The sequence below is a fragment of the Elephas maximus genome, chromosome 22 (genome assembly GCF_024166365.1).
Source record: "Elephas maximus indicus isolate mEleMax1 chromosome 22, mEleMax1 primary haplotype, whole genome shotgun sequence".
In the NCBI taxonomy this organism is placed as follows: Eukaryota; Metazoa; Chordata; class Mammalia; order Proboscidea; family Elephantidae; genus Elephas; species Elephas maximus.
This window is the reverse complement of record NC_064840.1, coordinates 75,562,317-75,634,405: the sequence shown is the minus strand read 5'-3', so window position 1 is coordinate 75,634,405 and position 72,089 is coordinate 75,562,317. Positions and strand designations below refer to the sequence as shown.

The 72,089-nt window shown below is 38.2% G+C and overlaps 1 pseudogene; it reads left to right on the top strand.

The window, feature by feature from the left end:
• The first annotated feature begins 22,130 nt into the window (after window positions 1-22,130).
• On the top strand, window positions 22,131-44,568 carry LOC126065489 (serine/threonine/tyrosine-interacting protein-like; annotated as a pseudogene).
• Window positions 44,569-72,089: the final 27,521 nt, after the last annotated feature.

The following is a 72,089-nucleotide window of genomic DNA, read 5'->3' as shown; positions in this document are numbered from 1 at the left end:
GTTTTGTTTTGTTCTAGCAATACTATTCCAGTGATTTTCTCATCAATTCTTACACCAATACTTCACTCTTAATTATTAGAAAAATGTAATTTTTTAGATTTGTAGAACAGGGCTCTTTTCATTCACCATTGTTTAAAAACAAAGAACAAACAAATGAAAAAACCAAACCCACTGCCATTGAGTCGATTCCAACTCATAGTGGCCAAAAAAAAAAAAATTGTCTTCATTCTTCTCATCTTCCTATTTTTCTAAATCAGGTCCCTCAACCTTGGTATGACTGGCATTTTGGGCTGGATAATTCTCTGTAGTAGGGGAGTCTGTCCTGTGCATCAGAGGGTGTTGGCCGCATCCCTGGCCTCTAGATGCCACCTAGCGTTGGCACTAAATGTGCAACTGACTGTTGGTAGCACAGCAGCACTCTCGTCATCCCCACCTTGTATTTGTGATGACCAAAAATGTCTCCAGACATTGCCAAATGGCTCCTGGGGACAAGTAGCCCTTGGTAGGGGCAAATACTCCCTATACCACTGCTGTGAATAAACTGTGACCTAATGTTTCTAGTTAAAAAATAAATTCCATTAGGAATTTTAATTATCATTGCATTAAACCTTTAAAGGTAAGGGTAAAGAATAGACGTCTTGACAATCTCCGTTATTCTTCATTTTCTCTTGGCACCAGTCCTATCCTGAGGCTCTAACACCACTTTCTTAGAGATCAACAGATTTGCTCTGCTCCGCCACAAAACATGTGTTAACCACTAATCTTGTTTTTCTCTCACAGGGTAAGAAATTTTGTTTGGACATGGCCAAAGGAAGCTTAGTGCCCTTAACTTGTGTACTATTTGTGAATACGTATGAGTGTGTATGTGTGTATCTCTGCGGGTGTGTCTGTAAGAATAAGGCAGTAGATATTTTTGTGGGGAGTTAGGAAAGGCTACATTAGCTAGACTCTTTTTTAAATATAAGGTGAGGCTCAACATTTCAGAAAACCCTCTTACTCATGGGACAGAGAGGGAATTAAGGCTGTGTCAAACGGATCGCTGAGGCTGGACATGGTAAACTGCTAAGTGGTGTCGACGGCTTTATGGCCTTCAGACACAATCAATAATGGCAAATATTCTGCTTTTGAGTAGCTGTTTGGCAAAACAACACTGGTTCATTTTTTCCATCGTGCTGGACCCTAAGTGCAGAAAGTGTTTTATAGGGACCAGTGAGTCAAATGTTCCGGTTAATTACGTTGTCACAACTAACCTTTGGTTGTTGAAAAGTTAAATTAGCCTCTAGAAAGAAAGTAAAGTTTGGAGAGAAGAAAGTAAGATTGAGACAGAAATACTTTCTGCTACAATGCATATCGTAGCTCTGTGTTTGTCCTGAAGATTACACGCATTTGAATGTAATCCTGTTGGTAGTTTTCCCTTAACTGCCTTCACTACATGTACGAATTTGTTATGAGTTTATAATACCATTCATATTCAGTGTCTTGCTTTGCCCCCAAACCAGAAAGAATATTCTCACCTACAGAATGGACAATGTAAACATACACTCTATTTCGAAGTCTTCACTTTTCTAATCTTCCTCATCCTGGGGTGTTATCCAGTATAAATATCAGGTTGTTTTCAAAGCTGGACCTGAGTTATAATACTTGATAAGGTTCTGTTGAGACAATGCATTTTAGAAACTGAACACAATGTCTGCACCACCAAACATCATAAACCTTATAAATCTCTAAAAGTGCCCTTAGCTACAAATGGTTTAACTGCGATCTAGATGAATCCTAAGTAACAGAAAGAAAAATGTTTTTAGAGGAGATCCAAAATGTTAGATAAGGAAGAAAAACACCCAGCCATGCCTTGGTAGAAAAGTAATATTTTTGAGCAGCAATGTTTCATATTGATATAAGGATGTTCAGGACTCGCCGCTGGGGTATGTAAAATTGGACCTGATGCTGTAAACTTTTACAGCCAAGAGTTACAAGAATTACAGACAGTTGCATTCTGTAGGCTGAAGCCATCTCCCCAAGCATGGGGTATCTAATCGCACATTTTGCAGTATTTACTCAGTTTTCCGCCATAGAGAAAGCAGTGCGTAAGTCCATAAAACTTACTTCCTCTGCTCTTGAAAGTGAACAGAATACTTTGGTAGCAAAGACATGGTGGTACTGACAGCAAAGCAAAGAAAGAAATCTCCCTGGGCCCCAGGTCCCTGTCTTGTAGAAGAATTGGCTTGCTTTAGGAGTAATAAACAATAAACACAAGATTTAAGGAGCAGCTTAACTCTGACTTAGAAGAAAGCAACTTCAAAGAAATGGGACCAATTTTTAAACATCATCCTTTAAAAAAAATAGAATTAAATATTCTGTTGTTTGTTTTTCTAAAAGAAATGATCGTCCTTTCTGAACTATTTAAGAATGAGAATATACTTTAGGGTTTTGGTGTGACCTTATACAAAAGAGGACGATGACTGGCTTAGCGTCCACACCAACCAAGTTGCAGCGAGGTTCTAAATAGGGCATGCATTTAAATGACTCATCCCAAAGAACCTTTGGAAAATATAATATCTTCACCCCACAAATGTACATATGTATATATTATGGTTAAAAAAAACCCCCAAACCCAGTGCCGTCGAGTCGATTCTGACTCATAGTGACCCTATAGGACAGAGTAGAACTGCCCCATAGAGTTTCCAAGGAGCGCCTGGTAGATTTGAACTGCCGGCCTCTTGATTAGCATTTAAATTCCTGAATTCATGACCATGTTGTTACATTTTCTTCCAAGGTGTTTCTTCATTAGTTGTTTTTAATGGAAATACAAAAGACCTTCACAATGCCTAGAGAGCAAGCACACACAAAAGGCTTCTTAAGATCCTGTAACACCTCTGATGTTTTCAGACGTATATGGAGAGCCTTGGGTGAGGTGCGGTCCTTTTCCATCCATGAAAGATAGGTTTAATTTTTGCATGTATTAGGAGAGTAATCATTGCTTTTAATGCATATCTCTACCACCTTTTTCAAAATGACACATTTTGTTTGATTGTTTTTTGTCTAGGTTTGCCCCTAATTGCTACAATTGCACAGTAATTGGATACCCGTTAAAGTCACTGGAGAGGCACATCTACCAGTAGTATTTTAACACACACAAACGTAGAATGAATAAAATAATAAAATTTTCTCCTCCATGACCTATAATTCCAGGCAGTTAAGAATTTCAAGGGACAGAGAGTCATGATTTTTCATGACATGTAAACATAACACAGAAAGGCAGAATTTCTTTGTAAATTATGTGTCCTCCAGGCAAACATTGCTTTAGTATAACTTGGGTGTTTATTGTTCTATTTCTGTAAGATCACTCTTTTATAATGTTTTATTGATCTATACCTGTAACCACTAATTAGAAATCGAAGATAAGAAGCAGATTTAATTATTTAATTTGTTAATACAATTAGTAAATATGGTTAGGGTGCCCGGTGTTGTCTTGGACATGAAGATAGATGGGTTAACAGAACTGACCTGCTCCTTGAACTCAAAGAACACACTGTTTACCAGATTCCGGACAGGGATTTCAGACATCATCCCACTTATGAGGCATGTAGCATTGCAACCTAGTTTTATAGATGAGGAAATTCAAGAGAGTTTACTTGGTATGATGGTTAAGGTTGTGTGTCAGCTTGGCTGGGCCATGATTCTCAGTGGTTTGGCAGTTATGATGTAGTTTGACAGCTGTGTAATGATGTAATCACCTCCATAATGAGATCTGATATAAAGTGATCACCTCCATGAGGAGATCTGCTGTGAGCTGCCAGTTGAAAGACAGTTTCCTTAGGGACATGGCCTACCTCCAATATAGGTAGACTTTCTGGCAAAATTCTCTCGCTTTTGCTAGCTCTGGATCCTGCCACTGGCTCCTGTTCATCTGACCTTCAGTTCTTGGGACTTGAGCTAGCAGCTTACCTGCCGATCTTGGGATTCGTCAGCTTCGGCAGCCTGTGAGCCAGAGGCCTGCTGTCTGACTTGCTGATCTTGGGTTCACCAACCTGTGCAGTTACGTGAGTCAGGAGACGCCTTCAGCCTGACCACAGACTTGGGATTTTGCTTCCTGTACAACTCCATGATTCGTTTCCTTGATATAAATCTCTCTGTATGTATGGTTTTTCTTCTCTAGAGAACCCAGCCTAAGACACTTGACTTGCCTGAGTCCTGTGGATAGAAAGCTCCATTGCACAAAGGTGTCCTTCTCAAGATAGTTTGTTTTGCTTTTTAATAAATTAAAGAGGGGAAAAAAAGACATTACCTAAACAAACCACTAAATATAGGAGCAAAATAATAATGAAAGGATACTTGTTCTCCCTCCTTTAAAAAAGTTTTTCATTCAGTGACCTGGTTGTTCTGTTTGTCTTTAATTAGTGACTGTTTAAATCTGGATTAACAATAACATAAATAGATGCATTGCATTTTAATTGTAAGATAATGATTTGAGAGAAAGCTTTGGGTCTGAAGTAAACTACTGTATGATATGAAGTAGTCATACAGTAAAGAAGAAATATTTAAGAAGTTTCTAGAGTTAATTACTACTCAAAATAAAACCGAGCTTCAACTCAGATATTTTCAGACCTCATTGATCTCATTGCTGAATCACGAAGAAACAAACACACATAACAACTATTATAAAACGTTGTGCTGGCTGATGGAAATGTTTCAGGCTGATTCTATCTGCCAACATGGGTCACGTTCAGCATACAACGTTCTACTTCTAAGGCTTTCTTACCTCCAGTTTTAAATACAACTTTTGGGGGTAGAGATCAGGGATGTGAGGATGCGTGTTTAAACTGCTATGATGACATTGCCGTTATTCAGAGATTAAATCAAAAACAGAAAACATTTAGTCAATGGCTTATAAGATGGTTTTTAAAATTTAAAGCCCAGCTCCTCAGACCAAACACATAAACTATCAGTTGGAAGTGGCCTCTGCCAAACCAAGTTGACAAATTATCATCACAGGTGTATTTAGAACACCATAGGGAAAAAAAATTAGGTAGGAGGTAGCTATCTAGTTAAGTTTCTACTTGAGAGCTAATTAAAATCATCCTCAAAATCAGAGCAAACCTTATTTTAAAATCTTACATAATTTCCTTTTATTATTTATATCCAGCTATTTGGGTATGCCTTCAGATTACGCAAAATAAAAATTTCAATTTGTCTTAATTACATATTTTTCGCTGCTTTTTTGGTGCAATTTCACGCGAAACATCACAAGATGTACGGAGCTAGAAGATTTACAGGCAGCACCAGGAACAGAAACGGCCGCGACAATCAGCGTGCGTCCTGAACGTTGTGATTGCTTCTCTCTGGGGCCGACTCCTGTTGGGTCCGCTTACACAAAGCTTCCCTTTAGCATCGGGTAGACAATTTCACACATGATGTCCCATCACTGACTTCACTGGGTTGCGGAGGAAATATTAATGTGTGTATGTGTGTGTTTTCTATGCAGTGCTTTTGATAGTGCATCATATCATGACACCCTACAAAGCAGGTTTTGGGGGGCATCAAAACCACTTCAAAGTTCTCACTTTTTAATTTATGGTAGTTCAGCAACTGGCTGGGGAATTCTACATCAGGTTAAATCAGAGGCTTCTTGTGTTATTCTCGTTCTAATAAGGAACAATTTGGCATTTTGAAAAATGACCTACAGGTAATCAGACTATATAAAGACCTTTGAATGTAAAAAAATGTTTTTCTATGCCCTCTCCGTGTTTTCTTTTAAAAATTTTTTTTTGTAATAAGCCATTAAATGAGCTGCAAATGTCAGCAGATAAAGTTTAATTCAGTTTTCTCGGTACATTTGTCTTCAGCTATTGCTAGGAATAACATGAAGAGAGCAATCAGCCACTCAGAGCTATTGCCTGCTATCTACCATAATACAAATAAAATCGATATCATGTTATACACATGAAAAATGATTTTGGGGTAAATTCAATTTTATTTTTCTTCAGACAGTACTTTAAGGAAATATAATATTGGAGATGGAATACAGTATTGCAATGTAAATTGAAGTATGAAAAATGATCAAAAGCAAAAAAAAAAAAACAACAAATCTTGGGAAGAAAGTAGATGGACTGTTGTCAGAGTGAACAGGTGGTAAAGACATCTGTATATGCCTCTCTCTCCTCTGCCATATATACAGCCATTACTGTTCAGAATTAATCTTCCATTTATTTATAAGCTTGTGTTAACTGTAACTAGAAGACAGATAAGTTTTATTATTACTTATCAAAGATACAATTGAGATTAAATTTGTCTTGAAAGATTTTATAAAGTATTCCATGATAAGCATGGTGCTTACCACCATGCTGTGGACAGGCAAGACGAGGAAGATAAGTCTTCAATGGCCAATGAGCTCCTAGTCTAACAGCGAAGATGACATAGAAAGGGATTACTGAAAATGTTAAGCATTTATTTAAAAAATGGTAGAACACAAAGGAAGGAAAAAGTCTTAACACCGTCTGTTATTCATAGCCAGGATTACAAATACATAATGCTGTTTTTTTTTTTTTTTTTAGTACTGTTTTTGGAGCACTGTTAAATAAATATATGATTTTAGCAAAAAAAAAAAGTTATGCATAAAAAAGTTTTCAAATATTTATTCTTCTTCTTCTTTTTTTTTTTTTTTACACTTATTTGATTCAGGTGAGATTAGGACTGGCTTAAAATAACTGACATATAAAATCTGAAAAACCCTGCAATCAATCTGAGTGTTTTCTTACCTTGTCCCTCAGGATGTCTTATAGATGTAGAAATTTATGGCTTTCAGAAAGTATAAAAGGCTTCAAAGAGAGTGCAAATACTCATTTGTCTCTCTTATGCTCTCTATTCAATTTTTAAAAAAGAGTTAGAGATAACTGCTGGAAGGTTTTGCTGATATTCAACATTGGTTTCCATTAAATATTGGAGTATTTACTGTGTGCGCACAGTTACTGCAGATATTACTGCTATAGGGAATAAATGAAATAACGTATAAAACAGTCTTCCCACAATTTTAAGACAAGGAAAGTCGTCAATATGCATTAGCTACATAGCTCAGTTTTAGGACGTAAGAGATGTTATCAAATAATATCAGTGAATGGAACACAAAGTTATAAACATAAAAATTCTTGTTTCTGTTTTCTGGTTCTTCCTAAAATTTCTTCATTCTTTTACCTATTTGCTCTATAACCTTCTTAGATGATTTTATCCATTTGTATAAATATAATTACTGTCTAAACCCAGATTGCCAAGTTGTTGATTCTGACCCACAGTGACCCTATAGGACAGAATAGAACTGCCCCATAGAGTTTCTAAGGAGCGTATTGCGGATTCTAACTGCCAACCTTTTGGTTACCGGCTGTAGCACGTGACCCACTTTGCCAGCAGGGTTTCCAATTACTATCTATCTGTTAGCAATTTCCCAATATATATATGTCAAGCATTAAAAAAAAAAAAAAAAAAAAAACTTAAATTGCAGAAGCCACCATGAGACAACTTTTACTCTCCCATCTATGTCATGTAGCACAGGATCTCAGCCAGTCCATCAGTAATTTATCTAAAATCTGCCTAGTATCCATCTGCTTCTTTCTCTCTTCACTGCTAACATCTTGACTCAATTCCCATGGCCTCTTCCCACTCCTGTGCTAATAATCCCCTAATCAGTTCCACAGTAATCACTCTCAGAAAGATTGTACCCTTCAAAAAGAGTAGGGAACACATTTAACCTGTTCTTTGTTCTGTCAGGAAACCCTGGTGGCTTAGTCGTTAAGTGCTATGGCTGCCGACCAAAGGGTCATCAGTACGAATCCTCTAGGCGCTCCTTAGAAACTCTGTGGGGCAGTTCTACTCTGTCCTATAGGGTCGCTATGAGTGGGAATGGACTCGAAAGCACTGGGTTTGGTTTTGGTTTGGTTTGTTCTAGAAATGCCCAATTGTCAACACTTCACAGATAAACCTTCTAATCTTCCCGTGACTCTATTCCAGTCCATGTCATATAAGGAAGCAAACAAAAAAGTGCTAGAATAAACACTTCGGTCCATTTTTAACTCCTTACGTTCTCCATTGGATAAAACATCCCCGATACATTAGATTCAGAATCCGACAGCTCCGTTGCCTCATTACTAGTGGATCCTATACTATGACTTAAAGTAATAGCAAAAGGCTTCATTCATTTTTAATCTTATGCCTGGGGCAGGGTTTGGTAGAATGGCCAAGATCTCTCTCTCTAGGTGTTAAGCAGACCTCGATAGAATTATGGCCCAGGAGAAGCTGCCATGCTCAGTGATGTCTACAGCTAGGAGCCTGGTCTATTGAGGCTGAAGCTGGCTGCTGGGGCTGGCCACTTCTGCAGAGCATTCAGCAGATAGCCCCAACTCTAGGTGTGGCTTCTAGGTGGCAGTTGCTGCTGTGGCCCACGAACTGTACATTCTGGGACTCAGCCCCTGCCTCCCTGCAGGTGGGGTAGAACACTCGCCACTGTGTCACCTCAAGTGATGTTGAAAGAGTGTATGGGCTCAGTGGTAAGGCCTTTAGGTCTCATTCTTAAAATATATAAAAGCTCTTGTTGGAGAACCTGTTCCTTGGGACAGTTTTCTAATCCCTCAGGTTCCTTAAACACATGTTCGATTGTCCTCTGGACTGTAAGATCTCGATCTTTTGTGACTTTTCTCCCAGAAAGTGGGCATATTTGGGCATATACTCTAGTCAGGGCCTCTAAAATTAGCTGAAAGTCTATGAAAAAGAAAAGTTGCAGATAGAGAAAGGCAGAGGGAATTTATATGCAGACGGAATAATGTCACTGCTGCACTAGGGGTTAGTCAAAAGAATATATATGTTTATGTGTAGTAATGTCATCGTGGAACCCTGGTGGTGCAGTGCTTAAGAGATCAGCTGCTAACCAAAATGTTGGCGGTTCAAATCCACCAGCCATTCCTCGGAAACCCTATGGGGCAGTTCGACACTGTCCAGTAGGGTTGTTGTGAGTGGGAATTGACTCAACGACCATGGGTTTGGTTTTTAATATTACTGTATTCTCAGTAAGTCAACAACCCAGAGATAACTGAATGTTTTGAGAAAACGTTAATAGAAGTTTGGGAAGATTGCTTATTGGCTAAATGTGTCAGCAACCTTGATCATTGTTTAGATGTAAATTTGATTTGCATTCTTTGGAATTTAAGCCTATTTTGTACCTTCAAAGTATCAGGAGTTTGATTCTGCTGTGCCAAGTTCTCTGTATTACTAGTCCTTGGGGATTCGATGTCTTCCATACGAAACATAAATATTATACAGCATTTTAATGTTAGTAGTCTGTTCAAAACAACTGTTACAGAAGTGTCACGACTATAAGTCTGAGGCATGGTACTATGTGTTTCAATATAATAATAACAATAATAATAGCTATCACTATATTTTTTTTTTTTAGAATATGCCAGAAACTTTGAATGTATTATTTCTAAATCTTACTAAAAAAAAAAACCAAACCTGTTGCCATCGAGTTGATTCCGACTCATAGCAACCCCATAAGACAGAGTAGAACTGCCTCATAGGTTTTCCAAGGAGCAGCTGGTGGATTCAAACTGCTGACCTTTTAATTATCAGCTGTAGCTCTTAACCACTGCGCAACGAGGGCTTCTGCTACAATCCTACAAGTTAGGTATGTGGATGGTATAATATTTGAGGTATTATATTAATATATTTTTTCCTCCCTGTATTTTCCCTGGACCACTCTTGCTCCTCGCTACCCTTTTCTAAGTGGTCAGTCTTGTGCTTATTGTTTCCAGCGACTTATGGAACAGGATAGAATATAGAATTCCCCTCTGCATCTTTCTAAACCCCAGAGTTATGAGAACATTAGATCATAGGCAAAATATCTTGACCATAAGAATTATCGTTGTTGTTAGGTGTTGTCCAGTCTGTTCCGACTCATACCGACCCCAAGTGCAACAGAACTAAACACTGCCTGGTCCTGCGCCATTGCCACAATCATTGCTATGTTTGAGCCCATCATTGCAGCCACTGTGTCAAGCCATAAGCGACCATAAGCGCCAGGGGACATATTCACTAAGATTAGATGGAGTTTTTCCCTCCTGGTGTGAAGTGAGATGGTGGGAACAGAAAAGTTATGGGTCTCAGAGCATGAAGGACCTGTTCAAGTTTCGAGCAGAACAGTCAGAGAGACAGCAATATTTCAGAGGCGACGTGGCTACATGAGCCAATTAGGCCAAGGGGGACCACTGGCAACTTCAAAGATCTCAGAGTCCCAAGTAGAGCTAGGATCCAATTGAGAGCTTTCAGGTTCTCAGGGCAATGTTGATAGAGGAAGGACATCTCAACAGGAACCTGTCCAGGTAGATGACTCTTGGACCATATGACCCCAGTCTTGGGACTACATAAACATAAAACAAGGGCACAGTTTCTTAGGAAGGGATAAAAAGTACCCTGCCCGGAACAGTCTGATAAAATAAGATTGGGCCAGCCCAGTAGGATAACTCTTCCTTGACTTTCTGTTTCTTGCAATAACTAAATATATCACTGAAATACCAGCAGCGTTTAGAGAATATAAGAATATATTTTGTTGAATTGGATTAATCAATGGGAATAATTTATAGATTTTATCCGCTTGTTATCATTTAGCAATGCCCTCTGGCTACGTATGTGTCTGATTTTCCGGTTTTATATATTTTCTGAATCCTGATCTAAATCAACTCTTATGTAGTTGAAAATGTACTGGAGTTGGACGTTTTTCAAAACATGCAATTTTTTTCATGATTCCTTTCTGTCATGAATTTGGTGAGTAAAGTTTTGTTTGGCATTTTAAGGACTGAAATTGTTGCAGCGGACACTCTCATCAGTGCATCCTAGTGCATAAGTTATGGTGCGCCTGTAAATTTCCACCCTAATGCATTTCTCTTGCTACATTTTTGCTTACAAAGATTTTAGCGTCACTTTATTTAATTGAAGTCAAATGATGTTTACCTTTCAGTGAGGCAGAAAGAAAAAAATTGCATTTGTGAGCTACTATAATTCAAATTGAATTTTCTTATCGAATGCTAGAAGTCTTTAGTGCCAAACATTTATATATAAATTTAAAAAGAGTGCTAACCTGTGACATCTACTCCATCAGACGGATAATGAAGACAACATGGTGACTGAGATTGTAATTGAATACAAGCAAGATATTGTTGAGTCATCAAACAACACAGGATACCAACAAATGATTCTAGATGTGAAAAGAACAATAGCTGATATCTGCAGACATCTTCACTTTATAAAACAAATGACTGAGTGAATACTGAGACAATAAAATCCCATAAACGTTTTTAACAGTAGAACTTTTTGATATTTTTATATTAACATGTTTGTGTCTGCCAGATGCTCCTTGGAGACGCTATGGGGCAGTTCTACTCTGTCCTATAGGGTCGCTATGATTTGGAATCGACTTCACGACAGTGGGTTTGGTTTTTTTTTTTTTTTGGTTTGTATTTTTGGTAAATAATTCAGAAAAGCTTCTGTATATTGAGTCCGGTTCTAGATGAGGTGCTTGTTTGTGACTGACCCCAGGAGTTACTTGCATGTGAATCACAGTTTTGGAATCATTCCCAATCTAAAGTAATGTCTGATGCCATTCTGAAACTTCGAGTTTCTAGGGACTTTGGTAAGCATTCATTACAACACACCCTAAACACTCATTACATCATCGTCTTATATGTGTTTATGGTCCAATGGCGATCCTGGTTCTGATGCTAGAAAGCTCCTGCAACACCCACCAAAACTGAGGAAATAAATATATGTTCTGCATGTTCACTCCCATATTTTTGACCTTCTAGTTGGAAAAGTATTTTAAATCTAAGTGAATTTTGCCTTCGGCCCTAATGTTGCGTTAAATTCCAAATGGCTACGGATTTCTCCCACTCCTATGCGTACACCCCTTTGCAGTGTGACTTTGCTGCTTGTTTCATTTGAAGCTGGGCCTGGCCAAATGACTTGCTTTGGCCAATGGGACATTAACAAACTTGGTGCAAACAGAGGTCCCTTGTCACTAGCCCTTTCTCTTGCTGAGAACCCTTCTTTCCCATGTAAACAATGAGGAGGAGGGACCACAATGAGTGGCTCCAGCTCTCCCAGCCAACCCAGCCAGTGGGTGAAGCCGTGCTCATCCATCAAGTCCCAGTCAGCCAGCCCAGATCACAACAACTGCTGGGCTAATCCACGGAAAGTGAGAAATAATATCTTTGTTTTATTAAGCCACTGTGCTTGCTATGGAGTCCTCGTGGCACAATGGTTAAGAGCTCAGGCTTCTAACCAAAAGGTCGGCAGTTTGAATTTACTGGCCACTCCTTGGAAACCCTGTGGGGCAGTTCTACTCTGTTCTACAGGGTCGCTATGAGTCGGAATCGACTTGTCGCCAAAGGGTTTTAACTATGTTTGATACGATGTGTTACGCAGCAAACACTACTGGATAGAATTATATTTCAAGAGGAAGTGAAGTACCAAATAAAGCAGTAAATCCATTTTACCCCCACTTGCAAGCCCATCTATTCTGACCTTGTGTTGTGATTCCTATTTTAGATTCCTCCAGACTTAAATACAGATGAAAAGTTCAAACCCCATCATTCCATTGCTTTCCTCACTACATACGCAGTCCCCAATCTTGACTTACTAGCTTAAGTTAACTTCTCAGTTGCTTCTGGTAAATGCTTGCTTTCTGGACTGAAAACAGTACTTTTCTTTCATTTTGACATTTACTTTTTCAGTGAACACATATTCTATATTTGTAGGTGTTATTAATTAAATCTTTTTTTTTCCAAATTATGGCTCAACATCCCCCATGTAGAAACTACTTTATAGGCCTACCTTGTTCCTGCTTGAGTCTATCTTGAGTCTACTTAGATACTCATCAGGGTTCTTTCTGATCTGCTACAATCTGACCCTCTTCTCTACATTCCTGGTGCCTTAGACACTATCTTGAATTCTTTGGCTTGGGCATCTGGCTTAAAATATAATTTGAGGAAATACATCTGAGGGAAGATTTATTGTTATTTGGACCCACAAGAAGCCAGGGTAAACTACGACCTCTGTGTTCTGACTTGAAATATAATGGAAGCCATCATTTTCTAAATAGATTGCCCTTGTGCCCCCAATTTTTATCATTAAATTTACTCCTTAAAAGAAAATTCCCTTGGCTTTCAGAACTCACTAATTCTATGTTAGAAAGAGCTACCTTTATCAGTCTCCTAGCAAAGGGAAACAGCAAGAAAATGTCACCCAGAAAGGAATGTTTTGAAATGGGGAGGAATAGAGGAATAGAGGTAAAGATACGCAAACCACGGGGGTGTTCTTTAAGAAAATTAATACAGTAGAGTAATTATACAGAGATTTGAAGTCAGAGAGACCAGGGATCAGACATTGTTTCACTATTTACTAATTATCTGTGTGACATTGAGCAGTTAAAATCCTTTGGGCCTCATTATTTTTTCATATGTAAATTGATGGTAATACATACTTCCAAAAAGTTGTTTTGGGGCTAACTAGAGATGTCTAGGGAAACTCTGGTGGGGCAGTGGTTAAGACCTACATCTGCTAACCAAAAGGTCAGCATTTGGAATCCACCAGCCACTCCTTGGAAACTATGGGGCAGTTCTACTCTGTCCTATAGGGTTGCTATGAATTGGAATCTACTGGACAGCAATGGGGCTTTTTTCTTTAGAGATGTACAGAAGCCCCAGTGGCCCGGTGGTTAAGAGCTTGGCTGCTAATCAAAAGGTCAGCGGTTTGAATCTACCAGCTGCTTCTTAGAAATCCTGTGGGGCAGTCTTACTCTGTCCTAAAAGGTTGCTAGGAGTCAGAATCGACTCTATGACAATGGGTTTAGTTTTTGGGTTAGAGATGTGTTATAAAGCACTTATATCTCCTCGAAGCTTGTAGTCCTTCAAAGTGTGGATGATGGTACTTGTGCGACGCTTTAATGGGGTGGCTATGGTGAAAAGGCTTTAGGGATTTCTTGGACAGGAGGGAAAAAAAGTGAACTACAGGTGAGGATGGACAAGATTAAAGGCAAAATTTACTTCCCCTGTGGTTTTATCTGTAGCTAACTGAAGTCTTAATGTCTTAAAGATCTATCTCCTTAAGACTTAAATAAGAGGGTGCTAACCTGATTTGAGCAGAGCCCTGGTGGCGCAGTGGTTAAGAGCTATGGCTGCTAACCAAAATGTCGGCAGTTGCAATCCACCAGCTGCTCTTTGGAAACTCTATGGGACAGTTCTACTCTGTCCTATAGGGTCACTATAGTTGGAATTGACTCAAGGGCAATGGGTTAATCTGTTTTAAAGTGTGCAGATGTCCATCTTGTAATAAGAAAAATCATGGCTTTTCACCAAAAGAGAATTCAGTGTTGGAGTGCGTTATGTGCGATGTTACTAAGTCTTTATGCATCTATATATTATATGTGTGTATGTATGCACGTATACATGTGTGCATATTCAAATGTATGACTGTATGTATCTATCCATCTTTAGTGAACAAATAGTGCTTGTTCAATTGTTGTTCTGCAAAATATGAGAAATGCTCTGAAATTAATAATGTGCTGGATTCTAGAAAACTACATTAATCAAGGATCAGAAAACAAGACAACTAAACAAAGAGGTGATTTTTCTTAACAGGAGAAGTGGTGCTAAAAATATGGTATTATTACATAAAATAGATTGTATTATTGACCACAATATGAATGGGCCATTGGTAATTCTTTGCAAAATACATGAGAGAGAAAAGTTTAATATCCTCAAAAAATGATAAGCTCCTAAAAATAAATAAGAAAGTGAGCATACCAAAAGAAAAAAAAAAAAAAAGGACAGGAGTAGGTACTGAAATAAGAAAAAAAGAAATGTTGAGCCTGCACTGCTGGCCAGCTTCTTTTTCTGTTCAGTCCTGCTGTCTCCTCCTTCCTTTCATAGATATTGATCCCTAATACATATTTTGCACCCAAAATCAAGGGTAGCTTCTGCCTTGAGAGACCTTGAACTGTTAACATTGATGAAATGTAGATATGAATGACATTTTTGGGAGGAGGTTTGTGTTCATACCTAGTCTCTTTGTCCAAGCAATTCTACAACTTGTAGTTTATTCTAAGGAAATAATACAAAATGTACTTAAAGCTGAATATTCAAGAATGTTCTTGGCTTCTGTTAAAGTGAAAAGTGACATTTATCTAAATAACTTAGAATTAGGAATTGCTTCATGTCAATTAAGGCAGTTAAGAAAATGTTTTAGTTATGCATGTTTATTTAAAAAGAGGTCTACTGTATAGTTTTAGCAAAAACAGTAGGTTACATAAGAGTGTATACATAATAAACTCATAGCATACTAGTTTTTTTTTTATACTAGTTTATATGTTATATACATCATAAAGTCTTCATGAACTATACTCATTGTGTGATTACCTGTGGGTGATATATAATCATATATGTATATTACATATAATCATAGAAGAATTAATAGAAACTAATTTGAGGCACATATAATGAAATGTTTTGGGTTTTTTTTCTGATGATGGTATAAATGACTATTATTTTTTTCTTTGTGATTTTCTTGTACTTTCGAATTTTTCTACAATTGTGGTGAATAATTTTATTATCTGTAAATATGTATGTTGTTGTCTTTATTAGGTGCCAGTTCCCACTCATAGTGACCCTATGTACAAAACTCATACAAAAATTTATACACATACAGTTTTGTGACATTAGTTGCAATCCCCACAGTGTGACACCACACTCCCCCTTTCCACCCGGGTTCCGTGTTTCCATTCAACCAGTTCCCACCCCTTCCTGCCTTCTCATCCTGCTTTTGGACAGGAGCTGCCCATTTGGTCTCGTATATCTGATTGAAATAAGAAGCACATTTCTCATGTGTATTATTTTTTGTTTTATGGTCCTGTCTAATCTTTGTCTGAAGAGTGGACTTTGCGAATGGTTTAGTGCTCCCTTAAAAAGCTAGAAATAGAAGTACCATACAATCCAGCAATCTTACTCCTAGAAATATGCCCTAGAGAGATAAGAACTTTCACATGAATAGACATATGCACACCCATGTTCATTGCAGCACTATTCACAACAGCAAAAAATGGAAACAACTTAAATGCCCATCCTTTGATTTCTTGACTGCAACTTTGTGGACCCAAGTAAAATGAAATCCTGACAGCTTCAACATTTTCTCCATTTATCATGATGTTGCTTATTGGTCCAGTTGTGAGGATTTTTGTTTTCTTTATGCTGGGGTGTAATCTGTACTGAAGGCTGTGGTCTTTAATCTTCATCAGTAAGTACTTCAAGTCTTCTTCACTTTCAGGAAGCAAGGTTGTGTCATCTGCATATCATAGGTTGTTAATGAGTCTTCCACCAATCCTGATGCTGTGTTCTTCATGTAGTCTAGCTGCTCTCATTATTTGCTCAGCATACAAATTGAGTAGGTATAGCGAAAGGATACATCCTTGACCCACATCTTTCCTGAATTTAAACCATGCAGTATCTCTTTGTTCTGTTTGAGCAACTATGTACAGGTTCCACATGAGCACAATTGTTTTGGAATTCCTATTCTGTGCAATGTTATTCATAATTTGTTATGATCCGCACAGTCAAATGCCTTTGCATAGTCAATAAAACACAGGTAAACATCCTTCTGGTATTCTCCATTTTCAGCCATGATCCATCTGACATCAGCAATGATATCCCTGGCTCCACATCCTCTTCTGAACTTCTGGCAGTTCCCTGTCAATGTAATGCTGCAACCATTTTTTAATTGTCTTCAGAATCATTTTACTTGCATGTGACATTAATGATATTGTCTTGGTTATCTACAGCTGCCATAACAGAAATACCGCAAGTGGATGGCTTTAACAAAGAGAAATTTATTTTCTCACAGTCTAGTGGGTTATAAGTTCAAACTCAGGGCGTCAGCTCCAGGGGAAGGCTTTCTGTCTCTGTTGGCTCTGGAGCAAGGTCCTTGTCCTCAATCTTCCCATGGTCAAGGAGCTTCTCAGGTGCAGGAAAGCTGGGCCCAAAGGACATGCTCTGCTCCTGGTGCTGCTTTCTTGGTGGAATGAGGTCCCCAACTCTCTGCTTGCTTCCCTTTCCTTTTGTCTCTTGAGAGATAAAAGGTGGTTCAGGCCACACCCCAGGGAAACTCCCCTTTACCTTGGATCAGGGAGGTGACCTGAGTGAAGGCGGTGTTACAATCCCACCCTAACCCTCTCAACATAAAATTACAATCACAAAATGGAGGACAACCATACAATACTGGGAATCTGGGAATCATGGCCTAATCAAGTTGATATATACATTTTTTGGGGGGGGAGATAATTCAATCCATGACGGATATTGTTCAATAATTTCTGCATTAGGTTGGATCATTTTTCTTTGGAATGGGCACGAATATGATGTGTTCTAATTGACTGGCCGGAGATCTTTCTTCCAAATTTCTTGGCATAGATGAGTGACCACTTCTAGAGTTGTATCTGTTTGTTGAAACACCTCAACTGATTTTCTGTCAATTCTTGGAGGTTTGTTTTTTGCCAATGCCGTCAGTGCAGCTTGGACTTCTTTCTTCAGTACCATTAGTTCTTGATCATGTGCTACCTTCTGAAATGTTTGAACACTCACCAATTCTTTTTGGTACAGCAGCTATGTGTACCAGTCTATCTTAGTTTGGAAGCTCTGCTGAAACCTGTCCACCATGGATGACTCTGCTGGTATTTGAAATACCGGTGGCGTACCTTTCAAAATCACAGCAACACTCAAGCCGCCACAATACAACAAACTGACAGACAAATGGTGGTTAAATACATACACAAACATACATTTAACTATCTTTTCATTTTCATGTTGAGCTACTTACTCTTACCGAATTTGTTCACCTGATTTTGCTTTTCATTATGCCGAAATCTTTGTATAAACACAAGCCTAGTCGATTAAGTGCTCAACTACTAGCTGAAAGGTTGGCAGTTTGAATGCACTGAGATGTCTTGGAAGACACACTGATGATCTGCTTCCAAAATTCGCTGCCTTGCAAATCCTGTGGAGCAGCTCTGCCCTGTACATGTGGGGCTGCCATGCGTTGGAAGGCGACTAACAATAAGAAGTCACGAGGAATAGATTGTGTGTGTGTGTGTGTGTGTGTGTGTGTGCATCTAACTGAATTCCTAGTGTTAAAGGAAAGTCACCTAACTAAAAAAGAGTTTCTGCCAGGCACTGTTCTACATTGCTATTATAAAGCTGAGAGTTTGGGTAACATATTTAATGTGCAGTATTATCCGAGTGCTGTCTTTTTGATGAGTTATGGCTATAATGTATCATCAAAGCCCCATCACGTTGATATAGTACTCTAAGAATTTGTTTTTTAAACAAATGAAGTTTCGACATTCATTAAAGTGATATTATTCTGTTGTTTAAGAACAACTCAAAAAGTTAAAAAAAAATACGTTTTGAAGACTATCTAATTTTACTTAGAAAACTCATTAAAATACAAAAAAAAAAATCCTTTTTTTTGTCATCGTTAATCATTGCCAAAACCAAGTTTCTTGAAAATCTTCAGTGAATCAAGATAACCACTCATCCTTATAAGATTTTATGTTTTATTCCAGTTTCCTTAATTAAAAAATGGGAAAAATTAAAATCATATAATATTTGACAGTTTTTAAAAATGTATATTCTCCTTTCGCCTTCATTCAGAAATTTAGACTTTTTTTTTCTCCAAAACCACATAGAAATTTCACAGTGATCACTGTTGTCACTAAAGTATGGAAATAAATGTAATCATGTCATGTCCAATGAATGAGTCTGTGGCTTTGTTTCATTTATCATCTCCACTGAAGTGTTATATAAATATGCGTAACCTTCCTTTCTTTGCTGAGTTTTTACAGCATACATAAATTCATTAGTAGGTGAAACATGTCGGATTTAGATGATTGGCTGAATTCCCAGCGTTTTTTTTTTGTTTTGTTTCCCTTTTGTTTTCTGAAGTTCAAGGGTGTTATAGATTGATTTATTTTTTTTTCTACATATGCTCCACCTTTTATAGTTAGTGTAGAATGTCATTTCTAACGTTTTTAGTAAGTAATAGGATCATAGAACATTCTCAATTCTTTTGTTTTTTTATTTTTCTGACTATCAAGAAAGTACTCTATTACATTAACATATTTATAAAATTGTTTGATTTTTGTGGCTAATAATAAAGATAAATAACCTTTATTGGTACTTTTTTATGCCGCAAACAACGGTAACTAATTACTTGAGTTTACTACAATCTTATACAGCAGTTAGGCTTTTTTCCTCTGATGTTAAGCAAATCAAAGGCCACACAGATCATAAATATCAGGTGAGGATCCAAACTCTAGAATCTTAGCCCCTTTTTTGTTGTTAGTTGCTGTCAAGTTGGCTCTGGCTTACAGTGACCCCATTTACAACAGAACGAAATGCCACCCAGTTCTGTGCCATTTTCTTGATCACTGGTATGCTCAAGTCCATTGTGGTGGCCACTGTGTATTCTGAGTACCTTCTAACCTCTAGAGCATCTTCCAACATCTTCTAGCACTATATCGGACAATATTCTGCTGTGATTCATAGGGTTTTCACTGACTGATTTTCAGAAGTAGATCACTAGGCCTTTCTTTCCAGTCTGTTTTAGTCTGGAAGCTCCACTGAAACCAGTCCCCCATGAGTGACCCTACTGGTATTTGAAATACTGGTGGCATAGCTTCCAGCATCATAGCAATAAGCCAGCTACCACAGTAAGACAAACTGACTTACCCTCTAAATATTACCAAAGACTAAGATGATTATATACATATATTAACTTTATTCCTAAGTGTCTCTGTTCATTCGATGCCATTCAAAACATATTGACCTAATGTATACTATTTTCCAAGAACCGTTCTTGGGTATTCAGGCAGACAAAGCTCCTGTTCTTAGTCCACTCGTCTAGTAGGAAAAGACATGTTAATCAACAAATCAAACAACGTGATTTGAGAAAGTGATAGTATTAAAGAACACAAAGCAGTGTCCTGGGATAGAGGGTAACTGTGTGGTGATATATTTGACAGGACGACCAGAGAAGACATCTCAGGAAAGGTAACATTTGTTCACAGGTCTGAATTCTGAGAAGCAGCCATCCATCCAAAGATCCAAAGGATTGGAACGGGCTGCTTAGCCATCACATGAACAGGACCTACCCCATTTTTCTTTCTTCTAAACTTATTCTTGACTGCTCAGTTCCTTTTTCCTTGTTAAATTTTTACTAATGACTAATGTCCTTTTCAGACTGTGGAAAACAAATGATATGATCTAAGAAAGTCTTATGATCACTGAAAACACCCCAGGAGACCAGTCACCCCTGGGCAGATGAGATAATACCGGGGACCATGATCACCAAAACCACCCCAGGAGAGAATGACATTCAAGTTCCTGAAACCCATGATTTTGCCCTATAAAGCTTTTAGCTAATCTTCACTTGGGGGAGACAGGCTTTGTCCCCTGTGTGTGGATATACAAAAAAGCTCTTGCTACTCACCTCACCCTTGTCTCAAGAATTGGCCATCTGTGGCAGGTGGTTTTGACCCGTGAAATTTCAGTAACAGAATGAGTGCTCCAGGTTGGGCACATCATTAAGTTTAAAGGCTTAGAGGAATGCTAAGAATTTATTATTATAATCATTTTGGTTGGTTTGCTGCTATTTCAGCTAAGAGGAATAATTAGGATTGCTATAGGTGTTTAAAATCTATTGACATTATTATAATATTATAAAAATATTATAATTACAATTCAGTAAATATATTTTATCTTTCATTTGCAAGCCCATCTGTTCTGACCTTGTACTGTGACCTCTAGCTATTTACAAAAAATAAAAGCAAGTTTGATATATAAGAAATACCAAAAACAAGATAACCAACTATATCTTAGAGTAAGCTATTTTTTTTTTTTTAAAGCACCCTAAAATCCATAGATTCCTGAAATACTGAAAGTGATTTAGATTGGCAAATGTTTTCAGGGGAGACAGGTGGAGAGTCTATACTCAGAACCTGTCTAAAATCCTGTGTGATTTGTAGATCGGTTCCCCAGAAGCACCAAGACTTAACAGTATTATGGGAGGATTATGGGGGTGCAGGTATTGAGAGAAAGAAAGAGGAAGAGCGATTGATTGATTTCGTATGTTTCACGGGTACCCGTTGGGTTAATATCCATTTTCTGTTATTCTTGAGAGATGAGGAAAAATTTAAACGTTAAAAACAGGAAATTTTTATAAGAACTATACTTCGTTATAGAAACCCTGGCGGTGTAGTGGTTAAGAGCTACTGCTGCTAACCAAAAGGTCAGCAGTTCAAATCCACCAGGCACTCCTTGGAAACCCTATGGGGCAGTTCTACTCTGTCCTATTGGGTCGCCATGAGTCAGAATTGACTCGACCGCAGTGGGTTTGGTTTTGGTTTGGTTTTACTTCATTATAGGTAAGGAAGGTAATTTTCATGAGCTGCTTGGATTGGGAAACCAAAACAAGCTCGTTGCCCTGGAGCCTATTCTGATTCATAGCAACCCTATGGGACCGAGCAGAACTCAGGGATACCCAGACAGGGCTGGGTGATTTGAACTGCTGCCCTTTTTGGTTAGTAGCTGTAAGTCTTACTTAACTGCTCACCACCAGGGCTTCAGCCCTCTTCTATACACAGAGTGATGTAACTTTAGCCACGTGAATGTAACCTCATGCCAGCAGGACACTCAGACCTAGCCCATCAACCCCTTCGATCCTTGCTTCGGTGTTGTTAAAAATAAATACACCTTTATCTCATCCATTCTGTCATCTTTCCCAAGGCTCTGTTAACATTTTCCCCTTTCCCCTATCTTTGAATTCCCTCTTTTCCGACTATTGTTAAATTTCCTATTTTTTATCTTCACTTCTATTACTGACAAAATACACCACAAAAAATCCAAGAAAATCAAACAAGAAAAGAATCATAGACAACACATGGTATTTTTGGAAGTTAGTTAGAGAAATCTTTAATTGTATCATTTCCATAGTGGGGAGATAGTTATTTGCCAAATTCTGAATTCTCTGTATTTCAGCATTTGTAGGTCTCAATGACGAGCCCTGCTAGCACAGTGGTTAAGCTCTCTGCTGCTATCAGCAAGATTGAAGGTTTGAACCTACCATTCGCTCTGCGGGAGAAATATGTGGCAATCTTCTATAAAAACTATGGGCTTGGAAACCCTACGGGGCAGTTCTACTCTATCCTGTAGGATTGCTGTGAGTTGGAAAACAACTTGACAGCAACCAATTTGGTTTTGTTCGTTTTAGGTCTCAGTCTTACATGACTAAATTACACAAATGAATGTATCCTTTAATATAAGGAGCCCTGGTGGCACAATAAGGAGCTCTGTGACACAGCGGTTAAGCACTCAGCTGCTAACGGAAAGGTCAGTTGTTCAAACCCACCAGTCGCTGTGTGGGAGAAAGATGCCGCAGGCTGGATTACAGCCTTGGAAATCTTGCGGGGGCAGTTCTACTATGTCCTATAGGATCGCTAGGAGTTGGAATCGACTGGATGGCAACAGGCTTGTTTTTCTGGTCTTTTTGGTGGCACAATGGTTAAGCACTCTGGTGCTAACTGAAGTGTTGTTGGTTAGAACCCACCAACTGCTCTGTGGGCAAAAAGACCTGGCAAACTGCTCCTGTAAAGATTACAGTTTAGGAAACCCTATGGGACAGTTCTACTCTGTCTAACAGGGTCACTATGAGTCAGATTTAACTCAATGGCACACAACCATCATATCCTTTAATATAAATTAACAGAAAGATCAGAATGAAACATAAGCATCCTTAATTTGTTTAGTGTAACTTCCACAATCTTTGCTTGTTCTTGGGAATAAATTAGTTTTCTTATCATTTCATTCTCTTGTATATTTTTTAAATTTTCTTCAGCTTTCTCAAACTTTCCAGCTTTTTTTTAAGGAATAGCTTAGGCGCCTGGATAGGTTGCTAGCATCCGTTCAAAAATAGAAATATTTATCATCACTTTGCTTATCTGAGTTTTAAGGAAGAGGGAAAGAACTTTTTTAATGAGGTCTTAAAATATGACATGGATCTTTTATCAAATCACTTTAAAAATGGCAAGATCTTAAAGTTGAAAAATTATAAATATTTAAAGATAACTGGTATATAATTGTAATTTCATTACATACCCTGAAATATTTGCATAGATAAAATATGTGCAATAAATGACCAACTAATTCTTTTCTTTTGGAGAGGCAATTATAAGGCTACCAAAAAATGAAGAAGAAGAGAGAAGCAAATTTTTATCAGAAGGTATTTGGTGAACTGCTGGATAGACTGTATCCTACAGAAGTAACTAAAAAACAACGGTTAGAGAAATGCTCATATATTAAAAATAAATAAATAAAACCTGGGCTGGCAGAATCATTTCATATAAGGGCTTTACCAGATAAGTATTAAATTTCAGACATAGCAAACAAATTTTTATTTTTTTATGCTCGTGACACATTAATTGTGAGCCAGAAAGTACGGTATATTACACATAGAATCAGATCTTACTTGATATTAACTATATGACAAGATTTTTTAAAATTATCTATTATCCTATTATTACAATTTTATATTGCTTCTCTCTCTATCTCTGCATTTAGGAATCCTGATAAGTCACCAGAGAGTATGTTAAAAGCAAAGGGAAGAGGAATCAATAAAAAAAAAACCCAGAGATCTAAGCTGACATTCAGTTTTTATAATTGCATCCACAAAACTCACTTTATTTAGATTATTTAAAATCTACCCACATACCGTTGTTTCTAGCATTCAATTTCTTTTTAATTGTAGTCATGTTTTCATTAAAAAAAAAATTGGGGAGTCTTGATGGGAGCCACTTTGGCTTCTCTTGGATGGAATGAATCGCACAAATGCATCCTGGAAGTACATCTGATCCGTACCCAGCCCACGTGGACAGACCTCAGGAGCAGTGGTATCTCCCATCTCCAGTCCTCCTTTAAGCCTGCCCAGTATATCTGATATTGCACTTTTGTGATCTGCAATTTCCATTTGGTTTCTTTTTATACTTCCCATTACTCTTCCAAAATCTCTGCGTGTTCACACATAATGTGCACCCTTTTCTTTCACAGACTTAGAGGCTTTTTTTAAGTTTTCCTCTTTAAGTCCAACACCTGACATATCTCACAGGCTGTTTCTATTGACTTTTTTTTTTTTTTTTAAATGAATCACACTGTTCTGATTCTTCACATAGTTTAGTGATTTTTTTAAAAAATTGAATGCTGAACCTAGGTGGATAATATGTTGCAAGGACCTGGATTATACTGTTTTCCTGAAATGGTTTTTAAAATTTGTTTCAGCGGGTTCTTAAATTACTCCTTGATCCTCTTGATCTTATCAGCTTGCTTTGCTTTGTTTTGCTTGTTTATTGGTGTTGGAACTGGTCTATTTTGGTTTCGTCCTTAGAACTAATAAAAAACTAAAAAAAATTTTTTTTTTCATGGCCTTTATTCAAGTGCATAGTCCTTACTTACAAGATGAGGTCTTTCTGGGGTCTTAACAGATCACAGGAGGTGCTCAGACAGGTCTCTCCACTCTGGCTGGTTGGAATGCAGGTGTCTTCCTGGCCTGTATGGCTCCTATTGTCTCTACTTAGCTCTCAGCCCTTTGGGTGCTACTCTCTAGTCTTCATGGGGTTTTACCTATGCACGTCAAAAGTCCCGTGGGAACACCCACAAAGAATTCTGAGGCCTAGTTCATGCACAGCTCCTTCCTCTCAGATTCTCTGCCATGCAAATTCCAGCTTCTTCAGCAGCAATGAACGTCACTTTCTCCTTCCACAGCTGGGCAAGGCTGCTGTGATCTCTAAAATCTCTACTTCTCTACACTGAGTTCACAAAATACTTCTCAGAAGGCAACCACAATGAACGTGGTAGTCACTCCCTGTGTTTCCTTCCCCTCAAGAATCACTATTGTTTGGAGCCTGTTTTCCAATGACTTAAATATTTTCTTAGTATTCCCTTTTTATTCTACATTCTGTAGGATCATGAGAGTGGATACCATGTGTATTTAGTTCACTCATGTATTCCTACATGTAATAATTATGAACAACCATGATATGTACAACAATAAATAATGGCATTCCATCCAGAAACTTCTTTCTCTCTCTCTGATTTTTGCTCCCATTCTTTCTCTTATGTTCTCTCCCAGCATACACACCCACACAAACACATCCATACACACCAGGTATTTCTTTATGTAATCGGATCCTATCGCATTTTTCTACTAATTGCTTTTGTCACTCGATACATATTTCTATTTTTCTTTGTAAGAATATGATAGCCAACAGTATCTAGAAGCTACTCACTTACAAAATCTATAAATGTTGGTAAGTGTATAAGAAATACCCTCTCAGAGAGAGTTAATAAAAATTACAGAGAGGTGGAAAGGAAAGAATAAAAAGCTGAAATTCAGAGTGTAAAACAGTCTCTTGTTGAGGATATCCAGGAAACGCTGGTGACGTAGTAGTTAAGAACTACGGCTGCTAAACAAAAGTTGGCAGTTTGAATCCACCAGGAGCTCCTTGGAAACCCTATGGGGCAGTTCTACCCTGTCCTGTAGGGTTGCTGTGAGGCAGAATTGACTTGATGGCAATGGGTTTGGTTTTTTTGGGTGAAGATATCCGGGAAGAATTGCACATATTCATATCTGTAAGGTTGGGTTTGTGAATAGTCTATGGTCCTGTCAGACTTAGGCCCTGAACCAGCACCAGGTTAGGTGTTAGAACTGACACCACCGCCTAAGACTGAAACCATTTGTGGAAAAAAAAATTGACTACTCTATCCAGCTACCCCAAATCATTTAATGATGTGAAGTAACTTTGATACTGAAACTAGGTAAGATAGTAATCTAAATACAATTTAAAAGCCAATTGCATTTTAGGAAAACAAAAAAATCAAACAGCTAATAAAACATTATCAAGTGATTTAAAAATAACAATTGTAACAGAATTACCTTTCTTCCCACACTATAATGAGGATTGAGTAACAGAAAGGTTAATTAATGTCATTTCCTAGATTAACGAATTGAAGGAGAAAAACAACACGATCATCTTAAATTATGTAGAAAAGTGTTTATACTCAATACTTACTCATGGATGAAAATTTCTTAGAAATTTTGAAAGAGAAAAAGACTTCCTTAAATGGGAAACGAACTGAGCAAATATCTACAGCAAATTTCATATATCCATCTCTCTCCCTATCCTATGCTTATACCCAAATTCCTAAACTTGTCTCATTTTGCATCCATCATCACTGATTTCAGGTCGTGCCTTAAAGCTGACCATAAGCTGTGTTACATTTCCTTAGTCCATTCATTTCCCCACTCTCCTAAACAACTAGTTCATACTCTGTCCTTTCTCCTGAAACTTCCAAACACTCCTGCATCATCCTCGCTTTACGATGATGATCTTACTTGTTTTTCCACTAAGAAGACTGAAGCGGTCAGAAAAATATTCTTCACAAGATCCCAACATATCATCTATCAACCACCATGGTTTTTTGCCCATATACAGGCATTTCTACTAGAGGACCATATGTGCTTTGCTGAAAAACCTCATGGCTCTGCAAAACTACGTACTGAAAACACAGAACCTATATAGAAGATCATGTTGGGGTAGACCGGTAAAAACGAAATGAACTTTGTTAGTAGAGAATGAGAAATAAAAGCTGTAAAATACTAATTAAAAGTATTGTTAACTTTAAATGTATACAGTTATTCGGGGAGAGAAAAATAGGAGCTTCTTTGCAGCTTTAAACCTTTGGGCTCAAGCTTGCTCATTGGAGTTGTAGGACCTTGAGGTTATTCACTCCTAGTAGAAACCGGTTTCATCAAACTGAACATCTTAGTTCTACACCATCCGTGTTTTAAACGACATATGAAATACCTTCACAGTGGCTTCAATTGAATTGTCATCCTCCCCAGATATCTTACTATCCATGAAAAGTGTACTAGTTCTTGGGGAGGGTTGCAAATGGCATTAATGAAGGCATTTTTTAAAATACTTGTTTCATTTTTTAATATAATTTTTATAATTTCTATTTTTTCTTTAATTTTAATAATGCTTGTCTTTGATTAATACATTTCTTATGAACCAATACAAATTCTTGTTATTCTGACGTCTTTCCCTATGTACTAATCGGTTAAGAGATAATTTATATGAAAAACACACAAACAGACAAGAAAAACAGAACAATATAAAACATTGAGCCAGAGCCTGGGCTGCCCGAGGGTTGTGCACATACTGGGGGAGGGAGGTGTCAGCGGAGTGGTGGCCAGGTGTAGCTGCTCGACCTCCTCCCCACAGCGAGCCAAGGCTCTGGGACCCTTCAGTCCTCCACTGCCCCAGTTCTAAGCCAACCCTCTGGCTCACCAGCCTTCCTTCCTTTTCCCACCACTGCCAGCCCAAGGATGGGCAGTCAGGGTAACTCACTTTGCCACCTCAGTCTGTGAGGCTGAGGTTCTCTTTTCCCCCAGGGTGCAAAGAAGACACCCGGGGTCTCTGCTTTCTCTCTAGCTTCCCCAGAGATGTGGAGGTTGGCCATCAGCTACTCTGGGGCCATACCCTTACAGAGCCCAACTTAGGTCAAGTGTCCACCCTTTGGATCAGTCGCCACAGCCACGATGGGGAATGGGCCTATTCCATGTGACAAGAGATACAGGGACTTTTATCTGGATTATTTTTAGGCTCATATTCTTCTGCTATGAAAAGCAAGCTACCTATGTGGCAGACACATGGGATAACCCTTACAGTATGCATCAGACAAAATACTGAAGCAAACTTTATTAAACCAAACTTTTAACAGTTATTTAGATAATCAGTCTTGGTATAGCAGATAATCTAGCTGAAAAATGTATGGTTTTTTTTCCCCCATGACTAAAGAATGTGCTGCTGAGGGCTTACAACTGGAGGAAAAATACTTGTCCATGGAAATGCAGGGCCTAGAATTTGTAGTGAAGCACAGATGCATTTGTTTGTGTTCAAGGAAGAAGATTTCCTATTCATCCTAGTGCTGTGGATTTGTCCATCAAGTTTAGGAATATGAAGCCGTATCCTTAACAAAATCACCAATACGGATGATGTTGCCACTGCAGATAGAAAGATCATTATCTGTTCGGTCTGGTACCACAGGCGGTTTGAAGAGGAGACATGAAGAAAAAGACAATTTTGTAAACATGCAAGTGGCAAGTGAACAAATTGACTCAAAAGCAACATTACAAAAAAAAAAAGCTTGCTATAGGGTCAGTTCTAATTCATAACAACCCCACGTGTGTCAGGATAGTACTGTGTTCTACAGGGTTTTCAATGGCTGACCTTTTGGAAGTAGATCTCCAGGCCTTTCTAGTGAAGTGCCTCTGGGTAGACTTGAACCTCCAACTTTTGGGTTAGCAGCTAAGCGCTTTAACCGTTTACACCACCCAGGGATTCCAGAATACCTAATAAGCATCTTAAGCTTAGCAAGTCCAAAACTGAGTTCCTGATATTTCTTCCTAAAATTGCTACGATGACTGTTTTCCTAATTCGGCTAATAGTAATTGCATTCTTTTGGCAGCTCAGACCAAAACCATGAATTCAGTTTTGACCCTACTCTTTCCTTAACACTCCAAGTCCAATCCCGAGCAATCTTAGCTCATATAGCAAAACCTGTTGGCTTCGAAATATATTCATATTTCTCACCATCTCTACTGCCACAAGTCTAATACAAACTACCATAAAACCTCTTATGAATTATTATAAGAGCTTCCGGTCTGTTTCTGTGTTTCTGCCTCTGGCCCCTTATTCCATTCTTAACATAGCAGCATACTGATCCCAGTACAACCGAGGTCATATCACGCCATTCTTGTGCACAAAGCTTTCCAAGGCTTTCACATCTCATTTGGACTGAAAGCCAAAATCTTACTTTGGCTACAGGGCCCTACATAATATTGCCCCTTCTAGTCTGTTCTCCAGCCACTGGCTCTCAAACTTTGTCCAAATGTTCCAGACTGAAAGCAAATAAATGGATAAAGGCATAGTAGGCAAGATGTTAATTTTGGACAAAGTCGACTTTAAGGTAAAAAACATTAGTATAAACTAGTAGGAAGATCACTTCGTAATGATAAAATTTTAATCTATGAGGAACTTATAATTTTGAATTGTATGAATCTAAAAACTTAGCCTGTGAATATGTAACCTCCACCTACCTTTCAGTGTGCAGTAATGTGGTGGCTTGCCTGTTGCTGTGACGCTGGACGCTGTGTCACAGGTATTTCATATACCAGCAGGGTCATCCATGGTGAGAAGTTTCAGTGGAACTTCCAGATTAAGGCAGACTAGGAAAAAGGTTCCAAAAATTAGCCAATGAAGAACAATATTTTCAGAGACTTCAGTTTACTTACTTTGAAGGTGTCATGAGGAGGGATTGATTGCCAGAGAGGGACATCATGGTTGCTAAAGTGGAGGGCCAGGGAAGATGAGGGAAACCCTCAGTAAGGTGCATGGTAACAATGGCCACAGCAGTGGACTCAAACATACCAAGGATCATGAAGATGAAGCATGAGCAGTGTCTTAGTCGTCTAGTGATGCTGTAATAGAAATACCACAAGTGGCTGACTTTAACAAAAAGAAGTTTATTTCCTCACAGTAAAGTAGGCTGAAAGTCCAAACTCAGGGTGCCAACTCCAGGGGAAGACTTTCTCTCTCAGTTGGCCTTCTCATCAACCTTCCCTCAGACTAGGAGCTTCTCTGCACAGGGACCCCAGGTCCAGGCAATGCGCTCTGCTCCCAAAACTGCTTTGTTGGTGGTATGAGGTCCCCAACTCTCTGCTTGCTTCTCTTTCCTTTTTATCTCTTGAGAGATAAAAAGTGGTGCAGGCCACACCCCAGAGAAACTCCCTTTACATCAGATCAGGAATGTAACCTTAGTAAGGGTGTTACAATTCCACCCTAATGCTCCTTAACATAAAATTACAATCACAAAATGGAGGACAACCACACAATACTAGGAATCATGGCCCAGCCAAATTGATACACACATTTTTGGGGGGACATAACTCAATCCATGACAACAAGGAAACGCTTTGTTCTGTTTTACATGGGGTGACCGTGAGTCAGAGCCAGCTTGACGGCAACTAACAACAGCGATAGTAAATAATAATAATAAAATGAGAACCAAAGAAGAGAAGGAAATGTCAACAACATCCTGTGAGATTTTTAACGTATGTCACCGCAATTGGTAGATCAGATGAAATACAGGTAAGAACATCGCTATTAAATTATCCTGTTAATTTCTCTTAATTAATGCTTTTTTACTTTAAAATCTATTTTGTCCAATGCTAACATAACTATGTCAGCGTCCTTGTGTTATATATTACCTCTTTACTCATCCATTTGCTTTTAGTCAGTATATATGCTTGTATTTTATGTTTATGTTTTGTAAACAACTGAGAGTTAGATTTTTAAATCCAGTCTCACAACCTTTCTGTTTCAACTAGTGCATTTATTCCATTGCACTTAATATCATCAATCATATTGCCTGTATAGTCCCCAAATTAATCTGTGTTTTTTGTTTGTTCTACCTGTTCTGTTTCAGTTTTTCCTTTGGTGCTGTCTTCGAGATTGCTTGATGTTTTTTACGCATTTATATTTTTATCTCTTATATATGCTTCGTCAATTTTTTTAGTTGTTATTCTTGTTATTGTTGTTAGTTGCCAGCTAGTCGGTTCTGACTCATGGCAGCCCCATGTGTGCAGAGTAGAACCATATTCCAGAGGATGTTCAAGGCTGTGACCTTTCTGAAGCATATCACCAGATCTGTTTTTCCAAGCGCCTCTGAGTGGGTTTGAACCATCAACCTGCAGTTAGTAGTCCAGCGCTTAACCATCTGTGCCACCCAGGGTTTCTAGAAACTACAAAATATGCACAAGAATAAGCAAAGTCTAAACTAAACCCTCACCATTCCCCAACTATGAGAAAGGATCTTAAAACACTCTGCTCCTTTCTGACTTCCCTTTTATATTTGTCGTGTATTCTAACGTTTATTTGTTTAAAAAACCGCAAGGATACACAGGCCTAGCTGTGATGCCTCTGAGTGTTTTGGATTGCTGGTTTACCTGCCTGTGGATTTCCCAACTTAATTTAGGAAGGTGTCCTGTGAAGCGAAGCTACTTGATCAGGCCTAATATCAGGCATGCGTTTTACTTCAGAAGCCCACTGAACTGAAGCCCAAGTTTGCCTGGATGATTCGACCCTCTCACACTAAATCAACTTCAACGTTCTTGTGTCCACTTGCTTGTTTGGGTCTCCTTTTGCTCTCTGTCATTCTGTTTTGAAATGTCCTTACTATCATCTGAGCTTTTTGATGGTCCGAAAAATGATAATGCAACATTTTTAATTGTTTCAAACAAGAGAGGAAGGAGCTTATGTCACATGATGACAGTCTCTCTCACTGAAATTTCAGCCCCATTACCTACATGACATTTGCTAAGAGAGGCCCAGCCTACATTTCATAATAATAACTTATTTAATAACTTCCTCACATACGCGTATCTACTCCTACCGTGGGGGAACGTCCAGTCAGGCTCATCCTTGGCAACACAGTAAGTCTCAACTTCTCTAGGAAACCTTCTTCGGCCAAGGTATCCACAATAATCTCTCTCTCTGTTGAACTCCTGTGGGTGAACGTCTTTTTACAATTCATTGTTCACCTATCGCAACTAGAAAAATACACAGAACTTTTGTCATATTGGATGTCACAAAAACATCCACTATTCCTCTACAATAACTTAGTTTCTGCACCATAACATGGTTACGATGAAAATAAGGTGACCTTTTTTTTCTATTATTTTTACTTCATGGTATAATTTATAGTGACCTTTACTAAACATATTGTATAATGCTTCTGTGGAAAAAGTGAAAGGAACCAACAATTGAAAGTCAGCAAAGAGCACATTAGTATGACTAAAACTTCCATGTTAATTAGGTTATTTTAGTAAGGAGATTTGTTTTAATTTTGCTGTGAATATATAAGGTACTCAACTATATCGGTGATTTAAAATACTTCATAGTTTGGGCATAAAAATATCAAGTTATTCTGGAATTTGTTTACATCATTCTTGAAGATGAAAGACAACACTTTTGACCCAATTTTGTGGCAATTCTTCATGTCATAATAATTTCATGGTGTTCCTTTACACTCTGTTGTGTGTGTGATTCCTTTCTAACTGAAATGATCGATTATGGTTTGACAAAACAACATTTTTTTTTTCCAATCAGATTTCAATTCATTTTAAAAGAAAATTGCTTTTATTCCCTCCTTACAAGAAGCTGACAACGTTGGAGGTCAGAACAAAGTGACCTAATAGAAAACAAATGGGTTAGAACTCCAAGATTGTAATTGAAGGTTCCATACTGAGTTTTCAGAATATGACAAAAATTGATTCAAATATCTTCTGAAAATGTATTTTCAAATTCTTGAAGAACCATTTTCAATTGTTTTTCTTTTTTTTACTGGTAAGATATTTATGAAAGGAATTGATATGCCTGGTTAAATTGCACAGTAACATGTGAGGTTAATATAAGGCAAGACACTTTCATGTGCTTAAGAAATGATACTCTATGTGAACAGCTAAAGTGAAGTAATACATTGCAAATTATTTAAACTGTCCAAGATTCAATCTAAATAGACTGTAAGAGATCAACTAGTCAAGCTTCTTGAATTGAACTAAGGGGAAATTGAGTCCTATTATTCTTAGAAGAATAATTACATTAAATAGCTTAAAATAAAGTTCAAGAATTAACCATTGTTCTTTTATCTGCTTCACTAATAGAAGTATTGTAATGCTATTCATATTTTAAAAGTTCTTGATCAAAAGTGTCACACCTTCTAGAAACATAAAGGCACGCCTCTAACATGGGAAGTTAAGTACTTTCTGCCAGAGAAAGTCATCTGCGTGTTGTTTCTTTATATTTAAAAATTATGTAGTACATCAAACATGTAGAAGAGAATTGAGAATTTTTAAATGACCACCCATGTGCCCAAGCTAAAATCCTCCCTGCCATTTATCTCAATATGTAAGTAGTTTCAGACTAGAACATCACAGTTTTCTTCCTCAGGGTCTTCGTGTATGGTGTTTTCAGGCTTGGGACCGCTCTAGTGTGTGGTATCCGTATGAAGTCTGAGTGAGATGGTGGTCCTCAGAGCCTGCATCCCTCCACCTGCAGCCCCTGCTTGCTCTCTTCCTTTAAGGACTTAGCCCCTATCCTGCGTCAGGGTCGATCATTTCCATTCATTTTATATGCACGTGTGCTTAATTGGAGCCCAGGTGGCCCAATGGTTAAGAGCTAGGGCTACTTACCTAAAGGTTGGCAGTTCAAATCCACCAGCCGCTCCTTGGAAACCCAATGGGGCTGTTCTACTCTGTCCTATAGTGTCGCCATTAGTCAGAATCAACTCCATGGCAAACGCTTTTTTTTTTTTTTGGTACTTTATTTACTAAACATGAGTTTGTTAACGGTACCAACCAGAATGACCTTATTTTTCTTCCAACTATAGCCTTCATCCATGCTGCAATAAGGTTCTCTTCTACTCCCAACTGCCTAAATTGAATTTATTTAATATTTATGGATTATTCAGATTTTCCATGTCTTCTTTAGACAGCTTTTTTTTTTTTTTCTTTAGACATTTTAGCAAGTGTATTTTTGTATGGACATGTTTTCAGGAGGGATCAGTCCCTGGAGAAGCACATCATGCTTGGTAAAATAGTAGGTCACTGAAAGAGAGGAAGACACTCAACAAGGTGGATTGACACAGTGGCTGCAACAGTGGGCTCCAACCTAACATGGTGAGGATGGCGCAGAACTGGGCAGCGTTTCTTCCGTTGTGCATGGCTTGATGGCACTTAACAACATCTTTGTAGAAAAAATAGTTGACTTAAAAACTTTTCCTGATTTAATGGTTTGACATAGTTCCTACTATTCTTAATTGTAGGTTTGTAAATGAGTTAATGTAAGTGTGTGCTTAGAAAAGTGTTTTACCTATATTAAGGACCGTATAGACCTTAGTTATTAGCGCTATTACCATATAATTTTTTTTTAATCTAAGGCATCAGTAATTATATTTATTTTAATAATTTGATAGTTCTTACCCTATTTTCACCGAATTATAATTTTGAAGGTGTTTCTGTTTTATATTCTCTTTCATTGCTTGAATTCTTAAAATTATAACATGCACACTTGACAAAATAATTTATGTGTTTATTCAGTATCTCCAATCTTCTCAGAAACCTCCCAAAATCTTTGGTAGCTTTAAATCTAATCACTTTTCTTCCTTTCTTACCTTTTTTGGGTTCATTACTATAGTTCTATCTCCTTTTAACAACTCTGTATATATATTGTCAGTATTTTTTTAATTGTTTCTTATAACTGGTGCTTTTTTGGATTTAACTACAAATTTACAACATATTTGCTCATCCTTCTTTTTTGTGTTCTCAATCATTCCTTTAAGTTTCAGTTCCCTTATTGCTGAGGAAAGTCCTTTCATAAAAAAAAAAAGTCAGTGGTAATGTGTTTCAGATTTGCTCTCCAAACATCCATTTTTCTTCATTCTTTAATAATAAGTTAGCTGGCTCTGGAATTTCAGGTGACAAGTTGTTTTTTCTCAACACTTTAAGAATTTTTCCCAGTCTTGTGGCTTCTCTTTTTGACCTTGAGAAGTCGGCTGCCCAAACTGCCCTCATTTTAATGCTGGTAATATCTTTCTTCTGTGCTTGCTTGGAATATATCATCTTTGTTTTCTAAGTTCTGCCTTTTCACGATAATGTGTTCTGGTGAGGTTTATTTTTATTATCATGTTCAGGAAATGTGTTTCTGGAATGTAAAGATTGATTCCTTTTTTCCAAATCCAGAAAATTCTTTGTCATTAACTTTTCAGTATTTTCTCTCTGCTCTTGCCCCTCTTTCCCTTTGGAACTCCAGTAGGTATTGGCTGGACGTTATCGTGTTTTCTCTCCAGCTCTCCTGACTGACCTAGACGTTTCCTATTTCTTTATCTCCCTCTGCTGTTTTTTGTAAAGTCCTCAGACTTACATTTCAGTACATAAGTTTATTCAGTTGTTTATAATAGCTTATTAGTTGTATTATTTCAAAAAGTGTATTTTTCTTTTAAAAATTTTCTGATTTTCTATTTTTTCTTCTTGTGTCTGCAATTATTTTGTTTTTACTAAGTAACGTCTATGAGAATTTCATTAACCGAACTTTTAAGGTGTTCTATCTTGTTACTTCTGCAGACTGTCTTACATGGTGCATATTTTCCTCGTGTATTGTTAGTTTGGAGTTTGTGTTTTTCAGTAGACTTATGACTGGCGGCTTATTTATGGAATGCAGGAAGACCTGTGTTGAGAATGTTTCCCACTTTAGCAGATGTTTTTACCTCTAGTAAAAAGAACCAATTTGGGGTTAATTTCTCACTTGGGATTCTTAGGAAATAGAAAAAATGCTTTGTCGTTGAGTTGATTCTGACTCATACCGACCCTATAGGACAGAGTAGAACTGCCCCATAGGGTTTCCAAGGAGTGGCTGGTGGATTCAAACTGCCATCCTCTTGGCTGGCAGCCAAGCTGTTAACCCCTGAGCCACCAGGGCTCCCAGAAAGTAGAAGTGGCACGCATTTTCCGAGTGTTTGCTTCGTTTTTATTTCCTCCTTCCACCGCGCCCCGACCCTTGTCAAGACAAAAAATGCTTACTTACTCTATGCTGCTGGAAACTTTTTTTTTGAGACCTTCCTTTCAATGGTGAGGCAGCCTTTCAAGGTCCTATAATCTCAGTTACGATTTCAACTTACCACCTTATGTGCTTCTCACCCTGTTTTTTAGTTTTCTCTTAATATGGGGGCCAAGTGGCTTTCCTTACTGTTCAGTGAATTCAGGTGGACATTTAAAAGGATACTGTTATAATTATATCTATCATTTCAAGGTATTTATAGTGGGAATTTTTTTTTTTCACATTATTTATTGTTTTATCTGGATATACCATGTTATTTTTTTCACTTGTGAGAATAACCACTACTGTGTGTGGCACTTTAGAGGGGAATTTTTAAGGATGTAGAGGATAATAAAGTTGTTAGCTTCCGAGTCACTCAAACATATACATAAATTATTACTATATGTATTTAAGCACGGGACTCTGTACATAATAGAAGAGTGAGCAGAGAAGGAACGTTGAAAAATGTAGAATTATATCTAAATTATGTAAACATATATATTGCATTATATGCAATTTCTACCATATATAAAGTTCTAAGATTTCTCAGGATTTATTCCCAAAATAAAAATCAAATATATCATATGTATTATAACAATATGTTAAATATGAATTAAGGATTAAATAGGAATTGCTAGGAATGACCTCCTGGATTAATTAGGATTCATCCAATTAATTCATCCAATAAAAGGCATATCCATTTATCTGTTGAGTTATTGCAAAATAAACCTTGTATTTTCAAAAAACAAGACATTGAATTTATTCCCTCTCTCGTGCTGAGAAAGTTGAAATTTTTCAGGACAGATTTTAAATTTCAGCATCTGAGGCAGTAGAGTGTAGGGAGCTTTGCAATAATAAAAATGAGGTTTAAATTCTCACTTTGCCACATATGAGCTGTACAGCCTTGGAACTCAGATTTCTCATCTGTAAAGCAGGCCTAGTAATAAATGCTTCATAGTGATTTCAAGAGTATTAAACCCAGTGAGGGCTATGTGTGAGCCTGCGTACATATTTATGTGTGTGTACTTTTTTTTTTTAATGTATATATATATGATTTTGTTTCTTTACAATAGCCGTTTATAGGTCATACATTTTATGCTGCTTGGTAACTATTTTTTACTAAATTACAAATTGTAGGAATATCTTTTATACATAAAAGCATGCTTCTACACTGTTATTCTTAACCAATTAATGCTATCACATTCTGTTGCTTTTTTAGCCTTTAAAGACAAGTAATATTAATAAAGTGAATGAGGATTGGAAAAGGGGAAAAATGAAACTGCCATTATTTACAGGTAACATGCCTTTTACATTAAAAGTCCAAGAAAATTCGAATTACATTATCTGAATAGTAGGTGGGCTGGGTGTTTTCATTCATTAGCAGCTATTTATTGAACATACATGGCTGCATGGGATACATCAGTGAATATGATGAGTATCCTTGCCCTGTTGCAGCTTACATACTAGCAAGGAGAAAAGACATAGTATTTATAATAAATTAGTAAATGACAATGTGTTGGATGGTTATAACTCCTACAGAAAAAATAAGGCAAGTATAGGAGGTTTAGCCATGCTGGGATGAGGTGGTGCTTTCTGTTTTAAATACAGTATTCTGAGTAAACCTCTATGAGAAGGTGAAATTCAGACAAAGACATGTAAAATAGGTGAGAGAGATAGCCAAACAAATTTCTGGAAAAAGGTCATTGTAAGGAGCAGAAAAAGCAGTGCAAAGGCCCTGAGGTGACTCAATGCCTACCTTTACTTGAAAAGCAACAAGAAGCCAGGTGCAGCTAGAGGAGAGGTAGGGAGAGAGAAAGAGGAAGGACGTGCGCTTGAAGATTAATGGAAGCCTAATTCCATAAAGAGAGTCGTAGGACTTGGCTTTTCCTGTAAAGGGCATGGGGAACCACTGCAGGGTTTTGAGCAGAGGTGGGTGATGATCTGATTCATGTTTCCAAAGGACACTCTGGCTGCTGTGTTGCTGTTAGAGCATAGAGGGCAAATGTGTATGCAGAAACCATGCCACTGAGTAGAGCAGTAATCCAGGGGAACCCTGATGGTGCCACAGACCAGGGTGGTAACGAAGGAGGTTGGAAAGAGTTAATTGACTCTGGATGTATTTAGCAGATAGTTATAAAATAGGATTACTTGAAGGAATGCCTGGGTTGTGGGAAAGAAGCAGAGGAGCTGAAGATGTCTCCAGGGTTTCTGGGCTAAGCAACAGAGAGAGAATAGTGTATCATCAGTTGAAAGGAAAAGACTGTGGGAGGAAGACCAGGTGTTACATATGGGGCATGTTAGGCTTGAGATATCTATTATCATCCAAATGTAAAAGTCTAGGGGAAGCTTAAGTATACCAAACCAAAACCAAACCCACTGCTGTCAAGTTGATTCCAACTCATAAGGACTCTATAAGACAGAGTAGAACTGTCCCATAGTGTTTCCAAAGAGTGGCTGGTGGGTTTCAACTGCCGGCCTTTTGGTTATCAGCCAAGATCTTAACCACTGTGCCACTAGGTCTCCAAGCTTAGGTATAAGAGTCTAAATTTTAGGCAGGAGTTCTAGGATAGAGATGAGATTTGAGAACCATCAGCATGTAGATTGTTATTGTTGGTGGTGCAGTTGAGTTGGTTCTGACTCACAGTGGCCCTGTGTACAACAGAATGAAACACACAGCCCAGTCCTGGGCCATCCTCATGATCGTTGTTATGCTTGAACCCATTGTTGCAACCATTGTTGCAACCCATCTCGATGAGGGTCTTTCTCTTTTTCACTGACTGTCTACTTTCTACTTTACCAAGCATGGCGTCCTTCTCCAGGGACTGATCTCTCCTGATAACTTGTTCAGAGTATGTAAGACAAAGTCTTACCATCCTTGCTTCTAAGGAGCATTTTGGCTGTACTTCTTCCAAGACAGATTTGTTTGTTCTTTTGGCAGTCCATGGTATATTCAATATTCTTCGCCAACACTGTAATTCAAAGGTGTCAATTCTTTTTCTGTCTTCCTTATTCATTGTCCAGCTTTCATATGTAGACAGCATTAACAACATCATTGGAAGAGATCACCGTGGGAGTAAGTGTAAATAAAGAAGAGGGCCAAGAATTCAGCCCTGAAGCCATCTTAGAAAGGGGTAATCCACTAAAGGATCTTACAAAATAGCTGTCAGAAAGGTAGGAGGAAAAGCAGGAAGGTGTGGTATGTTCGAAGTCAAGTGAAGACAGTCAAATACTACTGACTAACAAGCAAAAATACAGGCTGATAATTTACCATTGACTTTAGCAATGTGGAGATTATAAGGGAACTTGGTAAGTGTAGCTTCACTGAAGTGATAAAGTCAAATGTCTAACTAGAGAGGGGTTAAGAGAATGGAAGAAGAGGAAATAGAGACAGTTAGAATAGACCACTCTTTTGAAAGCTTTTCTGTAAAGGAGAGCAGAGAAATTGAGAAGCAATTGGCAGAGGGAAGGGGTATTACGAGAAGTGTGCTTTTCTGTTTTGTTTTGTTTCACTTTTAAGACAGGAAAAATATCATCTAGTTGTTACCCTGGTAGGATTGATTCAGTAAATATGGGAAAATCTGATGCTATAGATGATAGAGGGGCGAATTTCTAGAGCATTAAGTAAGCAGTATGGAATGGTTTTTGGTGTCCAGTGATGGGCTGGCTTTACGCAGAAGACAAATAGTTAATTTCTAGAAACAGGATGGCAGAGCGTATATGTAGAGACACTGTTAGGTAGACACATGTGGTGGTGGTATTCTGTGGAACTTTACTTCTGATAATTTCATTTTTTTACAATGAAGCAGAAAATAAGGTTTTAGCTTAGAAGGAAGATGAGGAAATAGATATTCAGGGTTTGAGGAGACTTTTATCCTGTTGCCATCAAGTTGATTCTGACTCATGGCGACCCTACAGGACAGAGTAGAACTGCCCCATAGGGTTTCCAAGGCTGTAATCTCTCTGGAAGCAGGTGCCACATCTTTCTACCGTGGAGCGGCAGGTAGGTTTGAACTGTCCGCCTCTGGGTTAGCAGCCAAAAGCTTAACCACTGTGCAACAGAGCTCTTCCTTCTCAGGGTTACTGACATAAAAATGAATGGAGTGCGTAAAGAAATTTTATAGTACAGAGTGAAGGTAAATAGAGCCGGCCAGGCTATGAGATGAGGGGCAGGGACGGGTGCGTGACTAGGGCTCTTTTTTGATACACTAAATAGAACAAAGAAAGTTCAGAAAAACAAGTGTTTATTCCCAGTATGCCTGGCTCTCCTTCACATAACAACTGAAGGAGCCCTGAGTTACTCTTAGCAGACCATTTCTTGGCAATTTCCAAAGAATTATAATAAATGTTCTTAAAAAACACATTCTCCTTTGAGTTATTTATATGCTAAACAATCACAGAATGACTTTGATCAGCTCTTCAAATTCACTTTCACTAAGCTTTGAAATTGGATTTGGCATATCAAATAATTCAACAACACATTAAAAAGAATCTTTTTTCATTAGTTTCATTAGCTCCCCTATTTATCTAACTCTGGGTAATGGCTTCTGTAATTTCATGGACAGAGCATTTGCTCATTCCTGAGTGGCTGCGTTCTGCAGTGGTGGAGATGAAGAACTCTAAGCAAATATAACTGACTGAACTGAAATTCAGGTAAGCCAAACGCATTTCGAAAACTGAAAAGCTACCGGGTAAGTCATCTGAGTTGAAAAATGCTGTGTTAAAAGACTGTCTAAATCTGCAATTTCCAATGCCTTGCAAGTAGGGTTTATTTCTATTACTTCACAACCGTACTTACGTAAGGTTAGGGCTGAGAGTTGACGTTAAATAAAGAAATGGACTGGAGAGTTCTCAAACACAGTCTTGTGCACATTCACAGAGGGATTAATTTATTTAGCCAACAACCAGACAGAGTCACACACTAAAAATGGAATTTCTTTATCAAGTAAAAAATCTCTCAAGTTAATAAAGAGGCTAAATATGGAAATGAAGGTATTAGAAAAAAACACTTCAGAAATATAACTTTAAAACACTTGTTCATATTCCCTAATCAATCAAATAATCTTTAAAAATAAATAAGAATTCAGAGTAAAAGATGAAAATTCCCTTTCAGCATTTTCCTTCTACCCACATCCACTTTCTAACACAAAGAAAGATTTTTGTGAGCAGTTTGGTGTCTGCCGTTCTGATTTTTTATCTGTGCACTTAGATATAAGTACGTACTCAAAACATACTCTTTTAAAATTGAATTCAAATAAAATACATTTATTACTATGCTACTTGCTTTCTTCTCTAGACAACACAAAAAAAAATTTTTTTTTTTACTTGCTTTCTTCTCTAGACAACACCTTAGAGAAATTTTCATATCAGTGCTCCCTAAGTCTGCCTCGTTCTTTTTAACTGTTAAAGCACATTTATTTACACGGAGGCACAGGAATTTATTTAACCTGTTTCTCCTGATGAGATTTCACTGGTTTTCAATTTTTCACTAAGCACATACTATTGTAATGATCTCCCTTGTAAACGCCTCTTTTAAATTTACACTTATTTCCCAGGGCTAAATAAAGTAAATTGGAGCTGTTGATTCCCATGAGATATGCATTTTTGATTTTAATAGATGTTATCAAACACCCTCCAAAAATACTTTATAAACTTAGATTCCCATCAACAGCTAATGAATATAACAATTTTTTCATACGTTTGAGAGTTTTGTTTAATACAAAATTATTTTATCAATGACATGGAGGAAAACATATTTTTGAACTTAAATTTGTATTCCGTGATGACTTTTGAAGTTGCATATATTTAAATTTGCTTATTTGCAGATTTTAACTGTTTTTTAGGAAATTACCTGTTCATATTCTTGACCATTTTTTGATGGGGCTTGTTTTCTTTTTATAAATATGCAGGATCTCTTTATAAACTTGGATACTCATCTTTGTCTACATATTGAAATGTATTCTTCTAGTCATTCACTCTCCCAGTCCTTCTCCGAGTCAAACATCCATTAATAATCAGAAAGTGGAAAATACAAAGTATGAATCAGAAAATTGGAAGATGTCAAAAATGAAATGGAATGCTTGAAGATACCCTAGGCATTAGTGAGCTGAAATAGATGGGTATTGGCCATTTTTAATCAGACAATTATATGGTCTACTAAGCTGGGAATGACAAACTAAAAAGGAACAATGTCACCTTCATTTTCAAAAAGAACATTTCAAGATCTATCCTGAAGTACAACACTGTCAGTGATAGAGTAATATTCATACGCCTACAAGGAATACCTGTTAATATGACTGTTATTCACATTTACCCCCCAACCACTAATGCCAACAATAAAGAAATTGAAGATTTTTTGCCAACTTCTGCAGTCTGAAATTGATCAAACTGCAATTAAGATGCATTGATAATTACTAATGATTAGAATGAGAAAGTTAGGAACAAAGAAGAAGGATCAGTAGTTGGAAAATATAGCCTTAGTGATAGAAACGATGCTGGAAATCGCATGATAGAATTTTGCAAGACCAATGACCTATTCACTGGAAATATCTTTTTTCAACAACATAAACAGCAACTCTACAAGTGGTCCTCTCTGGGCGGAAAACACAGGACCCTAATCAACTACATCCATGGAAAGAGGCGATAGAGAAGCTCAGTATCATCAGTCAGAACAAGGCAGAAGTTGACTGCACAACAGTCCATCAATTGCTCACAACAAGTTCAAATTGAAGCTGAAGAAAATTAAAAGAAGTCCACGAGAGCCAAGTATGACCTTGAGTCTATCCCACCTGAATTTAGAGACCACCTCAAGAATAGATTTGAGGCATTGAACATTAATGACTGAAGACCAGAGAACATCAAGGACAGCATACGTGAAGAAAGCAAAAGGTCATTAAAAAGACAAGAAAGAAAAGACCAAAATGGATGTCAGAAGAGACTCCTAAACTTGCTCTTGAATGTACAGTAGTTAAAGCAAATGGAAAAATGATGAAATAAAAGAGCTGAATAGAAGATTTTGAAGGGCAGCTCAAGAAGACAAAGTAAAGTATTATAATGAAATGTGCAAAGACCTGGAGTTAGCAAACCAAAAGGGAAGAACATGCTCAGCATTTCTCAAGCTGAAAGAATTGAAAAAATTCAAACCTCGAGTCGCAATATTGAAGGATTCCATGGGCAAAATATTGAATGACTCAGGAAGCATCAAAAGAAGATGCACAGAGTCACTGTATCAAAAAGAATTGGTGGACGTTCAGCCATTTCAGGAGGTAGCATAGAATCAGAAACTGATGGTACTGAAGGAAGAAATAAAAACTGAAGGCACTGGCTAAAAAACAAGGCTCCTGGAATTGACAGAATACCAATTGAGATGTTTCAACAAACGGATGCAGCGCTGGAGGTACTCACTCATCTATGCCAAGATATTTGGAAGACAGCTACCAGGCCAGCAGACTTGAAGAAATCCATATTTCTTCCCATTCCAAAGAAATATGATCCAACAGAATGCAGAAATTATCGAACAATATCATTAATAACACACACAAGTAAAATTTTGCTGAAGATCATTCAAAAGCGTTTGCAGCAATACATTGGCAGGGAAGTGCAAGAGAGTCAAGCTGGATCCATTAATCCCTCAACTGTTCTTAAGCCTTCTTCTGTGATATAAAAATTTTGTATTTTCACATACTCAAATTTTTCAGTCTTGATCTTTATGGCTTTTCCACTTTTTTTGCCTTGCTTACAGAAGTGTTCCTTGACGTGTTTCAAGGTAACGAATGCATTTTTCTGTTTTTTTTTTTTTTTTGCCTCATTTACAGTTTTGATGCATCACGAATTTGTAAGAGCTCAGCTGATAACCAAAAGGTTGGCAGTTCGAATCCACCAGCTGCTCCTTGGAAACCATACGGGGCAGTTCTACTGTGTCCTATAGGGTCACTATGAGTCAGAATCAACTTGACAGCAGTGAGTGGTATTGGATATGCATTGCTTATTTTTCCAGTAAATATACAATTCCATTAGATATTCAATTACCGGAAACCCTGGTGGTGTAGTGGTTAGGTGCTACAGCTGCTAACGAAAGGGTCGGCAGTTGGAATCCACCAGGCACTCCTTGGAAACTATGGGGCAGTTCTACTCTGTCCTCTAGGGTTGCTATGAGTCAGAATTGACTCGACGGCACTGGGTTTGGTTTTTTGGTTTTATTCAATTACCACATCACTATTTACTGACCTGTTCATATTTTCACCCATGACTTGAGGTGCTGCTTTATAATTATCTTTGAGAAATATTTACGCAAGTATGTTTCTCAGCATTCAATTCTATTTTATTGTTCTATTTTCTTTTATTCTGCTCTAACACACTCTTTTAGTGATGTTAGTTTTATATTCTGCTTTGACATCTGCTAGGCAAATCCCCCTTAATACTTCTTACTTTCTCTTTCCTTTAATTCACATAGTCAGTTATCAAATTCCATTAAAATAATAATAAAAAAGCTCTGTGAAGTATCAATTCTCCTTCAGCCTTCCTTATTCACTGTCCAGCTCTCACATATGTATGAGGTGATTGAAATCACCATGGCTTGGGTCAAGTGCACCTTAGTCCTCAAAGTCACATCTTTGCTCTTTAACTTAAAAGGTGATCCTCCTGGTTTTTGAAATACAGGTGACAAAGCTTCCAAGATCACAGCAACATGCAAGCCACCACAGTATGACAAACTGGCAGCCACGTGGTAGATGAATACAGCCTAGAAACGCACTAATTTTGTCATCGATTACGTTGTATTGAGTAATCATGCTGACCTCTCTTCTTAGTGCTCTTTAGTTTGCAATCGTCCTGAATGTTTTTTTGAAGAATAACCTCTGCCAGTAAAAATGTCTTTATTTTTTCCTTACCAATGCTCATTTATTTTGTATTTGTAGACTTCTTGACCTAATGGAAACACTTCTGATTGTCTGACATGAAGTATATATTTTCATGTATTTCTTATAGATACCCTTTATCAAATTTTAGAATTCTATGCATATTGGAATGCTTTTTTAAATGTGGAATGTGCATTAAGTCTTATGTATAGGCTTTCTCATTTTACTAGTGGTCAAACTGTGCATGGTATCTCTTTTCCTATAAGTGCATCCTTAAAAATATTTATTCTTTCCTCTTCCAACTGTTCTTTATCCTTTTTCTCTTTTCTTTTTACTGGATTTACCAAAATTGTGTCCATCTATATTTGTCTCTTCACAATCTGTGCTCTTTGTTGTTAACATTTATATTTAAAGTTGATTACCTTCTTTTTTTTCTTATTTCTATTTTCTTTGGCTGTATTTTTTTTTTTTCTAATTACTCCAGTTGTTGGCTGGATTTGTTTATCATTAATTTCTCTTCATTTCGTTTAATGCTGTGTTAGTTCTCTAGTGCTGTTATAACTGAAGTACCACAAGTGGGTGTCTTTAACAATCAGAAGTTTATTTTCTCGTAGTTTAGGAGGCTAGAAGTCCGAATTTAAGGCGCCAGCTCTAGAGGAAGCCTTTCTGTCCATTGGCTCTGGGGGAAGTCCTTGTTCCTTGGTAACCTGGTAATTGTCATGTTCTGTGGCATCTATCTTCCCCAGCTCTGCTTGCTGAGTCACTTGCTCAATTGGCTCTTTTTATATCTCAAGAGATTAATTTAAGACACACCCTACACTAATACTTCCTCATTAACATAACAAAGAAAACATTCCCAAATGGGATTATAACCTCAGGTATAGATGTTAGGATTTATAATACATACTTTGGGGGGACACAATTCAATTCATAACAAATGCTGTAAATTCACACCTAAGTATTCTTAGAACCACATCTCATAAGATTCTGTATGTCAGAGAAAATTATGCACAAAGACCTACACTATTGACCAACATTTAAGAAATAAATCTCTCTCTCTTTTAAGCAATGGGAAGATTTTTTCTTGATAAAAATGATTAGAAAGAGACACATGCAATTAAGGGTCTCAAGAGGTTGACAGAATACTACTGTGGGGGAGCAACGATGGCAATACTGTGCAACAATCACACAAATCGACAAGTGCGATTGAGGAATTCTAGCAAACAGCAAGGAGTAAGGCCGTGTTTAGTCATACAGAAAACCAAATTGGAGGAAGGATTCCAAACTGAAATCTCAGGCCTAGGGAAAACTAAATTAGTTATTTATTAAAACCTCATAGAAAGTACAGACTGGATCTCAAAAACAAGGTAGAATTTTAAAAGTACAATTGAGGCACAATTGTGTTCCCCAAAAATGTGTATCGACTTGGCTGGGCTGTGATTCCCAGTATTGTTTGGTTGTCCATCATTTTGTGATCAGATGTGATTATCCTATGTGTTGTAAATCCTAACCTCTATGATGTTAATGGAGCCCAGGTGGTACAGTGGTTAGGAATTCGGCTGCTGGCCAAAAGGTCAGCAGTTCGAATCCACTAGCTGCTCCTTGGAAGCTTAATGGGGCAATTAAGTTACTGAGGCGGGACTCATTCTACAGGGTTAGATTGTATCTTGAGTCTATCTTTTTGAGATATAAAAGAGAGAAGTGAGCAGAGAAACAGGGGGGACCTCATGATACCAAGAAAGAAGCTCCAGGAGCAGAGTAAGTCCTTGGACCCAGGGTCCCAGGATGGGGAAGCTTCTAGACCAGGGGAAGATTGATAACAAGGACTTTCCCCCAGAGCCAACACAGAGAGAAATCCTTCCCCTGGAGCTGGTTCCCTGAATTCATACTTCTAGCCTCCTAGACTGTGAGAGAATAAGCTTCTGTTTGTTAAAGACATCTACTTGTGGTATTTCTGTTACAGCAGCACTAGGTGACTAAGACACACAGCAAGGTCACAGATGAATGCCCATTGTTTGTAGTTTGATGCTTAGCTGCATTGTCTTGGGCAGAAACACCTTAAATTCTTATTGTTAACGTTTCAAAACTTTCCCTGCAAAGAGATTTAGGCTGAGTCTGAAGTAATGGTCAAGTGATTCGACTCACAGAACTGTTATCTCTATATGTTGTAAAGCAGTTGCCGTGGGTCAACAATGACTCATGGTGGGCAACCCCGTATGTGTCAGATTAGAGCTATAATCCATAAGGTTTTCAATGGCAGATTTTTTGGAAGTAGATTGCAAAGCCCTTCTTCCAAGCCTCCCCTGGGTGGACTTGAACCTCTAACCTTTCAGTTAGCAGCAAAGTGTGTTAACTGTTCACACTACACACCACTCAGGGACTCCAATGTACGCTGGAGGCAATTGTTAAAGATTCTAAAAGAAAGGTCGAATCAATGCTTTCAGCTTGTAGGGTGGAAGACTGCAGGAGGTGGAAGGAGGTAGTGGTATGAACATTTCTGACAGAGCAGCATTGTCTGATGGTCCATTTGCATACCTACTATTGACTTATATGAAGCCAGAAAAACGAAACCTGTTGCCGTCGAGTTGATCCTGACTCATAGCGACCCTAAAGGACAGAGTAGAACTGCCCCACAAGGTTTCCAAGGAGCGACAGGTGGGTTCAAACTGCTGATCTTTTGTTTAGCAGCCACAGCTCTTAACCACTACACCACCAGGGTTTCCTGACTTATTTGACTGATATGAAAGGAGCAAGAAATGTTCAAAATACTGCAGGGTCTTTTGGAAACCTTGAATAACACTTTATTCACCTCATTTATGACTTTTAATGGCTATTTTATGGTAGCAAAACACAGTTCTAAAGATGGTAATTTAGACAGCATCATCATGAATAAATTCCACAGCTTTGTGTGTATAATCCTACATTTAGTCACCCAGGCAGCTTTTAAATCTCAGTAAATGAGATGATTATGTAATTCCAAGAAAGCTGAAGCAAATGAAACATCAAATGCAAAACGACACTGGTGTTTACCACGGAAAAGTTCAACAAGCCATTGTGGTGTTTACACTTTAAATTTATATGGATTATTCACCCCACACTGCGGGAAACCACTTATAATAGTACACTCTCTGCTTCAAAATTACTATTTTGAAAACTGCTCACGAAAATTCCTTAGGACATACTTTTGAAAAATACATAATAGAGTAAAAAGGTATATGAACTCATTTTCATAGAATACAAATTATTCTATCAAAACTCCAGTTGTAGATTAGCTATTCATGAAGTACAACAATGACATTAATGTACTCATTTTGTAGTTTCCTCTAAATCTTTTAAGAAATTCCATTTTTAGAATTATTGGAAGAACAGGAGTTATTACTACTTCTTTTTTAGAGGCTACACTACTGCAAACTGCAGAAACCTGAGCCATTAGGAAAGAGCAGAGGGATGACAAATGAGAAGCAGATTTACCACCTAGCTTATAGTGCAATGTGCTGGGTAAATATGAACACTAAACTAGAGAAGGTTACCAGGCTGAGATCTGCACTAGTAATGCTTTTTTTTTTTTTTTTTTTTTTCTGGTATGTGAACAATTTTCCAATGCAAATGTTTATTCCTGCTAAATTATTCTAAGCTTTTCATAGCACACACAGTTTTCAAATAAACAATTTTGCATTTTGAGACTGATGTTTTCGTTATTGTGGTTGTTACTTGCCTTCAAGTTGGCTCCAGCTCATAGCCACCCTGTGTGTAAGGGAATGAAGCATTGCCAGGTCCTACTCCGTCCTCACAACAGTGGGTATGTTTGAGCCCATTGTCCCAGCTAACGTTCCACATTCTGACCACTGATGGATGTTCGCAGCTTCTCATTTTGAGTGGGGTCACATCAGCAAATGAAGGTCCTGAAAGCTTTAGCTCACCCATTCATTATTACTGTTACTTAAATGATACCTCACAACCTTGTCTCCTTTCCTGACCCCCCAGCAACCTACTTCCACTTCTCTTTAGTCTTTTCTCTCACTGGTGAAAATAAGCCTCTGATTTGGCATCAATGTGCAAAGTGGCAATTTGTTTAGAAGTATCAAACACCCTCTCCACGACTCTTAACCTGGCTACACTGTACTCATACACTGTTTCACTGGTTCTCAAACAGCATTGCCTCAGAAAATCTTTTCTGTCTCCTAACCGCAATCCTGTTTTCTTTTGTTGGTTTTTATTCTAACCAGTTTCTTGTAATTTTATATTCCTTGTATATCAACAATGTTATTTGATGTTCCTCTGAGGACGTAGATCATCTTAAGTTTACATAGCGCTTTGGCACGTAGTAGGCCTGCAATAAATATATTTTTTTTAATAAAAAAGAAATGACTGAATAAATGTATGGCATTTTGGCATCTATTTATATCCATTTTTGCACCCACGTACATAAAAATGAAGAATAAATGAGTTATTTATAATGCATGTAAAACGGTCACTGGAACATAGTAAGTCTCTAATTTTTTTCAGTGAGAGCTTCTATGCAGGATGTATTCCTAGAAGGGAATTTGCTCGGCCACAGAGATTATTATTATTATTTTTATATATGTAATCTATTTATTTTAAAAACCTCTTTCAGATATAATTTACATGCTATAACATTTACCCATTTAAGAGTACAATCCAGTGATTTTGTATATAAATATTTTAAATCAGTAAATAAATGCCAGAACTGCCAGACTTGTTCTATCTGTGAACAGAAAAATATAGATCGTGTATTCCAGAGTGGTTTTGATTATTATTTTTTTTTCTCCCAGAGTCTCATTTTAAAGGTGAAATTTGGCGATGTTTGGAAAAATAAACAGACATAACCTCTATCAATTTTTTTTTTTTTTTTTATGCCTTAAATCACATTTCTTAGGGTGGGGGATATTTACATTGTGCCTTATGTTAAGGGGTAAAATTTATGACCCAAATCCTGGGTGTGAATTAAAAAAACATATTGAATTATTTAACTAGTGTTCTATATGTCATGCAACGATGATGGGATGAATAGTGACACTCTATAGGGCAGTCGTCCCAGCCCCAGTGTGACATTGTGACAATCCCTCCATGCCGATAAAATAGGAGCAGGTCTCTCCACTGTCATTCTCCCACCAGCACCCATCAGCTCACGTGGCATGTTCAGAGTAGCATCTTTATTCGAGACACCATGAAAAAACACATAAAGAAAACCAGATACGAACACTGTTAAGTATACTTTCTTACTCTGTGCTTACCTGAGACACAGCGCGGGAGCACAGAAGTCCTGCACAACATCGCTACCACAATAAAAGGACGGGCATCCTGGAGGGTGCGCCGCGGAGGAATGGCAACGGGGGCACTCATTTCAGTTTCTGTTTAGCAATCTCATGGACCGACCTTGAAGAGCATCTAGCTGTTCTCTCTCGGAGTCATAAACAGGCTCCACCGCTACTGTGTGTTTTTAAAAGATACGCAACTATCAGTAACGTTGCGTCACTGGAGTTGTGTAAAATGGTCTGATTATTTACCTTAAAATATGATTAAATCAATTCATCTATTTGCTTATTTCTTTTATAGCCTTATTATGGATTGAATCGTGCTCCCCAAAAATGTAGACTATGCTTCCCAGTGTTGTGTGATTGTCCACTATTTTGTCATCTGATGTGATTTTCCTGTGTGTTATAAATCCTATCTCTGTGATGTTAACAAGGCAGGATTAGAGGCAATTATGTTAATGAGGCAGGACTCAATCTACAGGATTAGGTTGTGTCTTGAGTCAATATCTTTTGAGATATAAAAGACAGAAGCAAGCAGAGAGACAGAAGGACCTCATGGTACGAAAAACGAAGAACCAGGAGGGTAGTGCATCCTTTGGACCTGGGGTCCCTGTGCTGAAAGCTCCTAGGCCAGGGAAAGACTGATGGCCAGGACCTTCCCCCAGAGCCAACACAGAGAGAAAGCCTTCCCCTGAAACTGGCATCCTGAATTTGGACTTCTAGCCTCCTAGACTTTGAGAGAATAAGTATCTCTTTGTTAAAGCAATCCACTTGTGGTATTTATGTTATAGCAGTGCTAGATGACTAAGACAAGCCTTATACAGGGTAATTTGCTTTAAATAACCTTCAACCATCCAGAACCTAATTAAATACTTTTCTCTGAGCTATATTCACCTTTTCTCATTTCTAAAATCGCTGAGGTCCTTTTATAAAATTCAATTTTATGCCACGTTAAGGAGTTTATCATCAAGTTAACCTCACTGTGTATCAGTTCATAAAAGTTCCTAAAATATTATTGTTTTTGTTGTTTGGTGCCATTGAGTCAGTTCCAACTCATAGCGACCCTACGTACAACAGAACGAAACCATGCCTGATAGCGTCATCTGCATATGGCTGGTTGTTAATGAGTCTTTCTTCAATCCTGATGCCCTGTTCTTCTTCACATAGTCTGGTTTCTTGGATTATTTGCTCAGCATAAAGATTGAATAGGTACAGTGAAACGATACAACCCTTACGCACGCTTTTCCTGACTTTAAATCATGCACTATCCCTTTTTCTGTTCAAAAGACTGACTCTTGATCTATGTACAGATTACTCATAAGCACAATTAAGTATTTTGGGATTCTCATTCTCAAAGATGTGTTTTTATTTTCAGATTTGTTTTTATTTTCTTCAGCTTCAACTTGAACTCATATATAAGCAATTGACGGTCTGTTCTGCAGTCGGCCCCTGGCCTTGTTCCGATTGATGAGATTGAGCTTCTCCATCATCTCTTTCCTTATTGTAGTCGATTTGGTTCCTATGTATGTCATCTGATGAGGTCTGTGTGTGTAGTCATCATTTATATTGTTGAAAAAAAAAGAAGAATGCAATGAAGAAGTCATTGGTCTTGCAAAATTCTATTGTTCAGTCTCTAACGTCATTTCTATCACCAAGGCCTTATTTTCCAACAACTTATCCCTCTTCTTTGCTTCCAACTTTCACGTTCTAATCACCATAATTATCAATGCACCTTGACTGCATGTTTGATTAATTTCATACTGCAGAACTTGGTTAAAAAAAAAAAAATCTTCAATTTCCTTACACTTGGCCTTAATGTTTGGTGTGTATATTTGAATAATAGTTGTATTAACTGGTCTTCTTTGTAGGCATATGGATATTATCCTAACATTGACAGAGTCATACTTCAGGATACATCTTGAAAAGTTCGTTTTGACGATGAATGCAACACTATTCCTCTTCAATTTGTCATTCCTGGCATAGTAGACCGTATGGTTGTCAAATGCAGAATGGCCAGTACAGTCCGTTTCAGCACTAATGCCTAGGATAACAATCTTTATATGATCCATTTAATTTTTGACAGCTTCCAACTTTGCTAGATTCATACTTCGTACATTTCACATTCCAATTATTAGTGAATATTTGTAGCTGTTTCGTCTCGTTTTGAGTCAAGTCACATCAGCAAACGAAGGTTCTGAAAGCTGTAATCCATCCACGTCATTAAGGTTGAATCTGGGCTGCTAACCAAGATGTCAGCAGTTTGAATCCACCAGCTGCTCCTTGGAAACCTTATGGGGCTGTTCTACTCTGTCCAATAGGGTCACTATAAGTCGGAATTGACTCTATGGCAACAGGTTTTGTTTTGTTTTTTTTTGTTGATTTGTTTTTTTGTCTACTTTGAGGAGGCAGCTCTTCCCCAGTCGTATTTTGAATGCCTTCTAACCTGAGGGGCTCATCTCCCAGTGCTGTATCAGACAATATTCTACTGCTGTTCATAAGGTTTTCACTGGAAAATTTTTTCAAAAGCAGGCAGTCAGGTCCTTCTTCCTATTCTGTCTTAGTCTGGAGACTCCGCTGAAACCTGCCCACCATGGGTGACCCCGCTGGTATTCGAAACACTAGTGGCATAACTTCCAACATCACAGCAACACACAAGCCACCACAAGTACAACAAACTGACAGACGACTGACTGGTGAGCCAATATATTACAGAAGTTAAATCAGAAACATGATGCAAAAAAACAACTAGGAAGGTATAAATTTGCCTCATTCTTACCATAGTAGACAGGGCTACTGAGTGGAAAGTAGGACAATCAAACAGATAAACCAGCAAATGAACAAACAAAAATCCTAGCTGGTGCCTCTTGTTGTTCAAATACTTTTGTACTACCTCAAGCAGATTGTGTGGTGTGTCTATAAACTGAAGTAGCAGTTACCTGATGTGGACTGTCATACTCTGTGAAATTCAAAAGGCTTTGAATTCATAGCCCACTGATGATCTGGCTAAGTGATTTGTTTGCTGTATAGAATGTAAACCTTTTAATAGGCAATCACAGAGGTTTTCTGTTTGAAAAATCTATAACAGCAAACTGAAGGAAAAAGTACAAACTCTCAGAACTGGGTAATGTGTTACAGTCATAAAGGAAAAAAATAATTTAAACATAATTTGAACATGATTGCATAAATATACCTGTATCTTAATTAACCTTAGTGAGTGAAAATGGGAAACCCTAGTGGCCTAGTAGTTAAGTGCTATGGCTGCTAACCAAAGGGTCGGCAGTTGGAATCCGCCAGGGGCTCCTTGGAAACTCTATGGGGCAGTTCTACTCTGTCCTCTAGGGTCACTATGAGTCGGAATCGACTTGACCGCAATGGGTTTGGGTTTGGAGTAAAAATGAGCAATGTTCTCTGTTTGAAAGAAAAACATAAAATAAAAGGCAAGAAAAGTCTTACACACAAACATAATAACACATACACATAAATGCGTGTAAGACTTTATATTTATACTGAAAAAGCAAACTGACAGTATATATATATATAGGACTGAAGACGGATGGTGCCCAACCAGAGAGGAAAAAACCATAATTTTAAGTTGGGCAGAATTTATTGATGTGGTACACGTCCATGAGATGCTGGGTCTCACAGGACTTAAAATGCTAGCTGGAGATGCTGGGAGATGTTTCAGGTTGTTTGCCTGGTTGGTGAACTGAAGCTTGGCTGTAGTGGCGGGCTGTGATGAATGGTTCTGAGAAGCTAGACATTCCTCAGTGTGTTGTAAAAGAAGGAATGTAAAGATTTAGGGAGACGGGGATATTGGAGTGGATTTATTATGTGTGACTTAGTCATTTTTTTACCACTTCTCCCTCTCACTGTCAACCTCAACGCTAGAGGTCTCGCCAAGCTCATAACCCCTGGGTCAACGGGGCTCCCTCCTTTCCGCACACGCTGAGAAATACTCTGGCGTCAGGAGCCTCGGCGCCACCAGTGCACCACAGTTTTTGTTCTTTGTAAGCCAGCAACGCAAGTAGGAGACGGTCCACTGGGATACGCTCCCTGATTCCAGTGAGAACATAGCAGCGTAACAGTCAAGGAAAGAGTGCTTGTCAAAACAGGTAACAGCGCTCCATAAAATGGATTAAAATAGACACACACACACACAAAAAAACCCGTTGCCATGGAGTTGATTCTGACTCATAGCGACCCTACAGGACGAAGTAGAACTGCCTCATAGGGTTTCTAGTGAGTGACTGGTGGATTTGAACTGCTGACAATTTGGTTAGCAGCCCAACTCAACCACTGTGCCCTGAGGGCTCCCAACAAAATGGATAGACCTTTGTGAATCTTTGATTGAGGTTAACTGATGATAGTATCCCAAGAACCCCTAAGATTCTTCTTATTCTTTATAACTAAATAAACACTAGATACGCTAACAACAACAACTACTACAAAAACCTGACTGAGGTACCATTCAGGGTGGTCAAGAAACTCAAATTCCCACATCCGAGTCATTTTATAGCCCCATGGAGTGAATAGAAATATGTGGAGCTTTGAGAAAGTTTCTTGTAATAATATCATTAGGATATATTACAGATATTCCTCCTAGCCTTCCCTAAACCTGTGACCATTTAACAGAGTCAGTGTGCACACCGGATATCTGGAGGTTTATTCACCAAGTGTGAGATACTATAGTGCCTGGACCACAGAATGCCATTATTGTCTGCCAGGTAGAGTTGTGTCTTGTGGGAATCAGGTGATAAACTGAACTTTGCCCTAGATCTCCCACAGTGGGTCTGGGGGCTCATGAAACAATTCTGGGTTTATTTCCCAAGTACTCCAGAATATAATTGGAATAGTAGTGTCTGGCAGGAATATCAGGGGGAAATACAGTCCCTTACTCAATGATGAAGCCCTGGTGGCGCAGTAGTTAAGAGCTTGGCTGCTAACCAAAATGTCAACAGTTCAAATCCATGAGCCACTCCTTGGAAACCCTGTGGGGCAATTCTGCTCTGTCCTACAGGGTTGCTATGAGTTGGAATTGACTCGACGGCAATGGGTTTGGCAGAAAGTTGAATGATGGCAGGAAGTTGAAACTCTGGAATCCAGAGCATCTTACATCATGGAATAAAAGTTAAGAGAAAACAAATACACTTGGGTAGGCATGTGTTTTAAGAGATCAGACTCTGAGGAAGTGGGTTTGGGTCATCTCTCCAGACCACTGAGGTACAAACCAAAGGAAAAGAAAACATTGATTGAACAGAGGGAAGCTAGAGTTATAAACAGTTACAAAACCCTAGTTAATAGTTGCAGAAAAAAGAACAATAGTGTTGTTGTTGTTAGGTACTGTCGAGTTGGTTCCGACTCATACCAACCTTATCTACAACAGAACGAAACACTGGCTGGTCCTGCGCCATCCTCACAATCATTGTTATGCTTGAGCCCATTGTTGCAGCCACTGTGTCAATCCATCTCATTGAGGCTCTTCCTCTTTTCCACTGACCCTCTACTTTACCAAGTGTGATGTCCTTCTCCAGGGACTGGTCCCTCCTGATAACATGTCTAAAGTATGCTAGACTGTCTCACCATCCTTATGTCTAATGAACGATAGTAGCTACTCATATTTTCTTCCCACTCTTTTACGTATGTCACTAACCATTCTTTTTTTTTTTTTTTTCATCTCTCCTATTATTTTATGTGGAAACCCTGGTGGCGTAGTGGTTAAGTGCTACGGCTGCTAACCAAAGAGTCAGCAGTTTGAAACCGCCAGGCGCTCCTTGGAAACTCTACAGGGCTGTTATTTTATATTGTGTGTTTTGGTGATTGTTACCTTTTATAATTTGTCCATAATCCAAAAAAAAAAAAAAAAAAATGAAGACAGGGCTGTGGCTGTAAGAGAATTAACGTTATCCAGAGATCAATGCAATAACTGATGAGACTTTGGGTCTTCCCTTTCAGGGAGACAGTGAGCAAGTGTTCATTTGTCTCAGGACTAATTGTGTTATTTTCTGTGTGCACATGTTGCTGCTGCTGTTATTTGGGGGTTCGCATATCAGATGTAACCTGTATAGGGATGTGGAGCAGCAAAGGGCTGATACTGTAGACTGGGTTGGTCAATATGTATTTTGACTACCAAAGATAGAGTTCAGATATGATTTAGGTTCCAACCAAACAATGCTTTAATTGACAGTGGAGTTGCATGAGGAGAGAGGCAAGCATCAGTTTTGCTGGCACAATTCCTGGGGGCGGGGGGCCATATCGGTGGCCCCGCCGTCTATGGCGGCAGTTTCCAGATTCTCCTTCTTCTTAATTTTGGCAGAAGAAGCACTGCGGTTACCTTAGTGTACCAGTTCTGCCCAGAGTCTGTTTCTGCACATTTCAAACAGTTCTTTAAGTAATCTATACCATCCATTAACCCCCTTTTACTTGAATTGGAAGGCTTCTGTTGTCTGAAACTAAGAAAACTGGCCCATCCAGGAAATAAAATTACAGCCTTATTCCATGATGGAGTTTAAGTAAAAAGACACAGCTCTGAAGGATTCCACAGACATGCCTTCTGATTCATGTCTTAAATACAGATATTTGCTCAGTTCCATCTATCTTAAATGATTTTTGCCAGAATCAACTGAGAGCGTATGTGAAAATTATTATGAACTTCAAAGCCATATACAAATATAAGAGATAATATCATTTGTCAAACAGTTAAAAGAGAATAGGGTTGTGGCTGGATCTCAGTCCATGATAAGTTGAGATATGGAGGTTGTCAATGTTTCCAGAAAACTCCCAGGAACATGGACGTATGAAAAATATCTGGAATGCTAATATTCACTGAATTCTTAAAGATGAAAAGAGGATAGCAATCAAGGTATGGTATGGGGAGAAAAAAAAATGAAGCTATAGAAAATGATCTTCAAAATGTGTTTGATTCCTGTAATTAATGAGTATAATTACAGTTGAGATGTTGAGACATTCTTAAAGTATAAATGCTAGAATAGAAAAACATGAAATCAAAACATTTTCATTGGCAAGATTCTGGATATATTCATGTTATGGGTTAAATTGTGTCTCCCCCAAAATACGTGTTATAAATCCTAATCCCTGTACCCATGGAATGGGAGCCCTGGTTGCACAGTGGTTAAGAGTTTGGCTGCTAACCAAGAGGTCAGCAGTTCAAATCCACCAGCCTCTTCTTGGAAACCCTATGAGGAATTCTACTCTGTCCTATAGGGCTGCTGAGTTGGAATTGACTCCATGGCAATGGGTTTGGTTTGGGTACGCATGGATGTATTCCCATTTGGGAATAGGGTGTTTGTTATGTTAATAAGTTCATATCAGTGTAGGGTGTGTTTTAAGCCAACTACTCTTGGTATGGGTCACTATGATGGCAATGGGTACTCTTGGTGTATAAAAGAACAAAATTAGGCACAGAACAAAGCATGGATAAATGGAGGAAAATAGGTGCTACACCACATGAATATCCCCAATGAACCAAGAAACAGAAACTGAAAGGAGAAAAGGATCATCCCCTGAGTCAACAGAGAAAGAAAGCCTTCCCCTAGAGCTAGCTCCCTGAATTCAGACTTCTAGCTTCCTAAGCTGTGAGAAACTAAATTTATGTTTATTAAAGCCACCCACTTATGGTATTTCTGCTATAGCAGCACTAGATAGCTGAGACAATTCGATATTAACAAAAAGTATCTTTGGTCAAGAAATGCACTTAATTTTACAGCTTTCATGCCTCATTATCAAACTATGAATTATGTTTTAATATAAAAAGAACAAAGAAGCCAGGATACATAGCATAAGCTCTGAGGCAGCTTCTCCCATTTTTGTCATCACTGGTAAATTTTGTGCTTAGCGTTATGAATCAAAAGTATTTATTAATAGTATGTACAATCATGGAAAATGTTATGTCGAAAGCTATAATAAAGGAAATTATTTTACCCTCCAATGAGAAACATATAAGCAGGAGTTATATTCTTAACCAAGGACAAAGAAAAAATAGTTTATAATTAAGACCAATAATATATAGTATAAGCAAAAATGTAGTATGATAAAACTCAATGAAGACTTAAAATAGTAAAATTATACAGCAAATTCTGAAAGTTGTGCATATATATCCTCCATTTATATATGGTACATGTGTTCTTATGCTATTGAAAGTATACATATAGCACAAATATACACCCACTCATCACTTATGTGGTTAGGTTCTAAAGATCAGGTCATTATGTGAAAATTGTTATCAGAAAATGGAGGATGACCACATCAGATCACAAAATGGAGGATGACCACATCATCACATAACTGCCAAACCACTGAGAATCATTGCCCAGCCAAGCTGACACATAACTTTCACTATCACAGCCAGAGTTACTCTCACGTTGTGTTCATTACTGCCAGATGTATGTTGTTAATGTGCAAAATAGTTGGATAATACATTTTTTACTATTGTCGTAAACGTGAAATGTCAGGTAAGGAGATATTTGATAAGTGAAGAGTAAGCGTATCAGTTTTCTTTATTACAGATTTGACTTAAATTTGATCCCAGTATATACAGGTAAAGGCACACAGGTTAGACCTGCATTTACAATTAAAATTTTTAGCTGCAAAGCCTTAAAAAACTTCCTTAATCTCTTTGTCCTGTGCGTATTTTACTGTTCAAATAATTTGTTATTTATTATTTCTGCAACGTATTTTAAAAATTCTAATCAAAATCTGTTTTATTATCTGGCCACTGCTTTTTCATTGTGCTATATTCCTACAATGTATGTGCAATATTGACATGAATCTCTGAAATGACAGATTTTATTTTTTTCTTAAAGTTCTTTTTTGTTGCCTAAATTATCTGTTTTTTACTAAATCAATTGCCTTGTCTTTTTATCTTCATTTCTGTCTTCATGGCATTGTTTTTTCCCAGTGTGTGGTTACTATGTTTAGGAATGAGGGTTTAGGCTGATTATTGCCTTCTCTGGCCTGCACATGGGGCCCTGTTGGTGCAGCGATTAAGAGTTTGGTTTAAGATCTTGCCTGCTATCCGAAAGGTTCACAGTTGGAATCCACCAGCCGCTCCCTGGAAACCCTATGGGACAGTCCTACTCTGTCCTATAGGGTTGCTAGGAGTCCAAATGGACTCGATGGCAACGGGTTTTTGGTTTTGGAATGAGTTATTGGCTAAAAGTCTACAGGTCAGGTCCCATAACTCTTCTGTCTGCTGAATGGGAAGGCTGAATGTGAGCTCTGGATAGGTGGGTGGAATATTTTGACTGGAATGAGACTCCTTTCACTCCTGGCAAAAGAAGATTTCTTACATTATTTTCCCACGGGGTTTCAGCAGATTTTTCTGTGTGACTGAAGCGAGAAGAGGACATAACAGATTCAACTATTTCTGTTTTTTAATAAATTACCTGTGGCAGACAGGATTTATTTTACCAAGTGGACCATAACAATACCTCCCAATCCACATGCTCTTCTTACAATGTGACTATGACCCTTCCACCAAAAGGTAGATTCTATGATTCCTCCCCTTGACGCTGGGTGAGTTTGTGACTATGGCAGATACGACTTCTTTGAGTAGGTCATACAAGGTGATATAACTTCAGTCTGTTTCTTCTTGGGAAACTCACTCTTCAAACTTAACACCTATACTGTGTGGAAGAGCAAGCAACCACATGAAGAGGTCCCGGCGAATTGCCAGTATCAACCACCAGACACTCATAGTGACCCTATGTACAACAGAACAAAACACGGCCCAGTCCTGTGCCGTTTTCACAATTGTTGTTATGCTTGAGCCCATTGTTACAGCCACTGTGTTAATCCGTCTTGTTGAGGGTCTTCCTCTTTTTTGCTGACCCTCTACTTTGCCAAGCATGATATCCTTCTCCAGGGGTTGGTCCCTCTTGATAACATGTCCAAAGTACGTGAGACAAAGTCTCACCATTCTTGCTTCTAAGGACCATTTTGGCTGTACTTCTTCCAAGACAGATTTGTTAGTTCTTCTCACAGTCCATGGTATAGTCAATATTCTTTGCCAACACTGTGATTCAAAGGCACCAGTTCTTCTGTGGCACCTAGAGACGTTGTTTATTCTTCCCAGAGGAAAAGGACTGTTAACTCTGAGGCACCTTCTCTCGTGTGCTTGTTCAGCACAGTGATTTTTAAGCTTGGCCTAAATGGAAACCTTGGTGGCGCAGTGGTTAAGAGCTCAGCTACTAACCAAAAGGTCACCAGTTCAAAACCATCAGGCACTCCTTGGAAACTATGCGGCAGTTCTACTGTGTGTTACAGGGCCGCTATGAGTCGGAGCCAAATGAATGGCAACAGGTTTTTTTGTGTTTGTTTTGGTTTTATGCATCAGTGCATGCTACCCAGTGTTTGTCTCCAGAATATTTGTCAAAACCTGTTTACTAATAGTAACTGTCTTTTTGTCAGGGATTTACATATCTCCTGTCAAATCACTGGAAATGGGAGAATTGGATATACATACTCTGTCTTCTGTCTTGCACCAGAAGTCCAGCAAAGGGCAGTTAACAGGTGCTTCAATATCTTTGTCATTAAAAAAAGGAAAAAGAAAAATGCTGTTAAAAAAAAAAAAAAGAAGTACCTGACTGTGCCCTTTAGTGTTGTTTTGGCATTTTGCAGTGCCCATTGTTTATTTAAAAAAAAAAAAAAATTGTGCTAAGGAGTAAAATCTGAATCTTAATTAAGTGATGTGGAATGATGAACAATTAGACTGAAAGAAATAAAAGGTTAAGAGTACTTGGAAAATGCCATTAGCCAGATGGTGCCAGCAAACCCATTACCAATAAAGATCTTAGCTTTTTTGGGAGACATTTTGATTCTGAAAGTCCACTAGTGTTCCATGAAGCAAATTACTGGATGATTTGCAAACTTTTAAAATATAGAAAGTGCCTAGCTCAGTGGCTAAAACATGGCAAGAGTCAATAAGTATTATCTCCTTTCATAAACGCTTGAAAATCAAATGGTTTTATTGGGATTTGGCAAACATCTTTGCTTTGCTAGCGTCCTTAGGTATATACACTGATTTTTTTTTCACATTATTGTATAAAAAATCTTCAAGAGTTTTGAAGCCATACTTTCCAATAATTAGAATTGTTCAAAGATGATATAAACCAAACCAGATCCAGCGCTATCGAGTTGGTTCCGACTCCTGGTTATAGAAGATTTGATCTTTGCTGGAGATACTCATTCAGAAGGTAAAGACCTCCCAGTGCAGGCATTATCCAAGGAAAGGATTAGACCTAGTGACTTTCCAGATAACTTTCAAACTACGAAATATATTGTTATGAAAGCTTTATGAGAATATTTATAATTAGTTTTGTTATACACAAGAAAACAAAAATATAAATTTTAAAGATTTCTTTAAAAAGCAAACAAAATTAGTTATTAGAGTTATTAGTTTATTCTCATAATCATGGACATTTTTTTTTAATTGATGACCAAATCCAACAAAAACAATGGCTCTTGCTTTAGCTTTCTAAAATGAAAGCAAGCAATTTGCACGAATTTCATAGTACTCTGTCTATATACATACTTAAATTTGGAGATTATTTTGGATCAAGAAGATATTTGGCAATTTTATTAATCTCAATATGATTTGAAGACATAAAACACATATTGCAGAACACTAAATTCTGTGTAATACCTGGAGCCTCTCACGTCTGCCACAATTTTAAAAGACGTAGGTAAATATATTCAGTCATAAAAAAAGTTTGACCATATTTGTAGGAGTGACAAACATGAGTTCATTGGAATAAATTATGGAAGACTGTATCACTTAGACAATATCCAGCTTAGGCAAAACATAGATAAGAAATTCATTTTATTTCTGAATGTATAATTTTCTACATTATTTTGTATTATGTAGCTTTGCCAATAGATATTTTAGTACCTTATTATATGCCAAATATGGCAATACATGTCCAATAAAAATTTTGTTTATTTTGGTTATGTGCATATTGTTGTTCTTGATTGCTGTCAAGTTGGCCCCAACTCATGGCAACCCCATGTATAACAGAACAAAATGTTGATCGGTCCTGTGTCATCTTCACGATCATTGGTGTGTTTGAGCCTACTGTGGTTTATTGTGTCAATCCGTCCGAAGGAAGCTTTCTCTTGCCCTTGGCTGGCCCTCCACTTTACCAAACATGATATTCTTCTCTAGTCCTGATGAATAGTCCCAAGTGAGTGAGCCCAAGTCTCAGACAATATTCTGTAATCCATAGGCTTTTTATTGGCTAGTTTTTGGAAGTAGATCATCAGCCCTTACTTTTCAGTCTGTCTTAGTCTGGAAGCTCTGCTGAAACCTGTCTACCATGCGTGTCCTGCTGGCATTTGAAATACCGGTGGCATAGCTTCCAGCATCACAGCAACACAAAAGCCACCACAGTACAACGCACTGTCAGACAGGCGATGGACACGCACATTAATACCCTAAAATTGTTTCCTCAAATATAACCTTAAGGTACAGATCAAAAAATTTAGCATGTCATTAAAGAACGGCATAAAGACATACAGGAAGTAATGTATTTTACCTTTTTCCGTCATAGACATATTATTTTTCTATTGCTGCCATAACAAATTAAAGAGGCCATATCAGTGCAGGAAACCCTGGTGGCATAGTGGTTAAGTGCTACGGCTGCTAACCAAAGGGTCTGCAATTCGAATCCACCAGAGACTCCTTGGAAACTCTATGGGGCAGTTCTACCCTGTCCTATAGGGTCGCTATGAGTCGGAATCAACTCGACGGCACTGGGTTATGTCAGTGCAAGGTGTGTCCTAAGCCCAAGCACTTCTGGGTTATAAAAGAAGCAGATTAGACACGAAGGGCATGTACTGGGGAAGGCAGCTGCTATGAAAGGATCCCAAAGGAAACGAGGAACACTCAGAAAAATTAACAAGGAAGGACTCGGCATGGCTGAGATTCTGATCTGGACTTGTAGCTTCCAGACTGTGAGAAAATAAATGTTTTTTAAAGCTATCCTCTTGTGGTATTTGTGTTACAGCAGCACTTGGAAGCTAAGATATTCTGTCTCAAGAGTCTTACCTCAAAGACACAATTTTTCATCCTTTCTGTATTTTAATGGGAGTTACAGCAATATGTTAGGTGCCACTAACTCATCGCTAATTTATGTTAGAAGTGACGCTGTTTTTGTAGTTTCGTTGCTCTTCTTTGGGCCTAGTAATCTCTCTCGTGCACTCTTTAGAGAGGAGGAAAGAGACAGAGGCAAGAAAGAGATTCAGTAGAGCTGCTGGAGCTGCTCGGGTTGGATGTGTTTACACAGAACCATTGGGCCCCACCATAAAAGATTCACAGTTAAATTGCTGTCGTAGCTTTCCTTTTCTACTGTCAACATTTTTTTTCTGGTTGTTTCAGAGTTACTACCCTTTTGGATACACAAATGACTTTTGAAAAACATTCAAAGAGATCATAGAACTTCCCTTCCATGTTATTAACTATTATACGGCTGCCTTTACATTTCCTATTCCGGAATGCAGTTTTATGGAAGCTGGCCCTCACTTGGGGCTGCACCCCAGAAGAAACCCTGATTCTGACTTGGTTCCCTCAGCTCCATGACCCTAACATCTGTTTAATCTACTGAAAAATACCCAGGAAATTTCTCCTGGCTGCTTTATAGATCCTCGTCAGAATCTTAGTATTATTAGCTTTGTTTTCTCTAAAACTCTTTTGTTGAATTGAGCTAGTTGTTTTACATCAATTTTCTGTAATAAATGAGCTTAAACCTCACTGGGGATTCTTTTTTCCCTTCAAATTCCCTAACAAATTCACTACAGAGGTTTGGGGCACACATAAAATTTTACTAAGAGTGGTTTCCTATTTTGGGCTTTCATGAGTCATATTTTCTTTCCTTTGGGTAACCCCTTATATTTGCTATCATTTTACTTATCTTACTGGGTTTTTTTTTTTCTTTCTTTTTTTTTTTTTTGAGGTCAAATTTATAAAGCATTTTTCAACAAGAAAGTACTGTGGAAATTGAATCAACAAATAAACGCGCATTTGGCAACATTCTCTCAGACTTTATGTGCATTTATTATTATTCATAATTTAGCATTTATTGAGCTTCATACTCTGCTTGGAATAGAGAAGTAGATGCCATCTCTGCTGAGCAGACTTACATCCTCCTGGAGAACTCAATTTTTAAAAAGTCTCAAAAGTTAACCCTCACTATTAGATAAATCAGGGGAGAAAAGAAGCCATAAAGTTTGAACAAACTCTGTATTAAAAAAAGTTGGGTTTTTTTGCCCATAAAGCCATAGCTAATATCTGCATGGAGATTAGAATATTGCTAAATCATGATTGACATGCAAGATCAAAATCACGCAAACAAAAACTGAATTTGTTGCTGTCAAGTCGATTCTAACTCATAGTGACCCTACAGGACAGAGTAGAACTGCCCCATAGGGTTTCCAAGGAGCGACTGGTGGATTCAAACTGCCAGCTTTTTGGTTAGCAGCCAAGCTCTTAACTACTACACCACCAGGGCTCCAACCCCAGGCTGGTGGAGATTCAGTCCTAGCAGTTTTAAGTATCACACCCAGACATTCCTATCCCCTGAAAACAATAGGGGTCACTATTCTTTGTTTCTCTTATGTGGAGCCAAAGACTATTTCTGAGGAGCCTTTCACACAAACTTTTCCTCATTCCTCATTAGTCAGACTAGGTTATTTGACCTTCCTCAAATCATTCACTATAAAGGGAAATGAGATGTCATTTGACATGGATAGATGTTGAGAATCTAATCACCATGACCACCACAGGACGTCATTTTCACACAGAAAAATGTTTCTTAAATTGAACTTTTTGGAAGTGGTAAAATAATAAAATCTTTGCCTTTTTATAAATAAGCCCTGGTGGCACAGTGGTGAAGAGTTCAGCTGCTAACCAAAAGGTCGGCAGTTCAAATCCACTAGCTGATCCTTGGAAACCTTGTGGGGCAGTTCTGCTCTGCCCTGTAGGGCCGCTACGGGTCAGAACTGACAATGGGACGTTGTAATTCATGGGGTCTCCATGAGTCTGAGCTGACTGGACAGCAAACTTTTGTTTTGTTTTGTTTTATGTTAGAAGTCCCTAAAAGCTACCTTTTACTCTCCTGTTTTGGGGCCTTATAAACAAATTTCTTTTGGTTGCTAATTTCCTTTCTTTTTATTTTTTTTCTGATGAAGTCTCTATTACTTTTATATCCCTCTGCTATGTAGTTTTACTTATAATTGCTCCTGAGACGTCAATGCTGAAAATGTTTTTATCTTTTCCATTATCCTTGAAAGTAAAGGCTGCTTTTGAACACCCAATGTTTTAAAAGATGCTTCCTTGGAGATTATTATTATTATTTTATGTAGAACAATTTATTGTTATAGTTTAACATACGAAGTCTTTTTATGATATACTTTTTATGACATATGATATGTCACATGATATATATCTAGAGGATCACTGAAAAAGAGGACCCTCAACAAGATGGATTGACACAGTGGCTGCAACAATGGGCTCAAGCATAACAACAATGGTGAGGATGGCACAGGACCAGGCAGGGTTTCATTCTGACTCGATGGCCCCTAACGACAACATGAGATGTATGACATACTTTTTATGATACACTTCTGACGTTCCATGTGAATGGGGACCATTGACACTTCAGAAGTAAATTCGTCCAGTAAGATTTGGTCCTGCCAAAAGTTATAGAATAAAAACAAAAGCAGGGGGCGGGGACAGATTTCTAGTACCCAGACCCCAGTGCTGTCGAGTCGACTCCGACTCATAGCGACCCTACAGGACAGAGTAGAACTGCCCATACAGTTTCCAAGGAGCGCCTGGTGGATTTGAACTGCCGACTCTTTGGTTCGCAGCTGTAGCACTTAACCACTATGCCACCAGGGTTTCCAGGTTTTTAGTAGTGCCCTGCAAAGCATGACCTACAGACAGGTGCTGTCCCACGCACAGTTTGTTCCTGCTCCCTGGGGGGATGTTGAAAATAAGTATTTGGTAGATTCCTTTGCTGAACAAAGTATAGATCCAGTTGTGTATTGTCAACTTCACAGGGCCATTTGACTGTTCAGTGAGCTGCATGCTGTCACAGAGTATGATATTTTAAGACTACTTGGTCAACTGTAACCAAAAAGTGTGTAAAACCCAGAACGCATTTATTTAAACAAAAGATACTTGAAATTTAGCTGTAACAATAAACTATTAGAACTTGCCACTGAGGAAGAATTGAAGATGGAAAAACCAGAAGGGAAATGATAAGAATGTTGACACATTGTGAAAAATGTAACCAATTTCACTCAACAATTTGTATAGAAATTATTAAGTGAGAGTCTAATTTGCTGTGTAAACTTTCACTGAAAACAAAATATTATTAAACAAAAGAGAAAAGAAAAATTGAAGATGAATCTTGAAATATAGTATCAATTAATTCCTTCTGGACGAATGTTGAGATGAATATCCTGAGCTTGCTGAAATTGTAAATCTCTTCTTCCACCGTTGACTACATATTTCAGGGAGACTGCTTCTGTAAAGCTTTACAGCTGTGGAAACCCCTGGGGGCAGTTCTACCCTGTCCTATAGGGTTGCTATGAGTCAAAATCGACTCCACGGCAGCAGGTTTGTTTTTTTGGGTTTTAGGTCTTTATGTTACATGTTGTATGAAAACAAGTTAGATACAAGTAGTGCTGTCTATGTAACCTAGATTAGATAAATTGACAAGGAAAAGGGAAACTCATTTGCAAAGTTAGCAACTTTATTGATAGACGTCTGTTCATTCAAAGTGCAAAGTGTGCTCATAGGTACTTAATACAGGGAAACAAATATGGGGAATCAAGCATAAAATTTTGCACTGGCAAGATTGTAGGACAAAAAAGAGTTGCAACATGTATACATTTTATAACTGTTTTCTGATGATTTTTATTGCTATATAGTGTTCTACCTGTCCAATGTGATAACAACAAATTAGGGGCGTTGACCTCATCTTTGCTTTTTTTTATTGACTTTAATAAAATGCTGGTGCATAATAGATTAGGAAAAAATTGGTCCTTTGTCACAGGTATTTTGAGAAGCATTTTGCTAAGGAACAGGGCTATGTCTATTCTGATCTTACATGGGATTCATAAGTCATGGAAATACAAACAAAGCACAATTCAGCTTTAAAATGAAAACACATACACACACAAAAAAGAGACAAAGAGAAGGTTGTATCATCGTGGAAAAAGCTGCTCTAGCAAAGATCTCTGAAAAATTACTTCTCTGTTTCCAGCAGATACTAAACCCTAACCCTCAATACTCCCTAAGCTTTTCTTCATTAAACTGGTCAGGAAATCTTGATGACATTTCTTGATGTGCCCTTGGGCTGAGTGTCCTTGAACCACATTTCAGACACAATCACCGACATTTTGGCAAGTGGTGTGAAGGGATTTGCATTCTGACCACAATCTGAAAACAATTTTCTTTGTAGAATATATGAACTGTTTAACAAACATAAATCTTCACATTTGTGTGCTGTAGATAAACATAAGGGGTAAAGCATACGGAACATATGTGGGCCTTCAAAAAATTAGAGATGTGTTAGAATGAGTATTTCAAAACAATATTTTGAAGGTATTTATTATCTAACTTCCAGCATCCAAGGAGATGTCTGTGAAATTAATCATTCCCTAGTAGAAGAAGTTGGAAGAAATGGGAACAGACAAACTTCTTAAGCTGTGACCTTTATATGGAGACACTATGCAAACGTGTACGCAAGCCTGGACTGTTAGATTTGCAATGTTAGAACTGGGACACTACTTCATGGCTGCCCTTGGCAGACATCATCGACAGACCGGGACCCTCTTTCTTAGACTGGACCTCAGAATCTCAGGAATTGCACACCAAAATACCATTACTTACCGGTGGACTGTAGTTGATATAAGAAATAACATCTAATTACCATCCATCTGTTAGAAGAATCCTTAATGAAGCCTTCATTTTCTGGTGTGTATTTTAATTCTTACTATAAAGTTGTTGGATCCCTGATGATGCAGTGGTTAAGAGTTCAGCTGGTAACCAAAGGTTGGCAGTTCCATTCCACCAGCTGCTACCGGCAACCCTATCGGGCAGTTCTGCTCTGTCCTGTAAGGTCACTGTGAGTTGGCAATGGGTTTGTTTTGGTTTGATGAAGTTGTCAGAATATTATATGGATTTTTGACCAGAATATTGTTGCAAGAAATACGACATCAGTTGCCTTAAAGTTTTGTCGAAGTCATCCCAACCATAACACCCATTGCCGTCTAGTCGTTTCTGATTTCTGAAATCATTTTTTTTCCTTATAACTTGGAGCACGTTGCGTTCAAATTTTGACAGTCAACTTTGTTTAGCTTTTGAACTCTGACAAGAACAAAGCCTCAGGTGGAGCAACGGGCAAGGAGGGAGAGTTAATATTGTTGAACACATTTTTGACAAATAGAGCTGGCCCCTAAGAAAGGGGACGAAAAGAGACTGTGAAACATAAAGATTGCTGGTTTTCACATTTTTGCTTTATTGGCAGATTGCAAACTGCTCAAGCCAGCCACAAGGAAAGATCTACATTCTGAGCCCGTGCCTTGCTGCTTTTTCTGCTTCAGCCCTTTAACTGCAAGTAAACGTTTATGCCTTATGAAAAATACAGAACGTGGACTGTATAATGGTGTCACATGCTCACAGGGGGAGCTACACTGCCAATTTGGTAAAGCACTGCTGAGTTGCCGAGGAGAGAAAATTACCTGTGGAGAGCGTCAACTAACGTTGAATGAATAATTATATCGCCATCCTTTAATACCGACTGGAGAACATGTCCAACAGTGTTCTCAAGGCCAAGCCCTGAAGCTATAGTGTCACGGAAAAACAAAATCTATTGCACTTGTCACGCTACTCTGAAAGCTAATAGCTAGCTTTACTGGGAACACTGTGGCACGTCCGTATTCCCACTGCCGAAGTATGGTCACTGTAACACAGCGAGGGAGTCGCAAACCAGGACCAACGAGCACCCTCACACACAGCACCCAAGTTCCGACTGAATCACTCAGTTTGCAGACGATCTGGGCTCTTTGTTTCTCTTTCCCTAAGCTTTTATACAAGAGCCGTACCCTCCAGAGGGAAGGCAGCATATCAGATTTTTTTTTTTTTTTTTTTATATTGGCTACTTCAATAGAGGGTTTGGAGAAGTAGTAGCTTCCAGATAGGATACTAATGAGATTTCTGAGTATTTTGCAGATTTTAATCAGTCAGTTACCCTGTCCTGCAGTCACAGGAGATGGCTTTGCTACAGTTCATGGTATTCTGAGGAGCAGTCGTTGCACGTTTGAAACAAAATTTATGATGTTCAAAGGCACTGCCATCTGTCATACTGATGTAATTTGGATTTCTATGACCAGCTCTTTATATCATGTGTGCAGTAATGGAAAATGCTGAAAATGTGGGCCATTCCTTATCCAGGATGGAATCAGGGTCTCTCAATTCAAAAGGGCCAGAAGACATACTGTTCACCTTGGGGCCACTTATAATCTTAATTAAAATGAGTTTGCCTGTATAAGCCTCCCCTACAGTATGCCTCAGAATTGTGTGAAATTAGCCCTCAATTTAGAAAATCCTTCAGCAGTTGTTTTTTGTTCTAATACTCATCTTTGCAGACATATATTTGTGTCTGTACAATTTATGTTTTAGGTATGATCTTATTAAAACGATTTTGGGTCGATTCTGGCCATGTTTGTGCTCTTAGTTAACTCTGATTAGCATTACAACTCAGGACAATAAAAGCAGTTTAATCAGAAATTGGAAATGAGCTTCAACCAAAACTACTATCATCAGCTCTTTCTTGCTGACACCGCTAAGCAGCGTGGTTGTCAAGAACAGAATGAATTAGCTGTACGTATAAATGACTTCAGGATGCGTTTGATATGATTTAGAGCAGAATGTCCAAAACCAGCAGGGAAAACTTAATTAAAAGTAGAAGTCTTATGGTTTGCTTTTAAGGGTGAGCAAGATTTGCTAAACTTAACATTAAAGAAACCTGTTTTCCTTAACTGCTTCTTTCCCCTACCCCAGTAGATTTCATAAGCCACTTATATCCATTCATTCATTAAATATAATGATTAAATACCCACCATGTGCTGGGTACTGTTTACACCAGAGACCTAAAGAAATAACGCCTATGCTTTCATGGAGCATCATTACAGAGGGGGAGATAGAAAATAAGGCAAATGTCTGAAAGAATGTAACACTTTGGATAGAGATGTGCTCAGAGTTGAAATAAGTAGGGAAGTGGTGGTGTTGGCAGAAGATGGGTTGCAGTTGTTTGAAGGGTGGCCAGGGAAGGCTTCAGTGGAAAGATGACTAATGAAGGAAGCTATGGAAAGAGGAATGAGTGTATCTGGGGAAAAAATATTCTAGGCAGAGGAAACACAATTGTAAAGGGTCTGGGGTGGTTGCACATCGCACATTTCAAAGAGCAGAAAAGTGGTCATGGTGGCTAGAGCAGAGGATACAAAGGGAAAGGCCAGAGGTCAGGGTCAAAGGTAAAAGGTGAGGTCAGAGAAGCAACAAAGACTGATTACATTGAGGTTTAGGGGGTCACATGAATGCTCTGACTTACATTCTGAAAGACATGAAAGCTATTGGTGAGTTTGAGCTCAGCATTGAAATGATCTTATATCTTTATAGTATTTCTTTGGCTGAGAAATAAGTTAGAAGGTACTTGCAATACTTCAAGGGAGAAAAGATAGGGTCTTGGACCCAGGCAGTGGGTTGGAGGTACTGAGAAGGGGCCTGAATCTGGACACATTTTAAAGTTAGAGCACACAGGATTTGCTGCTGAGTCAGGTACTTGGTGTGCGAGAAACAGAGGCAGTCACGGTTAATGACGCCCAGGCTTCCAGCCTGAGTGGTATAAAGAAGCAGTAGCTGTGATAGACAGCTGTGGGAGGAGTAGGCTTGACTGGGGATGGAGCATGGAATCTCAGTACCTCCGTCTGGGGCCTAATAATTTAAAGACGTCAATTCCAAGTGGATGTATCGCATAGGCTGGTGGATATATATGAGTCTAGAGTCCATGGAAACCCTGGTAGTGTAGTGGTTAAGAGCTACAGCTGCTAACCAAAAGGTTGGCAGTTTGAATCCACCAGGTGCTCCTTGGAAACCATACGGGGCATTTCTACTCTGTCTTATAGGGTCGCTATGAGTCAGAATCGACTTGACAGCAACGAATTTTTTTTTTTAGTCCATGAGAGTCTCTTTAGATGGCCCTTTAAAGTCATGAAAATGGATTAGATTGTGCAGGGATTAGATCCTGCAGAGGAACAAAAAGAAAGGTTTCCGAAGACTAACCTCCAAGGCCCTCCAACGCTTAAAGATTAGGGAGGTGAAATGTCCGAAGGCTAACCTCTGAGGCCCTCCAACGCCTAAAGATTAAGGGAGGTGAAATGAAAACAGCAAGGAGACCAATTGCAAAGTGGTTGGAAAAAGTAGGAGGAAAACTAGAATATTGTGGTGCCATCATTCATTGTATATTATAACAATAACAGCGCGTTTTCTGTGAATGTGCCATATACACTGTTAAATTCATTTTATTAATTTTTAAAAAATGTTATGTGCTTATTCTGGCTTTCAGTATCATGGGTATATTAATGAATTATTGATGATTTATTGATATAAATATAACTGAGTACCTACACTGATATTTTAAAAGAACTCTTATTACGTGATAAATAATTTGGCATCTGAGATGAAACAGAAGAAGAAATAGGTTTCACTAGTTACAATTCTTGTTAAAAATTAGTTCTGTCAATGTCATTTTTTGTTGTTGCACTGTCAGGGAGGGTAGAAACAGACAGAAAGACGATAAGGCAGGAGATGTCCGGTAGGAGGAAATGGAGCTTCAGATCTAGGAAAGCTGTCTTAGGCTGGGTTCTCTAGAGAAACAAAGCCAGTGAAGCATATAAATAGATAGAGATTTATATCAAGGAAATGGCTCAGGTGGTTGTGGCGGTTGTCAAGTCCCAAGTCTGTGGGTTAGGCTGGAGGCTTATCCTGATTCATGTAGCTGCAGGGGCTGGTGAACCTAAGATCAGCAGGTCATGCAACAG